This window comes from Gastrolobium bilobum, unplaced genomic scaffold, assembly GCF_033153095.1.
Source record: "Gastrolobium bilobum isolate Gb01-03AN ecotype WA unplaced genomic scaffold, APGP_CSIRO_Gbil_v1 utg17648, whole genome shotgun sequence".
Taxonomy (NCBI): Eukaryota; Viridiplantae; Streptophyta; class Magnoliopsida; order Fabales; family Fabaceae; genus Gastrolobium; species Gastrolobium bilobum.
In genome coordinates, this window is record NW_026898409.1 from 93,694 (window position 1) to 165,782 (window position 72,089).

The 72,089-nt window shown below is 33.3% G+C and overlaps 6 protein-coding genes across 7 annotated transcripts; 2 read left to right on the forward strand and 4 right to left on the reverse strand.

Annotated features, from left to right (window-relative positions):
* The first annotated feature begins 7,603 nt into the window (after positions 1-7,603).
* Positions 7,604-11,561, forward strand: LOC133315893 (uncharacterized). Its single transcript, XM_061517578.1, has 6 exons — positions 7,604-7,754; positions 8,016-8,083; positions 8,231-9,899; positions 10,015-10,154; positions 10,364-10,547; positions 10,914-11,561. Exons 1-6 carry the CDS (start codon positions 7,604-7,606, stop codon positions 11,558-11,560), a joined length of 2,859 nt encoding a protein of 952 aa, XP_061373562.1. The 3' UTR covers position 11,561.
* Positions 11,562-20,970: 9,409 nt separating this feature from the next.
* Positions 20,971-36,183, forward strand: LOC133315872 (mediator of RNA polymerase II transcription subunit 12). The gene is made up of 14 exons (XM_061517546.1): positions 20,971-21,131; positions 22,183-22,249; positions 22,998-23,189; positions 25,625-25,684; positions 25,943-26,048; positions 26,944-27,012; positions 27,157-27,210; positions 27,382-27,489; positions 27,865-28,014; positions 28,108-28,455; positions 28,583-30,945; positions 31,518-34,139; positions 34,584-34,845; positions 35,239-36,183. The coding sequence occupies exons 3-14, from the start codon at positions 23,065-23,067 to the stop codon at positions 35,677-35,679; spliced, it is 6,708 nt and encodes a 2,235-aa protein (XP_061373530.1). The 5' UTR covers positions 20,971-21,131; positions 22,183-22,249; positions 22,998-23,064; the 3' UTR covers positions 35,680-36,183.
* Positions 36,184-37,609: 1,426 nt separating this feature from the next.
* LOC133315889 (protein KTI12 homolog) lies at positions 37,610-39,661 on the reverse strand. Of its 2 annotated transcripts, XM_061517570.1 has the most exons (3): positions 39,544-39,656; positions 39,031-39,183; positions 37,610-38,820 (listed from the first exon to the last, which is right to left on the reverse strand). In XM_061517570.1, the coding sequence occupies exon 3, from the start codon at positions 38,753-38,755 to the stop codon at positions 37,847-37,849; it is 909 nt and encodes a 302-aa protein (XP_061373554.1). In that variant the 5' UTR covers positions 38,756-38,820; positions 39,031-39,183; positions 39,544-39,656; the 3' UTR covers positions 37,610-37,846. The 2 variants fall into 2 exon arrangements, with proteins under 2 accessions (XP_061373554.1, XP_061373553.1); XM_061517569.1 differs by lacking the exon at positions 39,031-39,183 and having other exon boundaries at positions 37,611-38,820; positions 39,544-39,661.
* Positions 39,662-42,458: 2,797 nt separating this feature from the next.
* LOC133315874 (uncharacterized) lies at positions 42,459-47,779 on the reverse strand. Its single transcript, XM_061517547.1, has 9 exons — positions 47,667-47,779; positions 46,975-47,199; positions 45,971-46,868; positions 45,601-45,668; positions 45,430-45,491; positions 44,618-44,721; positions 43,298-43,370; positions 43,022-43,202; positions 42,459-42,895 (listed from the first exon to the last, which is right to left on the reverse strand). Exons 2-9 carry the CDS (start codon positions 47,165-47,167, stop codon positions 42,810-42,812), a joined length of 1,665 nt encoding a protein of 554 aa, XP_061373531.1. The 5' UTR covers positions 47,168-47,199; positions 47,667-47,779; the 3' UTR covers positions 42,459-42,809.
* A 1,754-nt stretch (positions 47,780-49,533) lies between these two features.
* LOC133315875 (rop guanine nucleotide exchange factor 3-like) lies at positions 49,534-53,375 on the reverse strand. The gene is made up of 8 exons (XM_061517548.1): positions 53,223-53,375; positions 52,309-52,675; positions 52,096-52,212; positions 51,842-51,996; positions 51,675-51,749; positions 51,277-51,573; positions 50,194-50,538; positions 49,534-49,805 (listed from the first exon to the last, which is right to left on the reverse strand). Exons 2-8 carry the CDS (start codon positions 52,637-52,639, stop codon positions 49,704-49,706), a joined length of 1,422 nt encoding a protein of 473 aa, XP_061373532.1. The 5' UTR covers positions 52,640-52,675; positions 53,223-53,375; the 3' UTR covers positions 49,534-49,703.
* Positions 53,376-57,563: 4,188 nt separating this feature from the next.
* LOC133315894 (elicitor-responsive protein 3) lies at positions 57,564-59,066 on the reverse strand. The gene is made up of 5 exons (XM_061517579.1): positions 59,000-59,066; positions 58,759-58,824; positions 58,510-58,648; positions 57,797-57,932; positions 57,564-57,722 (listed from the first exon to the last, which is right to left on the reverse strand). The coding sequence occupies exons 1-5, from the start codon at positions 59,064-59,066 to the stop codon at positions 57,564-57,566; spliced, it is 567 nt and encodes a 188-aa protein (XP_061373563.1).
* Between the last annotated feature and the right edge of the window lie 13,023 nt (positions 59,067-72,089).

Here is a 72,089-nt window from a genome sequence, read left to right on the forward strand (position 1 = left end):
TTCTGTCTCTGATCATAATATAACAATAGGGAATAATATTCCTATTTTTGTTGTAATTTTATTTCCCTGCCACATTCGTATACGGGTAAATGAATTTTGTTAATTTTTTATAATAAAATTCCCTCACTTATATATAAATATAACAAAATTAATTTTTTTTCAGTAAAAGAAAAAATATTTTTCCCATGATAATAAGTATAACAGTGATTATTTACAAAAAAAAAAAAAGTATAACAGTGATTGGTTGACTAAATCCCCCATTTGCCTAACAATGTAGAAGTGTTATTCTAAATGGAAGAACTTAAAATTCAGATATAGGGTTATACACTCGGAAATGATATATTTATCACCAAAAAAAATTATCACATTTACAACTAACTTAATCACCATTGATTTTCGTCAATCAAACGGTTATAATTTATTGGAAATTATTGGGTCACATTTATTAATTAATTATTAATTTTCTATAAATTATAACTATTAGATTGACGGAAATCAACGATGATTAGATTGGTTGTAAAGGTGATAAACTTTTTTGATGGTAAGTATATCATGCACTTATACATATACCAAATGAAATACAGATGTTAAGATTCAACAGTTTCATCAAGAATTTCACTGCACTTGTAAATTGATTTAGTTTTGATTTGCAGTCTACTTATAATTAATGGGATAGGTTATTTTACCTACCATTTTTTCTGTCTACCTTTGTCTACCATCCTCCAACACCGTTAGATCAGAATCTCAAGAAGAGAGAGAAAGATAAATGTTAGTTGAGATTCTGATCTAACAATGTTGGAGGGTGGTAAGTAAAGGTAAGCATAAAAAATGGTAGGTAGAATAATCTATCCCTTAATTATAATTTAGGGTTTATTTTTTCTAAAGTTACTTTAGATAATTTTATCTAATGTTCACCAAAACGACGTCGCTTTAGGACAGAAATCATGGTATTTTTGTAATTTTAATTTATTTAAGGGTTATAATAGTCTTTATCATTTTAATTTTTCAACCCCAAAACGACGTCGTTTCGATGAACATTAGGCAAAGTTATCTAAAGTAATATTAGATACTTTTTCCCTTATATTTAAAAGTCTTTCTCTTGGGAAAAAGTATCTAATGTTACTTTAGATAAATTTATCTAATGTTCATCAAATCGACATCGTTTTGGAGTTAAAAAATTAAAAGATTAGAATGATAAAGACTATTATAACCCTGAAATAAATTAAAATTACAAAAACACCATGATTTCTATCCCAAGACGACGTCGTTTCGGTGAACATTAGATAAAGTTATCTAAAGTAACTTTAGAAAACACAAACCCTTTTCATATATGCATTTCAAAGTTAAAACTTAGAAAAGACAAAGGTTGCACTCACCTATTTTTATAGAATTAAGAAATGAATCCCAAAATGACATAGTTTTAGGGCTCGTTTGGTGGACATGATAGGATAAGAATAAGATATGATATGGAGCTGATAAGGATAGGATATGATATGGGGCTGATAAGCCTATATCATATCCTGTGTTTGATGAGCACCTGATTAACAATATGATAAGATTATGTAGAAGAAGAAAGGAAAAAAGAAGAAGAAAATATAATGCAATAAATACAAATATATTGGGTATGTGGGAATTTATTGGGTATTTAATATTGATATCCTATCCTATTGAATCCTAACTCAGCTCCCCCCATAGGATAAGAAATCATGCATTGGATAGGATAAAATGAGACAATAGGATAAGCTAATCATATCCTATTGACCCACCAAACAAGAGATAAGAGTAGGATACGATAAGTTATCCTATCATATCTTCCTTATCAGGTGCTCCAAACAGGCACTTAAGGTGTAAGTTTAAAAATAAATAATATTTTAGTAAATTTCACTTTCATCTGCTAATATAAATTTTACTAAAATATCATTTATTTTTAATCTTAAAACTAAAAATTATATTATTTTTATGTTGCAGGAGATAATTTTATTTACGATGACAGGAGAAACAATTTCTCACACATATATATGAGATATGATATTCTTACACAGACATTATAATAAAAAATATTATATCAAATTTTGATTATTGATTTGCTTACATCTAAAGCTCAAATATCTAATAAATAAGAAAAATTAGATATAAGTAGGATCAACGAATAAAATTGAGAGTCTAACTTACACCGATATAAAATAATTATGTTATTTGAGAAAATATTTCTCATGTCACTCATACATCAATTTAAGTGTTTTATTTTTTTAATTTCTTAATGGTGAGACCTACCTTAAACAGGATTAGGATATTCTTATAATTGTGTAAGAATAAAAAGTCTTATACCAAATCTGAATTATTTATTAACTTGCATCGAACGACTTAAATATATAGTAAATCAAAAACGTTAGATATAAATAGAATCAATGATCAAGATTAATAATGTAACTTATATCGATTAAAACTGATCCGACCTATATATATGGCTTTGATATTTTTATAGTGAATGTAGATAAGTTATCTACATTCACTCCCAAAATGAAGTGGTTTTAGATTGAAAAATTAAAAAATTATAATGAAAAAGACTATTATAACCTTGAAATGAATTACAATTACAAAAATACATTGATTTTCGCCTCAAAACACGTCATTTTGGGCTCAATGTAGATATCTTATCTACATTGACCGTCGAAAAAGCGAACCCTATATATATATGGGAAAAATTTTTCTGCAGTTAATGCAGATAAGTTATCTGCATTTATTCCCAAAACGACGTCATTTTGATATTGAAATCTTAAAAAATCATAAATACAAAGACTATTATAACCCTAAAATAAATTAAAATTACAAAACACCATGATTTTTGCCCTAAAACGACGTCGTATTGGGCTTACTGCAGAAAAAACGAACCATATATATATATACACACACATATATATATATATATATGGGGTTTACATTTCTGCAGCTGTTGTATGTGCAGCAATCAAATACTTTCCATATATATACTTAAAAGCATTAAATGCAGGGAATCATAACCATACAAAGGATGAAAGCATTAAATGCGAGGAATCATAACCATACACCTGTCATTGTTGTACGTAAAGCCGCTGCAGAAACAATTTTACCTATATATATATATGGAAAAAATGTTTCCGCAGTTAATGCAGAGAAGTTATCTGCATTTATTCCCAAAACGACGTCGTTTTGGTATTAAAATTTTAAAAAATTATAAATATAAAGACTATTATAACCCTAAAATAAATTAAAATTACAAAAACACCATGATTTCCGTCCCAAAATGACGTCGTATTGGCTTACTGCAGATAACTTATCTGCAGTAACTACAGAAAAAACAAACCCTATATATATATAGGGAAAAATATTTCTCTAGCAACTTGAGATAAGTTTATCTCCGGCCACCCCAAAACTACATCGTTTTGTTTATTTATTTCCTTATATTAATTGATTCACCTTTGAATGGTCACGATTCCCTTTTTCTCTCTCTTCCTTTATCACCATTGATTCATCTTTGTACGATTGTGATTATTGATCATCTTTGTACAGTTATGATTTAGTAGGTGGAGATAAAGTTATCTCAAGCACCTTGAGAAACGATAAACCCTATATATATATATATATACATATGTATATACAGAAAAATATTTCTGCAGTTACTGCAGCTAAGTTATCTTTATTTACTCCCAAAACGACGTCGTTTTGGGATTGAAATATTAAAATTTTGTAATTATAAAGACTATAATAATCCTGAAATAAATTAAAATTACAAAAATACCATGGTTTTCGTCTCAAAACGACGTCGTATTGGGCTTACTGCAGATAACTTATCTGCAGTAACTGTAGAAAAAGCGAGCCCATATATATATATATATATATGGAAAAGTATTTCTCCAGTCGTCGGAGATAAAGTTATCTCTAGTGACCCCAAAACGACGTCGTTTTGGGTTATAAGATTAAAAAATTATAGTGATAAAAACTAATATAACCCTGCAATATATTATAATTACAAAAATACCTTGATTTCCGTCCCAAAAGACGTCGTTTTGGGCTCACCGGAGATAACTTATCTCCATTGATCGAAGAAATCATTTACCCACACACACACACACATATATATATATATATATATTTGAGAAATTCTCAAGCAATTTGAGATACATTTATCTCCGTCTATCCAAAAATTACGTTTATTTATTTTCTTTAATTAATTGATTCACCTTTGAATGGTCATGATTTCATTTTTCTCTCTCTTCCTTTATCACCATTGATAAACACTATATATATATAAGGGTTATCGTTTCTCAAGCTGCTTGAGATAACTTTATCACCAGCTACTAAATCATAACAGTACAAAGATGGATCAATGGTGATAAAAGAAGATAGATAAAAAGAGGATCATTACCATTCAAAGGCGAATCAATTAATATAAGAAAATAAATAAAACGACGTAATTTTTGGATAGACGGAGATAAATGTATCTCAAATTGCTTGAGAATTTCTCAATTATATATATATAGGGCTTATCATTTCTCAAGCTGCTTGAGACAATGTTATCTCCGGCTACAAAATCATAACCATACAAAGATGGATCAATGGTGATAAAGGAAGAGAGAGAAAAAGAGAATCATAATCATTCAAAGATGAATCAATTAATATAAGGAAATAAATAAACAAAACAACGTAGTTTTGAGGTGGCCAGAGATAACATTGTCTCAAGCAACTTGAAAAATGTTTTTCCCATATATATATATATATATATATATATATATATATATATATATATATATATATATATATATATAAGGTTAAGATCATTTTACACTAGTGTAAGTTACACTCTCAATCTTGATCGTTGATTCCACTTGTATCTAAGGGCTCTAGTTTTTTTAGTAATGTGAGTCATTGGATACAAGTGGATCAATGCTCAAGATTGAGCGTAAGACTTCTAACTCTTGCACTGGTGTAAGAATATCCTGCCGTTAGATAAAAGAAGATCAATTGTATCACATGCTTACAAATCAGAGTCGTTTATCTTTTTTGATCTAACGACTTCAGGTGAGGTGTCAAATTTTAAATTTGACATTGGTGTCAAAGGATCTTACCCCCCTCTCTCTCTCTCTCTATATATATATATATATATATATATATATGGGAAATGATATTGTGACAACAAAGTTGTGTTACTACCAAGTGACTACCAATCAATCTCACCGTTAGATCGATTATGTTGATCCAACGGTTATATTTATTTCCATCTTTGTATGGTCATGATTTCCCATATTTAAAGCGAAAGCATTAAATATGGGAAATCATAACCATACAAAGGTTAAAATAAATATAAAGTATTAAATTTGGGAAATCATGACCATACAAAGATGAAAATAAATATAACCGTTGGATCAATATAATCGATCTAACGGTAAGATTGATTTGTAGTCACTTGGTAGTAACACAACTTGATTGTTACGATATCCTTCCCCTATGTATATATATATATATATATATATATATATATATATATATATATATATATATATATATATATATATGGGGCAGGATATTCTTACACCGGTGTAAGAGTTAGAAGTCTTACACTCAATCTTAACGGTAAGATTGATTTGTAGTCACTTGGTAGTAACACAACTTGATTGTTACGATATCCTTCCCCTATATATATATATATATATATATATATATATATATATATATATATATGGGGCAGGATATTCTTACACCGGTGTAAGAGTTAGAAGTCTTACACTCAATCTTGACCATTGATCCACTTGTATCCAATGGTTCAAGTTATTAAAAAATTTGAGCCCATAGATATAAGTGGGATCAACGGATAAGATTAAGAGTGTAACTTACACTGGTGTAAAATGATCCTAACCCTATATATATATATATATATATATATCCCGTCAATCACTCGTATAATACCACATTCGTAGCGCGTAAAAAGCTAGGGTTTCTTGTTCAGAAGTGGCGTACACGTCAATCATTCTCTCTCCTTGTGAAGCATGGCATGGCATTAACATGGATGATGGTGTTTGAACTTTGAAACATTTTGAAAACTGCAGAGGAAGTGGACACACCCCAAACTTTTCTTCCTTACACAAAAAAAAAAAAACTCTCTTTATGTGGGCCCATATATCTAGCTATCCTTAACTGTCATGTACTATGACTATTCTTGTCCCCAACAACATTGTTAAGCTCTCCACTTTCACTTTCCTTCCCACAATACCAACCGATTCTCTCTCCTTTTTTTCTTTCACTTTTTCTCAGTATTCATTTGCTGCCCATATCAGAATTATGCTTTAACAAATCATGGGTCGGTGCTAGATTAGCATTTTCTTCTCTTTTTTGCTGTCAAAGAGATGCCAAGTAGCAAAAGACTTGATTTTTTTTTTGGTGGGCAACATTGTTCTGAAAGAATGTAATGTTTCATAAAGAATTTTCCATCTGGTTCTTTTTAGTGAAGACAATTGAAGGGCTATATTGGCGAAACTGAGATTGAGAGAGTCTCAAATTTTTACTTTCATAATTCATTTTGGTTTTTATGGTGGAACTTAGGAGAGAATTATGTGTAAGAGTCATAAATTAGAGGTGGGTAAGAATTTATTGGGGACTCTTCCACAACACATATTGAAGGAGATTATTGCGGTCATGGATTCAGTTGTCCAGAAGTAATGGAATTCTGCTTGAATTGGTGATTATGGAATTTGGATTTGAGTCATTTGACAGTGTTTAGGATCAGCTTTTGTGTGTGTGTGAAGATTTTGATGTGATTATCAAACTTTCTGTGTGCGGAACTTCAGAATTCACATAGTTAAGGCCTGTAGAAACAAGGCATTGATACCTTTCCTTCCAAAGGAAGTTTAAACGCCGTGAGCTTCACTCAGTTGGGAAACTTGTGGGATTGAAATTGGAATTCCTAGATGCTTCGTAAGTGGACTTCTGTGGCTGCATCTTTGTCTTTTATTCCTTCACCACGTTGAGTCAAAAAGGCTCAGATAAGAGGTACAATGTTGAAGGAATCTCATTTTCCTGTGATTGATCAATTCTCGCTACATGACTTAGATTGCTAACCGATTGTTTTAGTTGCATAATCTACCAAATTGTTCAGTTCTCCTTACATTTCTTAATTTGGTAGCCACTAAATCTCTTTTTCCTATGATTGTTCAGTTTAGTCTTTTGTGCCCCAATGAGTTGATGATTTTGATGATCACTGCGTGACTAAAGTTTAAATCCTCTAAGCATGTAACTAGGTTCTCTGCATGAGTTGATTTAACCAGCATATTAGCATAAAGAGATTAGTTTGATATGTGCCTATACCTACTGCATCATTTATCCCATTGTTAGGAGCTTGGGGTGTTGTGCATGAACTATGGCATTTGGGGGCATTAGAGGGAGTGATGATAGGTATTTTGTTGACTTATAACTGCATTTATTTACTTAATGTTTTTGTTCATCTATTAGGTTGCATAATCTTACCTCTGAAGTGTTTTGGATGACTATAGGTAAAATAAGGCCAAGACTACCTTAGCACCCTTAGGAAAAGGAAAAGAAGAAAGAAGGAAGTCAATTGTGCTCAATCATAATGGCAAAGAAGTCCCAAAGACGCCCTGCGCGGTATGAGAAAGATAAGTCAGGCTGTATGTGGGGTTTTATTAGTATGTTTGATTTTCGCCATGGTCACTCTACTAGGAAGTTGATTGCGGATAAGAGACGAAGCAGCAAGCACGCTGTTGGTAAGAACTATGTTTGCTATCTAGATTTGTACAAAATTGACATCTATATGCTAATAAATAACAGAATGAGTATATACTATTTTTGAAGTAACTGATGTTTGCATGTCAAGCAATTTTCTGTAATGTTGTTGAGTTTAAATCTTTTATCCATATATGCTTTCCCTATCTATAAAGATTGTGGAATAACTTGTGGTGCAGCTACACTGGATTCATAAAAATGAATTGTTAATTATTGAATTTCATATATGTTTTTTCTTACAGGTGTTGTACATTCTAAGAACAGGTTTGAGATGTTGAGCAACTTAGATGAAGTTTGTCAAGGAAGTTCTGTAAGTCTGTCAATCCATATGCTTATGCATCTCTTGAATTTGAAATTTAATAGTGAAAGTTGACAAAATTCTTATTAGTAAAATTAGGTTATCTGCTAAGAGGATGCCTGTGCATTTATTGATATTGCTATATCATGAATGTTTCAGGATAGAGGAGAGAGTAAAAGACCAACAGTGACAACTGCTGCTAATAAGCCTAGTGTGAAGAAACTCATAGAAGAAGAGATGTTCACTGACCAAAGTGCAATGAAGGATATAGATATTGCTGGAGTAGAATCAAAGGAATCCAGATTAAGGCGTGAAACCCTCCTGAAGTTAGATTCCCAAAGAAAAAAGAAATCTTACAAGAAAAACCGTGATATGGACACTGATGATTTAAATTTGGATGCAACCTTGAAATCCAAAGTCTCACATAATCAGCACTCAAGGAAGCAATCTAAAGATAATCTTGATCTGGATAAGATAATTGAAGAGTTTTGTCATCTAAAAGGTGCTTGTTCCATGATGCATGGCAACGATGGAGAAGTAAAAGTTCATGCACAATCAAACCAGAAGCATGCTATTTCTGAAAACAATGCAAGAGATGCAATTCGCGAATTTGTGAATCAGATGATATTGAATGGCAAAGATCTCACAGAAGCTAGAAAATTCCTTTGTTCCCATGAACTTATGGAAGCACTTCAGCTTACAAGTTCAGATAAGGAATTGTTTCTTACACTTCTACAAAACCCAAATTCACTCCTATGGAAATGTGTTCAAGAGTTTGGGAATTCTCAGGGGACAAATGACAGAGAATATAGTTGTGTTCCTGGTTCCAACTTTTCTGAACAAGATCATGGAAACGTGGAACAAACTACGGAGATTGTGAACCACAAGAAGCACAACTTTTTCAGGAAAAAGGTGAAGTCTCAATCAAAAGGTCCAACAAATGAAAATGGGAATACTGACATTTCAAATAGAATTGTTATTCTGAAGCCTGGGCCAATTGGCTTGCAAAATTCTGAATTTGGAAAAAACCTTGCCTCATCCCTGGATTCTCATGATACTGTCAAATCCAATGGTCCTTCTGTGAGAAGTAGTTCACATTTTTCTCTTACAGAGATAAAAAATAAATTAAAGCATGCTATGGGAAGGGAGAGACATGGAAACCCTGAAGGCATCTCAAAAAAGTACCCTGCTGAATGTAAAAATAAGGGACCCAGCAGCAAAGCCATTGGTAAAGACAATGTTGGAATGAGATCTCCTAATAAAGATCATTTCTTCATTGAAAAAATTGCAAGACCTACAACTGGTGTTATGAAAGGAGACAAGATTGGTGGTGCAATTAAAGATTCTGAATTGATTGTGGAACATGAAAATGGTACTTATCCCAAAAAAGGGGTTTCTAACTTATATATTGAGGCTAAGAAACATCTGTGTGAGATGATAGGTAATGGAGATGAGAACATAGACTTGTCAAGTAGGCAGATTTCCAAAACCCTTGGCAGAATACTATCTCTTCCTGAGTACAACTTTTCTCCCCTTGGCAGTCCTGGAAGGGTTTGGGAGCATCACTTTGTGACTTCACAGACAAGATTCTCTACTTCAGATAAAATTTTGGAGGCAAATAAGGATAATTTGTCTCCCGCACAAGCAAGCTTTGTTGGTCATTTGGATCAGAAAACAGACAATCCAGGGAAGCAGTCCAGCATTTGTGATGAAAGCTCTAATAATAAAGTACAAGATATTAAGTCTGACTCGAATTTCTCAGATGACCCTAGTCATGTTGATAAAGCGGAAAACGATTGTCCTGTTAGAGATGAAATAGTTACTCAAGGTATCATGTCCAAAATATATGATTTAAGTACCAGATGCTATGGTAAACTTTGGTATTTTTTTTTATTTTTTTTTTGGGTATTCTATCATTTATCCTTTTCTTAATTTGTGCGCAGGTGATGTAGAATCTGCAAGAGAGATAAATATCTTGGAACCTTCCTCAGAATCAGTTGGCTTCGGTGCAGGAAAGGAGAGCAAAAACTATTATATCTCAGAAATTCCTGATAGTGCAAGATGTTCTCAATGTTTGAAGCAGGTAGCATCTCTAACTGCATTATAATTTTACATAAATCAATGCTTTGGGGATAAAATTGATTATTATGCCAGTCATGTTGTCAAAATAAGGACTCTCTAAGATTTGTTTAATGCTGCAGTTTTATAGCTTTTTCTTTGGTGCAGTGACCACTTATATCTGTAAACTCTTGTCTAAACTCTTATCTAAACTATCATTTGTTCTTCCTACAGGATGTAACTGAAGAAAACCAACCTTCATCTCCACTGTCATCCCCCTATCACCCTTCCATCACTAAGAAAATTGAAGCGCTAGAAAGTGCTACTGATGTATCTGCGCGGCCGAGTCCTGTATCTGTTCTTGACACAGCATTCTTAGAGGATGATGTCAGCACCGGGTACTCCAGATGTCAACCTGGTAAGCATTCCTGTGCTAAAGCCATTAAGGGCCTATCTGGCTATGTTCTTAAACTCTCTTTTCAAAAACTAGATCTTTAAAAACTTGTTTCCAATGGTTCTACTGCCTCTAACTGTATACTAAAAGCAAAAATAGATAACAGCATACCGGTTGCTGGGGTTTTCTAAATCATACATTTTTTTTTTCCTGAAATTTCTCTAGAATAGTTTTCAACACATTTGTTTGGGAGCATATTCTTGTCCTTTTTCTACCCTGTAGATAAGCAAAAGTTGGAATTGTTTTCAAGGGACCATTCAGCATAATACTTGGTAACATACTTTTTGCTTACCATATTAATTAATCTGGCATCACATTCATGATTTTCAGCTGAAGTACCAGTACTGCCACTACATATTCAATTTGAAGAACAAGATTCTTCACCTGTGAATCAAATCAATGGAGCCAAATATTGTCTTGAGGAAAATGAATTGATATATGACTACATTAAAGCAGTCCTGCAAGCCTCTGGATTGACTAGAGATGAATTGTTGATGAAATGCCTTTCCTCAGACAAGATATTAGATCCTTCCTTGTTTGATCAGGTAGAGTTCTTATCAAACCAGCTTTGCCATGATCAGAAGCTCCTATATGAATGTATCAATGAAGTTCTCATGGAGGTTTGTTGGAATTACTTTGGGGTCTCGCCTTTTGTATCGTTCGTAAATCCTAGCATAAGGCCAACTCCAAATATGAAAAAGGTTATTCTCAAGGTCTGGGAAGGAGTGTGCTGGCATTTCCTTTCCTTTCCCCCACCATGTACTTTGGACAAAATTGTGAGGAAAGAGATGGAAAAAAGAGGATCATGGATGGACCTTCGATTTGAAGCTGAAACAGTCGGTTTTGAAATGGGTGAAGCCATTCTTGCAGAACTGATGGAAGATACAATATTGAGCTGTGTAAGCAGAAGTCTAGAAAATGATTGTTCTCAGCTTCAAATTGAATATGAGGACAACAAGAGCAGCATCAATGTGTAAAAGACAATGACTACATTTTGTTCACAACACGTGTTAATTTCCTTTGCAAGAGGTGGGACGGAAGTAAAGAATACTAGGGACTTGTAGGCTTCTTAAATTACACTTGGTAGCATTGCTCTTGGTCATACCTGACTTCTCAAATAAGGGACCCCAATTCACAAGAAGTAAATAGCAAGCCAGTTGCAACTGCTTCTTGCTAAAGTACAAAAGATGCTTATCTTGTTTACAGTGACAAAGTTACAATTTTATTCAATGTGTGCTTCACTTCACCAATTAATGGCCAAAGGTATTTAGTTGTAGATTTTGTAGATTTTGATATACTGATCATATTAGCTGGTGTGTTATAAATTTGTTTGATATCATTATCATCTTTACTTCTCTGTGTATTTTTCTTTTCTTTTTTTGGTTAATCTATTGTATGTAAAAGTTTGGAAATAATGAAGTGTGAACTCAGCTTATTGAAGTTTCCAAGGGAAGAAGAAAGACAGATATGAAACCATGACATTAGTGCAATAAGGAAACTGCAAACTGCTCTGGAGCTGTCTATAAGGAACGTGTGAACAAATTTTCTTGCTTCTTACATTTTTTTAAGTAGCTTTTATAAGTTAGATAATTGTTGTATATATATGGAGAAATTTGTCTTGCTTTGTTCAATACAGGCATATAGAAACAGTCAAGGAAAACATGAATGTTTGATAAGGCTTTAAATTTAGTCCAACTTTCAGTTTTTCTCTAAAGCAGAAGGTACTCTTTTCAATAATAAATATAAGGGTTATATTTTTATAAAGTTACTTTAGAGAAATTGTGTGCAGATATCAATTTTAACGATGTATTACCGGTAGTAGATAGTTATAATAAAAAGTTGTTTTTTTTCACTTTCCACATCAGTTGATGTGACTGAGAAGAAAGAAAAAAAAAATTCATATTATAACTATGTACTACCGGTAATACATAGTTAAAATCGATAACTTCAGATAAACTTCTCTAAAGTTACTTTAGAAACCTTTTCCCCTAAATATAATGGTTTTGATGTTTCTCATGTTGTGGAATATAAAATTATCTCCTAAATATACTTAAAAGTGTGTGGGACACATGTGGCCACATGTGTGTAGGAGATAATTTTATCTCTTATAACATGAGAGATATTTTTTATTTATTTTTTGGTAAACAACACAAAAGAGATATTGAAATAGGGCCTCTTTCAACCATGTACTAAAGCATTTTCATCACTTGCACTATTGGTTAAAAAAAAAGTGGCTCATTGCATTTGTAGTCATTAGGCTTATGTTCAAAACTACATGTCATAACCTTAATAAATAGTGCCATTACTTGTTGGTCAGGGGTTCTGATATTTGGATTGACCAAAAGAGTATCAAGGAATTGTTACAAAAGTATAAAATCATTAATGTAATCTTACTTAATAGCTTAAGTTTTTAAATTGAAATAGTTTATTACATGGTATTAGAGCTTCGGTGTCATGAGTTCAATCATCATCGCCTCCATTTAATCAATAATTAATTATGTCTTGTGAATTTCTTAGCATAGGTAGATGAGGCTGTGCATTATTCATCCTTCAAATCCAATAGATTCTCGTGTGAGGGGGCATGTTAGAAAAATATAAAACCACTAATATAGCCTCATGTAACAATTTAACTTTTAAGTTGAAATGATTCAGGAATTTATGAGCCAAACTCTGCAAACAGCATATCAAGATTTTTATTTGGCCAATTTGTTGAGGGTATATTTACTCTATGTTATACAAACCAGGGGTACAAAAATATGGTCGCTGACACTCTTTGTCGACTTTCAGATTCTAATGAGGGTCAGTGCTTGGTTCTTTCAGTGCCCCACATCACATTTCTAGATAAGGTCTCCAAACTTAAACCACTTTAAATGCCCCGCATCTCATTCTGGATAAGGTCCCAATTTCCTGATTTTTGCATAAATAGTGATTTTGATACTTCATAAGTATTTTTTATTTAGCTACTCATCCTCCCATAAGTCATTTCTAATTGATGAGTTCTAGTCCTCTTGTTAAAGGGGTCACTTGAGGGTACCCAAAACCTTCTGTTGAGTTGTGCCAATTTCTTTTGGGAAGGAATGATGAACAATATCAAGCAATTTGTGGTTTGTCAACATAAAAGATGTCACCAAAGGCACTGGAGGACTTGAACCTCTCCACCCCAAGTGTGTGAAGCCCTATCTTGACTAGTACAACATTTCTGAGTAAGTTCTGACACAAGTTATTTTAGCTCAGTGGCACAAGACTGCAAATCAAAATAAAGGGATTATCAAGTATCATGTTATAGGATTTTTAGCTTCCTTCCAGCTGACCCTTCGATTAGTGTGAGGTTGTTGTTTCAGTTTTTATTTTATTAAAAAAACAATTGATCTTATAACTGATGTGTCTTTGACATGATGGACCGAGTTTACTGTTACAGGACACTAGTAAATCCCCAAAATAAATGGTCAAAAGTAAATTGAAATTTACGACAAATAGTATATGTTCGGAATTCATTTGTGAGTGGTAAAGTCATATATTGATTAAAAATAGACTAGCTCAACACAAACTCAATACCTCAAAAATTGTATAAAATGAATTACTGTACAGGAATGAGCACTAGCAAAATCTATGACCACACGCATTGTAGTTAAAATTTCGATTTAAATCTGCGTTTTTACGATTTTATGATTTTTTTAATCAAAATAATTTTATTAAAATTCCAAACGCTTTTACGTTTTTATGATTTTTTACGATTTTTTTCACGTTAGAATTTTACATTTTACGATTTTTTATTCTCTTTCTAATTTTGAGTAAAATCTCAATTTTCACCGCCATGAACACAGGTATAAGAAACGTTGTGATGTTGCCTGTTAAACCCTCTTGAGTTCCACAACAATAAGCTCCTGGCAAACGTACCAGCTCTGCCACCTTCGTTGTCTGTCATAATCCATTCATCAAAAGTATCTTTTGCAATTGTGCTAGCTAGACCCTTCAGCAACTTTTGCTGTTTTTATAATTTCAACAAGACCATTTAAAGTTCTAAGTGCTTACCTTTTGAATATTGTGAATCTTTTGCACCTAGCCCAAGCCTACACAGATGTGTGCTATGATGTCAATAATTGTTGACACAAAACAATGTTGAGTAAAAGATCTTGAATTCAATTTTGCAGATAATATTTCATAGTCCCCCCTCATCCTAAACTTTTTTTTTATCAAGAGTTATGATAAAACATATTGTTAACAATAATAATAATCTCGGTACACTATCATGCACAGCATATACATTAGTATAAAACCATCATCATAGTCAACAATTTAAAGGTAACATTTATACTAACCTATGAGGTTGCCCCTTCTGTATTGGCTGCTTCTATTTTTTTCATTATTTTATAACTGCACTCATGTTATTTATTATTTACTAATACCTTAGCTTACCAATCAAAATGATTGGCATGTAACTTCTAGTAGCACTTGAATTCACAACAAACTACCCACTCTACCAGCAAAAAGAATTTAGTAACAAAAGTAAAGTTTACAGACATACTTGAGTTTCAGATAAGATTTGAATATCAAATATTTCTATTCTCTTTCTTTTTCTTTAAATTTGGGACCTAGAGCTGAGAAAAAAAGATAATTACAAATCTAAATTAGATCATAAATTTGTTAATATCAAGACTAAACAAAATAAATAAAAAAATAATTTTTCTCCTCAACAAATTTCTTAACCATTGCAGTATATTCTAGAAAAAAATAAAATAAACAAACAACATATCCAAATGCCATGAACTAATAATCATTTGAAAGTCTAAACTTTTCATGAGAAACTAATCAAGAAACTAAACTTAGGGCATGTTTGGTGCATATAGGATAAGGCCTGATAGTATAAGACCTGATAGTATAAGGCCTGATTGTATAAGATCTGATTGAATTTTAATACTATCCAGCGTTTGGCACGGTATTGTATAAAATAATATATTATATAAGATAATATCATCTAGTATTTGGTAATACACTGTATAATATTATATATGATAAAAAATAAATATTTTTAATAAAAAAATCCTTTAATAAAGAATTTATATAATTCTTCAAAAAATATCATATGATATTAATTTTTATAAAAATTTATTGATTAGTGTGTTTAAAATATAAATTAATTTTTATAAAAGTAAAAATATTCAATATTTTAAAAATTAATATATTGAAAAAATATATTTTATTTTAATAGATTAATAATAAAATAATATATTAATTTTTGAGAATTACATTGGTCAACGATGTTAATACACAATCTCTTATCAGGCCTTATCCATCACCCTTAGGCCGGATTAAGTTATACATCGTTTTGATATATTAAGGGATTATGCTGTATAAGCTTATACTATACGATGGTCACACCAAACAACTGAAAATGTCATAACGTATAATATAAACTTATACTATCATGCCTTATACGTCACACCAAACAGGCCCTTAACCAAAAGAGCTTTTATTATCTATATTATTATTAAAATTAAGTTTTTATACAAAATGTGGATACTTGGTTTTTGATCATGAAAGGATGAATACCTTGGATGCGTGGCTTTTTGACCTTTTTGCCCCTCATTAAATAATTAATAACAAATTTGCCCCTCCCCCAGAACTATCCACCATCCTGCCCCCATTTAGTCGATTAAGTTGCACTTTTAATCGACTAAATGGGCAAAACTCAGAAATCATGAAACGCGAATTTTAGTCGACTAAAAACTCACCTTAATCGACTACATTCGTTGCACTTTTAGTCGACTGAGCCCATTATTTAGTCGACTAAATATCGCGGAAAACCCTATATCCAGACCTTTCTCGGTCTCATTTGCATTATATTCGAAATCAAAACTCCTCTTTCTCTTGTTTGTCAGCTGTGATCCTTCCAATCACCCTTCCATTTCATCCCACCACCTCTAAGACATAGTAATTGTGAAATCATTGTCATTTCCCTTTATTTCTCCATTGTTTCCCCCAAATCCGAACCCAAAACCCTAAAATCCGATTCCTACCCCCAAAATTCATGTGAAAGATGAGCTCAAGTCCAAACATGTATGTTACCATGATTTACTATGATGGAAAGCATTATGAAGGCCCCAACGGTGTTCAATTTGAAGGAAAAACGAAAATGTTGAAAATCAAACGGGGCACTACGTACAATGAGCTGAAGGGGAGAATTCACCAAAAATTGGGGCTACACGGCAGCCATGGCGTTCAACGGATGATCGCCAGGGTAGAGTCTACAGTTGGTAAGGATGTTATATTCTACATTGGTAATGATATATGTGACGATGAAGATGTGGACTGTGTCATAGATGCATTTGTGGACCAAAAATTTCAAAACTTTATTGAGATATATGTTGAAATAGACTGTGGTCAATCTTCATCTGCACCTGTGCATGGAAGAAGTCAAAGTCAAGAAGACAGAGTGGTTGGTTTATCTGCACCTGCACCTGTCTTAAGTTAGATAACACTGAGGGAAATAGACGAGGATGAGGATGAGTATGATGAGGATATGGACAGTGAAGACGATGGTGAACCCGAGAGTGTTATTCCGCTGGGTGACACATCAGATACGGACGTAGAGGGGAATTTTGACGCTGATACTAGTTCAGGAAACTTGAGTTCCCAGGTTATGCCACCACTCCGTGTTGACCCTGTTAGCAGTGGTAAGATTGTAAATTAAAGTTTTAATTTTGCATATATATATATATATTTGTGTTTTCTTTCGTACTGACGGATAAGTTTAAATTTGGACGTAGGTTCTAAGATTGAGCCATTTTGGAACGACAGCCCACACTATTCCTTCATTAATTGGGCTCACCCTAATGATGAGACAGAGATATTGTATGGCGACGATGACATCCACGGTGGCTGGCATTTAGGGGATCCATTATATTTGTACCAGGAGTTTCGAACTAAATCTGAAATGCAACATGCAGTCAAATTATATTGTATGAAGTCTCATCGTACTGCTGTGGTGGCAAAAAGTGATGACCATAGATTTGTGATGAAGCGTCGACACCATAATGATGGTTGTCCATGGTACGTGCGGGCTATGTTGCCCAAGAATGGAAATAGTTAGGTTGTTAGTAAGTGGGGTAAAAAACACACCTGCCTAAACCAAGGCCTTACTCGGGACCATAGACAGCTGGATTCTGATGTAATCTGTGCAGCCATTATAAGTATGTATTACAGAATTTTTGTTTATGGTTTAATTTTTCGGTATATTTATTGACTGTGTTGACTTCGAATATGATGGGTTGCACGTATTTTTTTGGCACGGAACCGATCGAATATCAATGTACACACATATAATGACTTGGGGAACACACTTTCAGGTACAAAATTGTATTGTGGCGGTTATAAACCATGAATGTACATGTATTGCATAAATCTTGGTTTAGGGTACCCGAAACTTGTGTTCTTCATTTAACTCTCTTATGAGCACCTGTTCTGAATTTCATTGGACATTTTAGACCCGTCGGACTGTGATTAGACACAAATTGAAAACAAGAATGTAAAATTTCCATGTTCCTTCATTTGGTAAACAAGAAAAATGACATAATTACGTAAATGGTTCACAACATGATGGGAACAATAAATAGTTCAGCTCATAACCATAATATTACATAAACTACAAATGTCAAATATGAAGACCGAAGTCAATTACATAACAACACACACTACAAACGTAAAGTAAAAAACACAAACCCTAAATCTAATCCTCCTCCTCCTCGGACGCCGTCTCCTCGTCATCCTCGTCTGACACATCAGTCCCCTGTCCTGCAACATCCTCAACCTGCTGTTTTCTTCGTCCAAGCTCTAGACGAGCAAGCCTATCTTCAACACCCTTGAACCGTCCCTGTATATGTCTAAATCTTTCATTCCCTTTCTGCACGTGACTCTTCCTCCATTTTTTGTGTTTCAGCGCCATTTTTCCTATTTTCTTCAGCGTGGCGTTTATGCCCTTCATGACATCACGCAATGAAAATCCACCCTCAGGCTCAGCTATCTCCTGCTGGTCACCCTCATCATCATCGTCATCATCATCCTCCACCTTGGGCTCAACCATGTCTACAACTGGAGCAACATCAGGAACCTCAACATCAGTCGCACCTGTGAACTGCCACACTCCTGTTTGGGGGTTCTTTGTCATCTTGCACTGCTCCAGTAGACGTTTTCCAAACTTATGATTATACCCTGTGATCTTCTTCAAGGTCACATTACCCATGGGAACATCAAAATGCTCCAATATCCTCTGAACAAGACAAGCAAATGGAAGTGCACCCTTGTGTTTGGCCTTATACATCATCCAACAGATGTAGTGCCTCCAGTTCACCGAAGTACCATGTCGGATAGCCCACATGATGGGAATGTCATGCTCCAACACCCTGGAATGATTGAACGCTCCCGGAAACAGAATGTGGGTGATGACATAGTGTAGTATGCGGGACTCCACAGTAAGCAACCCCACCGTATAGGCAATGTGTTGCCCACAGACTCTTCTCTGCTCCTGCACGGCATCACCTCGTGTATATCTTGGAAGTATGGTCCCGTTGTCTGCGTCATATTCCACAGTCTGCGCAGAATCAAAGTCATACCCCAGTAACTCCAACCATACCGGAGCCGTCATGATGATCTCCACCCCGCAGACCCTAGACCTCAACTCACCCTGTACGTAGCTGAGGTTATGGTAGAAGGCCCGTACATGCAGCTCAAAATATGAACACGACAGTTCAGCCAAGGTCCTAAGATGTGATTCCTCCAACCACCTCACAATGTTAAAACCTTCTTGTTCAAAAAAGGCTGTATCAAGTGATTTGGCCCCACATATCGGTCGGTTAACAAAGTCACGGACAAATGATTCATGAACCACAGGGTCATTCTCGAACAAGTATCCGAATGGGAGGTCGATAGGAGCGGCCTCTTCCTCTTGTGGCCTTGACGAAGACGGACGGTCTTGTCGTAGCTTCTGTCGTCTCTCATTTCCAGTGCTAGACGATCTTCTACGACCAGCCATGGGAACAACTGTACCTACAATGCAAGTGGAAACAATATCAATGAGCAATAACAATATCAAAAAATTTAAAATTCAATATAAAAAACAAAACCTAATCCTAAAATAAAACAGAAAACAAACCCTATACCTAACCCTAAAACAGAAACCCAATCAAAAACAGCACCCCAAACCCTAACCCTAACCTTAGCACATCACAAAAAACCATTCCTAGCCCCTAACATAAAAACATCAACCCTAACACTACAACCCAAACAAAACAGCAACATAAACCCTAACCCTAACCCTAACCCTACCCTAACCCTAACCCTAACCCTCACCCTCACCCTCACAACAAACTTAACACCCTACCCCTAACCTAAATCCACAAAACCGCAAACAGAAATCAAATGCATGGAGAAAACAAAAAAAAAACCTAAACCTAAAACCAAATGCAAGTCAGAATACGTTACCTAAATGTCGATTTCGCAAGTGTGAACCAATGATGCTTCAATCGCACCTTCAAGGGTTGAGATTCGGACTTGTTGGAGAGAGGGGACGGAATGGAGCGATCTAGTCGATTAGGGTTTGAAAATAACCCCCTTTGCGAAATGGGTTTTCTTTTAAAAAACCTGATCTGCGATATTTAGTCGACAAAATAATGGGCTTAGTCGACTAAAAGTGCAACGAATGTAGTCGATTAAGGTGAAATTTTAGTCGACTAAAATTCACGTTTCATGATTTTTGAGTTTTGCCCATTTAGTCGATTAAAAGTGCAACTTAATCGACTAAATGGGGGCAAGATAGTGGATAGTTCTGGGGGAGGGGTAAATTGGTTATTAATTATTTAATGAGGGGCAAAAGGGTCAAAAAGCCTTGGATGCGTTGTGATAAATATATATTTTTTTGACTATAATGCTATACAATCGCTTCGTGATAGTAAAAATGATATGTAACTCTTTTTTCCACTTCGACAAGTTTTTTTCGACAAACCGACTAATTTTTTTTTTCCTGTACATCGTACGGTAATATACTAGTATATATATATATATATTTTAAAATTAGTAGTAGGACAAGATATACAATTTGGGTGTATTGAAGCAATTAAAGCACACCAACAAAACACATTTCTATATTATTAAATAGCATTTGCATTTCACCAAAAAAAAAATAGCATTTGCAAATAGTTTGACAATTTTGCCCCCACTAACTTGTCTCCATCAAATAAGAATTCATGACAATTTCATGTAATAAGATCAAAATAGGAGGGCATAACAGGAATAAGAAGCACACATAGAAAATAATAATAATTAACAATAATAATTTGTAGATCCCTTCCCCTTCACCCTTTTTTTTTTTTCCTATCAGAGGAAGCAACAACAGAGGCATCATCTTCGTCGTCATCACCACCCAAAAAAACTGAGAGTCAAAGGTCATCAACAGCTTCAGATCCTTCTTCTTTTTCTTCTCAATCTCTCTTTCTCTCTCCTACTTTCTCTCTCTACAAACCCTTCACTCAAAGTTCCAAAAAAATTTCATCTCAGGTATGCCCCATCTTTCCCTTTTTAATAATCTTGAACCATGTTTCCCATTATTTCAAAAACCCCCTTCTTCTTCTTCTTTTTTTTCGAAATTCCCAATCGGAAACCCTAGTTCCCGGGACCCTAGATTTTCACATCAGCAATTAGCTTCTGAAGTTGGGGGAAAAACAAATAAAATAAAATGGAATTATAAGTTTAGGATTTCGCCCCAAAAACCCTAGGTTTGGATCTTGCTTCGGAGTTGAAATTTCGGAGTTTTTCCCCCCCCCCCCCCCCTCGCATTAGGTTTTCGCAATTACATGTTAAACCCCATGTGGATAGCTTGCATTTGATATTGAGCTGAGAATTTTAGACGATTAAGCTGGTGGGTTGTCTTCTAGTTTGTCTCTTGCATCTGAAGAAGTTTCATTTGGTGCCCTAGTTGGTTTAGAGGGTAATATGAGCTACTAGGTATTTCATTTTGAGTTGGGAGGGAACATGTTACAAATAAATTCTTAACTGTTGTCAATGAGTTTTGGATTGTACTTGTGGATCCGAAGTGATTTGATTAGATTTTGCAACTTTCTGTTGTCTCTTGTAATTTATTACTTCAGATATGGATTGGAGTTATAACTCTGGCTACAACTAAATGATTGGCCATAAGTTTATATTCTAGTTTCAAGAGTTGGCACTTCATATGATACTATTTCCATTTTTTATTTTCATTGGAACACATCTCTAGAAAACTTTTAATGGAAGTTACCAATTTAGATAGTTACACTCTACCTCAATATTTAAATTTCTATTCTCTTATTAAAGACATTGGAAGGGGAGCCTTGGTACAACGGTAGGTGTTGTCGTTATACAGTAGGTGTTCGTTATACGGTAGGTGTTGTCGTTATACGGTAGCCGTTGTCGTTATGTAAGGGGAAGTATGCAGGTTATAGTTGTGGGAAATGCAAAGGTATCATGGTTGCAGCTGCAGTAGTGCAGTTTATAACAGTATAATAGGTGGGCCATCTGCTAGGTACACTGGAAGATCTGATTCATCTCCTTTGCCATTTGCTTACAATAGGTGTTGTTGCTATTTGAGCAGGAAGTCTCTGGCTTGATTCGTGTAATCAGTTTCTTGTTAATGCAAGGTAAGGCTGCCTACTATAGACCCACACAATGAGTTTCACCCTTTACTGGACCCTTTGCATTGCCAGAGTTTTATAGTATCAGGTTGTCTTTTTTTTTTTTAATTGATTTATGACATTGGTGTTGTCGTGTTATCGGTAGTATAGCAGAGAAGATGCTTTTGAGGTATATATTTAAAATTTTCTAACTGCTTGGTTATGTTTGCCTTTTTTAGAAGTTAATGGTTTTATATGGGGGTATTAATTGTCAACTCTGGTTTCTGATTATAACTATCTAGTTGTTTAAATTTTCTTTCATCCAGCAGCCGGATTGGGTTTTATATTGTGAAAACTGGACTCAGTGTGGACTAGAGTTTAGGATTTTGTATTCTTTTATTTTCCTAAATATATCTTATGTCTAGCATTCCAAAAGTAGTGTGGAGACTAAAGTTTGATATCACGAGTTATTTGGGGCACTGTATATTTTTAATTGCTATCCATTTGTATCCTTACAAGTCAGAATATAAGAATCAGCCTTGCATGTTTGGGGTCCACCAATGGGTCTAAATTTGGGATATATAGTTTTTGGTGTATTAGGATTTCAGTGCATATCCTTTCGTGGTTGAAGGAAGTCCAATAATGCTTAGCCATATGCGCTAATCCTTTTTTCAATTATACATCCTGTTTCCTTCACTTTTTTTTTTATTTGCCTTTTTGTTTGCTTAATTGGCATTGGCTGGAAATGACTTGGATGAAACTTTTGATCTTGCAGTTTAGCTATTAGGGAAACTTGCAGTGGTATGATGCTGAGGGCAGTATGCAGGCTATAGTTGGGGGAAATGCAAAGGTATCATGGTGGCAGCTGCACTAGTGCAGTTAATAACAGTGCAATTGGTGGGCCATCTGCTAGGGACACTGGAAGATCTGATTCATCTTTGCCAGCTAATTTCCCTGTAAATTCAAGGTAATTCCTCCTGACACTGTCCCCTTGTTGCCAATTTCTTTTTCTTAATGATTGTGACTATAGCATATTTGACAAAGCTACTACATATTTCAAATAATTGTGCTTATGATACACAATGGTTTGCTTTTTCTGTTACCTAATATATGCATTAATGATTTTTATTTTTATTTCCATTTGATTAACATCATTTTAAAAAATGTGGAAAACTACTTCTGAGTGGGGTTCATTTATTTCTTGAGTGATCAGAATATTCTAAGTATTGATTTTCAGCTCATACGCATTTAATTGCTTGAGAAATTTAAGAGTGTCCTCTGCTTACATTTTCCTTTTATTTTCTTTTCTATTAATCTATTTACCATTGATGCTTTGGATGATCAGATGAGCAAGCAATATTAGGTTTCATAATTGTATCCATGGTTGCAACTAGCAAGGTCTGACCGTATTAGTTGTAAGAAAATTGGTAGATATAGGGTTGAAAGGTTTTCACAACTTTGATTATGTTTGTTCGGTACAATGGTGAAGTTTGCATCTGATTTTGATATTTTTTTCTTCTATAAATATGTTTTTTTTTTTTTTTTTATGAGATTGTTAACTAAAATTTGTAGGAAGAATTTTTAATAATACATGTTGACTTAATAAGTGAAGAAATGTTAAAGTGTTTATGCAAGTTTTTTATTTTATTTAAGTTCTGCTTTTGTTCTGCAAACTTAGCAAGTATTTATTGTTGGATTGGTTAACATATATGTACATATATTGTGTTAGAAAAAGAAGTTGATTGAAGTAGAGAGAAAAAAAAAATTACAGAGAGAAAGTAGGATAAAGAATAGAACTAAACATAAATAAAAAATCAAAATAAAATCATTGTCATGAAGCTTTCCAATCCCTCAACATATGTTATTGAAACCTCATTCAAAAGGCCATGAGCTTTACACCAATTAGATGACAAAAGTCTAATCCTATCCTAAATCAAATGATGAACCCAAGAAACCTCCTTAAAAATATGAGAGTTCCACTCCAACCGAAACCAAGTTGCTGCATAGATTGCTAATTGCCACAAAAATTTAGCCTCTTTACTTTTACCAAAGCGATGAAAGCTAATCATCAAAGATTGGTCCAAGTACACACCCAACATTCACCGAAAATCCCAAATAAGGAGTGTCACAAAGAGATCGCAATAGAAAAAATGTAAGAACAGGTGAAGAACAAATTCTGGTCAGGCACCACACATTACACACATTAGGAGAAAGAGTTTTATGTGGCTTTAGAAGTTAGAACGTTTACCATGTCATTAATATTAATTCTATTAAGTACCACAATCCAAATATAAGGCATCACCTTAGAGGGAGCTTTGGGTTTTTGCTAGATTTTATTCAAAAAGAGAGAGTAATATTCCCAACAACAGTCCCACATACTTCACCAAATAATATTCTCTGTTTACTATTGTAATTATTGTAAAATATTCTTTTACCATAGTTTAAAGAAGGGTAAACCTGGAGTAGTAGTGATAAAGTTGTTCCTTTGTGACTGAAAGGGCACAGATCCGAATACAGGAAACAACCTCTTTGCAATTATGCAAGTGTACAAGGGCTGCCCTCACTCCACCCTCGCTAGTCGGGGTTTAATGGGTAGTGATTTTTATTCTTTTACCATAGTGTAGTCATTATATTAGGAAAAGTTATTATTTAGCTAGGTCTATGTATTAGAATGAACCCATGTAGAAAATTGTTCAGAAATAATATTCATTATTTTTCCATTTAAGTTGATATTAGAGCTTCTGATCTGGAGACTCTTTTTGCAAAAGAACCCTAGTCTGCCTTTAATCTAGCTAGGGCTGCTTCATAGTTTCAGAATACTGTTTAATCATTGGAAGGTGAAAACTGCTATATTAGACTGTTGGTGAAGATGTTTGCTTTTTTTTGGAATGGATTAGTGGATTTGTTTTAAAATTTTTAGATGGTTTTGAAGAAATTTCAGTCCAAATCCAGCTACTGTAACAGGGGTTTGTGTAGTTTTTATATAAAGAATTAAATTCGAGAGCACATGTTGAGAGTTTTATTTTGATCTAACCATTCGGTTATTAATAATTGCATTTTGAATTCATATTTACTTGCCTTTGAAAGTGAGCCTTGGAGCTGTGGTAAGGTTCCTCCTTTGCGACCGGAAGATCACAGGTTTGAGTCTAGAAAACAACTTTACAAAAATGCAAGGGTAAGGTTGCATAGACTCCTACCTTCTCAAAGTTGGGGAGCCTTGTGCAATGGGGTTCGCCCTTTATGTACTTGGCTTTGAAACATTATTTATATTTGCTTGATCTAATATTCTGAAAGTGTCATTTTTATTGTTTTGTTTATTTAGTAATATAGTGGTATATTATTCTTTTTTAATATGCTAAACGTGAAATCTGATGCTGGTAATCACTTTGAACACAATTGCAGGCGTCAGCCACAGTTAAACCCATACAAGTTGAAGTGTGATAAAGAACCCTTGAACTCTAGGTAGTTCCTCTTCATAACAGCACACTTTTTGAATCATTGCTTACGTTTAGTTTATAAATAGCAGCTATACTATGATTTTTTGGGGTGTGAAATTTTCATATATACTGTTACATTCAAAAAATTTGCTTGTATGATAGATATCTTTCCCTTATCCCCCTTGTTTATCAGCTTTTGTTTGTTTGTTACTCTAATGCATTAAGCTAACAGAATGTTATTATCATGTATGTTTAAATGTTAAATGCTTTATTTTAATCTCAGGCTTGGGGCACCAGACTTTCATCCCCAGACACCAAATTGCCCTGAGGAGACTTTGACCAGAGAATATTTGCAAAATGGATATAAGGATACAGTTGAAGGACTTGAGGTACGTCATTTAATTTTACTTGTGTTTATATCAAATCATTATTTTAAAGTAGCTACCTAGCTGATGAGTGTTGGGTTATACTTATTCAGTTACCCATTTATTGATTTTTCATTAAGGTTTGAACTTTGAATATTTGTATGTTGGGCCTTCATATGTTGGAACTATTTTTGGTGTATTATGTTCAGGGTAATTGAAAGTTTGAAACCACCATCCAGCATTTTAATCTTTATTCAGGGTATCATACTTTTTCTTTTAGTGAAATTCTTCATTCATCTGAAAAGGAAATAGATTGGTAAATACCTATCACTTTTTTTCTCCTTCTTTCTCTTAGACATGTTAGCAATTTCTTCATAATGCTGCCTCAATCTCATCAGATTCAAGTTGTTATACTGTCTTTTTCATTTTAGCCTTGCTTCCTCCAATTAATTATTTTTGCTTTCACACCATGATCCCAGCTATAGGGAGTAGCTACAAAACTGCAAGTGTAAAAGCAGTCTGGTGTTTTATCAAAATCAGTTATCTTTGCTTTGGCTGGTATTATAATTGCCAATGTTGTGGTTGGTGCTTCTAATAATTCGTATGCTGGCATGATGGTCCTGTTATAAATGGATTGTATCATGATTGTATTTGTTTGTATCCGTGTGCTAGTGTCAGTGAAATTGATATTACAGATTTTACTTTCAAATTTCTTATCTGGATCTCCTATTGCTCAACGTAATTGAATAGTGATCTAGGCATGTGTGAATTCTTGAGGATTAGCTCTCCTTTACGAGTCATTGAAAAATGAAAATCAACTTGTGCTTTCTTAAGTATAGATTATTTCCAACTGTTCAAACCTGCCCTTTTGTCTGGTGTCTCCTATTTCTAACATTGCTTTGCTTCCCGTGTCTCTCAGGAAGCTAGAGAAATTTCACTGACCCAGGTTCCAAATTTCAACAAGACAATTGTTCTTAATTGCAAAGAGGTGACTCCCTTGTCTCGTGTCTTTGTGAGAAATTTACGTCCACTTTATTTATCTTTTTTACTGCACATTTTCTATTTTTAATTTGTATCATTGGAAACCTATGTGGATATAGGTTAACTCATTGGTTTTTCATCTTCTTTCCAGGCCATCAGAAAACGTCTAAGGGCCATTAATGAATCTCGTGCTCAGAAGAGGAAGGTGATGATCTTCATTCTGTCTTGTTATCTATTTATCCTTGCAGAACATTCTGCTTCTATAATGCATCCATATTCACGTATTTTCTTCGAGCTTATTTTGGATTTGGTGCAGTCTACCTATCTCAGTTTTTATGATGGTATTTGAGCTAAATGATAGTCTTTACCTTGACAGGCTGGTCAAGTATATGGTGTGGCTCTTTCAGGATCACAACTTGCTAAGCCTGGTGTTTTCCCTGAGCTAAGGCCATCTGGTGAGGACTTCCGGAAGAAATGGATTGAGGTATAGTTAGTTATAGTCTTGGTCCTATCGCTCTCTTTGTTGTGCAACTTATAACAACTGTGGCCCCTTATATGTTTCTAATTTTGCTTATGTTATATGAAACAAGGTCTTGAAAGTTTTGTATTTTCTGAGTGGATAATTGTAGTCTTAATCTGTCTGGAGGCAGGGTGTGAATATGGAGGGATCTGGAATATGTTAATATGCTGAATAGTCCGGTACAGGCTGTAGCTATTCATGAACTTGTAGAACTGTTGATATACAAGTTACTATAACCAATTCCTCAAATATTGCTGTCGATATTACTTGGTTGTTCTTAATGTCTTGGGATGTTACTGATGCTAGTATTTCAGTAACTCAGTCAAAATTTTATTGTAGGGCTTATCTCAACAGCACAAGCGACTACGCTCTTTGGCTGATCATGTTCCTCATGGTTATAAAAGGGCATCACTTTTAGAGGTTCTTATCAAGAATAATGTTCCATTGCTGAGGGCCACCTGGTTTATAAAGGTTACTTACCTCAATCAGGTTGGGATGCTTTGATGTTGGTATATTTACTTATTATGCTGAGTTACTTTATATTTTTAATATTTGATGGTAGATTATGGTTGAACTTTTCAGGTTAGACCTGGTTCTGTTGGTATTTCTTCTGGGACTGCTGACAAAATTCAGCTGTCTCGTTCTGAGGTTTGGACCAAAGATGTTATCAACTATTTGCATACTCTTCTGGAAGAATTTTACTCAAAAAATCCTTCTCATTCTACTCCTCATAGCCGAGAGCGATCACCACAAATGCCTTATACTGGATCACTGCAGCACAAAAGTGATTCATTATTATCTGTTTCTGATGGTGAAGAGCCATCTTTACATTTTAGATGGTGGTATATTGTGCGGCTTCTGCAATGGCATCATGCTGAAGGGCTGCTTTTTCCTTCTCTTGTCATTGATTGGGTTTTGAATCAACTACAGGTATTTACCTTTTACATCATTTGCATATAGCAAGATTTATGTGCTCATGAAAATAAAGCGTGCAGTTTATATCTTTTGCTGATTTTAACCTTCAGGTTTTGATTTCTGACGTATCTGTTCCTTTCAGGAAAAAGAACTGCTTGAGGTTTGGCAGCTGTTATTGCCTATTATATATGGCTTTTTAGAAATTGTTGTTCTATCTCAAACTTACGTACGCACTCTTGCTGGGTTAGCTCTTCGTGTCATTCGTGATCCTGCTCCAGGTGGATCAGATCTAGTAGATAATTCCAGGAGGGCATATACAACTTACGCTCTGATTGAGATGCTCCGGTATTTAATACTTGCAGCGCCAGATACTTTTGTGGCTCTGGATTGCTTTCCTTTACCATCGTCTGTGGTTTCACATACAATGAATGATGGGAATTTTGTACTAAAGTCAACTGAAGCTACTGGGAAGATAAAAAATAGTGCAGATGATTTTGGTCATATTATTTCCTGCATTCAGAAACATGCAGAAAATCTTGCAAAAGCTGCAAGCCCAGGCTATACAGGTCATTGTTTGGCTAAAGTTGCAAAAGCCTTGGATAAATCTCTTGTGCTGGGTGATTTAGGTCTAGCATATAAGTTTCTTTTTGAAGATCTTTGTGATGTAACTGTATCTGAAGTTTGGGTTTCGAAAGTAAGCCCTTGCTTAAGGTTATCACTCAAATGGTTTGGGAGTGTAAATACATCACTTATATATTCAGTATTTTTCCTTTGTGAGTGGGCAACCTGTGATTTCAGGGATTTTCGTACTACCCCTCCTTGTGACATAAAATTTACAGGTAGGAAAGATCTTTCCCAAGTGCATATAGCAGTTAGACTTTTAAAGATGAAGATGAGGGATGTGAAGATTTCACCAAGAAAAGCAAATCAGAGCAAACACAGAGGCAGTTATTTTGCAAAATATTCAAATCAGCATCATAATGTATCCAAATTAAAATCTAGTGCAAAATATTTGGACCAGAGCACCAGTTCTTCAGTTATATTTGAAAGCCCAGGTCCTCTCCACGATATTATAGTTTGTTGGATTGATCAGCATGTAGTGCATAAAGGGGAAGGTCTCAAGCGCCTACATCTATTTATAGTGGAACTCATACGTGCAGGGATCTTTTACCCCTTGGCATATGTACGCCAGCTGATAGTGAGTGGGATCATGGATATGAATGTAAATGTGGTTGACATGGAGCGACGGCAGAGACACTATCGCATCTTAAAGCAGCTTCCTGGACGCTTTGTGCATGATGCTCTGGAAGAATCAGGGATGGTTGAAGGCCTGCAGCTCATTGAAACCTTGCAAATTTACTTGAATGAACGCCGTCTCATACTTCGTGGTCCTCTGAGTGAGCACCGTGATGATGCCAGTAGTGCCAACAATATATCGGCCCCGAAGCAAAAACGAAAGCCAGCTTCTACAAAGGATGGAGCTTCTACAGTGTCAGTTGATCAGTGGAAACCTGTACTTTCTAACACTATATCTTCTAAAAATGGCAAGGATGATGCTAGCATTGAAGAACTGAAAGCAGCCATCTCAGTACTGTTACAGCTACCTAATAGTTTATCTAATTTGAGCACTTCAGGATGTGATGACTCTGAAGGCAGTGTTAGAAAACCTATCTGGTCTCAGTACAGAAAACCTATCTGGTCTCAGTACAGCAAGATTGATCCAGTGGAGGGTACACCGGGGTGTGAAGAATGTAGAAGAGCAAAGAGACAAAAATTAAGCGAGGAAAGGAGCTTGTTTGTTCATGGTCATTCTCCAGTTCTATCAGATGATGACGATACATGGTGGGTGAAGAAGGGGCTGAAATCTTCAGAGACTCTCAGAGTTGATCAACCACTAAAGTCTACCAAGCAGACTACTAAGAGTCGGCAGAAGAATGTGCGCAAAACTCAGAGTCTTGCTCAACTGGCAGCTTCTAGAATTGAGGGTAGCCAAGGGGCATCAACTAGTCATGTGTGTGATAATAAGGTAAACTGCCCTCACCATAAAACTGCTATGGATGGAGAGACACCAAGGTCTGTGGATAGCACGCGGACAAGTCATTGTGGGGATATTGTCTCCATTGGAAAAGCACTAAAGCAGCTTCGCTTTGTTGAGAAAAGGGCAATAGCAATTTGGTTGATAACTGTTGTTAGGCAGGTGCTTGAAGAAACTGAAAGAAATGTTGGTAAAGTTGGTCAATTTGGGAGGCCCTTTCCTATGGTGGATGATAGAAGCTCAATACGGTGGAAACTTGGTGAGGATGAACTTTCTGCAATACTTTATTTGATGGATATCTCTGATGATTTAGTATCAGCTGTCAAGTTCCTCCTCTGGTTGCTGCCGAAGGTTCTCAATAGTCCCAATTCTACAATTCATAGCGGGAGGAACCTTCTCATGCTGCCAAGGAATGTGGAAAACCAAGTTTGTGTTGTGGGAGAGGCTTTTCTGTTATCATCACTCAGAAGGTTTGCAGTTTTGCACTCAATTTTATTTAGTTTTGTCAGTTGTCTCTGGGAAAATATTTGTATTTTGTTCCTTTTATTTGTTTAATTGCTCTTCCTCCTATCCAAGTTTCCCTTCTAATTCCTGTGATGTTTGCTACTTTTTCAATAACTTAGCACCTTTTAAATGTGTGATAGAAATACTATCTTCTACAAAGTATCTGGTAAGCTGTTGCATCCAAGTGCTTCTTATGCTCCTTTTTTTTGTCATCTTAAATCTGGTCTGTATCAATTAAATCTGCAGTGCTATCATCTACTGAGAAATACCTAAATGAAACCCAAATCATTGTTGTTCTTTTTATAAGTTATTGTTCAAGTTTGCTGAACCTTCAGTGAGGTTTCTATGATCTTTTATGGGCTATCCAGCTCCCCTCCTCTCTAAAAAAAAAATTATTTCTCAGCTTTGTTGTTCAACCGGTGCTTTATGAAAAATCTTTGCCTCTTATTCTTTATGCTTGTGTTGGACAGTTTCTGTATGGATTTTTGGGATATGAAATATTTTGTTAAGGCCTGTTCCTGCATTGCATTTGCTGCAGGTATGAGAACATTCTTGTTGCAGCTGACCTTATTCCTGAAGCTTTGTCATCTGCAATGCATCGTGCTGCCACTATTATTGCATCTAATGGAAGGGTGTCAGGTTCAGGAGCCCTAGCTTTTACTCGGTATTTATTGAAAAAATACAGCAATGTGACTAGTGTCATTGAGTGGGAGAAAACTTTTAAGACTACATGTGATGCAAGACTTTCCTCCGAACTTGAGATTGGAAGGTCAGTGGATGGAGGAGAGTTAGGGATTCCCCTTGGAGTTCCTGCAGGAATTGAGGACCCTGATGATTTTTTCCGTCAGAAGATAAGTGGTGGCCGGTTGCCATCCAGAGTAGGTGCAGGCATGAGAGACATAGTGCAGCGTAATGTTGAAGAAGCGTTCCACTATCTTTTTGGAAAAGACAGAAAGCTCTTTACTGCTGGAACACCAAAAGGTCCTGCTTTAGAAAAATGGGATAATGGATATCAAATTGCTCAACAAATAGTTGTGGGTCTGATTGACACCATAAGGCAGACTGGCGGTGCTGCCCAAGAAGGGGATCCATCTTTGGTCTCTTCTGCCGTTTCTGCAATTGTTGGCAGCATTGGTCCAAATTTAGCAAAAATGCCTGATTTTTCATCTGTCATTAATCATTCAAATGTAATCTCAGCAACAAGTTCATTGAACTATGCCAGATGCATTCTGCGAATGCATGTAACCTGTCTGTGCCTGCTTAAGGAAGCCCTGGGAGAACGCCAAAGCCGTGTGTTTGATATTGCTCTTGCAACCGAAGCTTCTACTGCTCTTGCTGGTGTTTTTGCTCCTAGCAAAGCATCTCGAGCTCAGTTTCAAATGTCTCCTGAAGCCCATGAAAGTGGTACCCCTATTTCCAACGATGTGGGAAGCAACTCTAGTAAAGTTGTGGTTGCCAAAACAACAAAAATTGCTGCTGCTGTTTCTGCACTAGTTGTTGGTGCAGTTATATATGGTGTTACCAGCCTGGAAAGAATGGTAACCATTCTTAGATTAAAGGAGGGGCTCGATGTAGTACAATTTGTAAGAAGCACCAGATCCAATTCAAATGGAAATGCTCGTTCAGTTGGGGCTTTTAAGGTTGATAGTTCTGTTGAAGTTCACGTCCATTGGTTTAGATTGCTTGTTGGAAACTGCAGAACTGTCTGTGAAGGATTGGTAGGGGAACTCTTGGGTGAACCATCTATTATAGCTCTTTCAAGGATGCAACGTATGCTTCCTCTAAGTTTGGTCTTTCCTCCTGCGTATTCAATATTTGCCTTTGTTAAGTGGCGGCCCTTCATCCTGAATGCAAATGTTACTGTTCGTGAAGACATGAATCATCTTCATCAGTCACTAACAATGGCAATAGCTGATGCAATAAAACATTTGCCTTTTCGAGATGTATGTTTTAGAGACTGTCAGGGTCTTTATGATCTTATGGCTGCAGATGCAAGTGATACTGAATTTGCTTCCTTGCTAGAGTTGAACAGCTCTGATATTCATTTAAAATCTATGGCATTTGTTCCTCTCCGGTCTAGACTCTTTCTTAATGCCATGATTGATTGTAAGATGCCACAATCTATTTATACAAAGGATGATGGGAGCCGGATTTCTGGACCCAGTGAATCTAAAATTCAGTTTACAGATAGTGAGTCTAAGCTTCAGGATAAGCTTGTGCATGTTTTAGATGCCTTGCAACCTGCCAAATTTCACTGGCAGTGGGTTGCACTCAGGTTGCTTTTAAATGAACAAGCCCTCATTGAAAAACTGGACACACATGACCTGTCCTTAGCTGATGCTATACATTTGTCCTCACCTCATCCAGAGAAGGCTGCTGCTGATTCTGAAAATGAGAAAAATTTTATTCAAATACTTCTCACAAGGTTACTCGTTAGACCTGATGCTGCACCCCTTTTTGCAGAGTTGGTTCATCTCTTTGGTAGGTCACTAGAGGATTCAATGTTGTTGCTAGCTAAATGGTTCCTTGGAGGCCAGGATGTTCTCTATGGTCGGAAGACCATTAGACAAAGGCTACATAACATTGCCGAGAGTAAAGGACTTTCTGTTAAAACCCAATTTTGGGAGCCATGGGGCTGGTGTAGTCCTTGTACTGATCCAGTGACTATCAAGGGGGATAAAAAGAAGTTTGATACCACATCTCTTGAAGAAGGAGAAGTTGTTGAAGAGGGAACGGATCCGAAAAGGTGCCTAAAAGGGTTCTCTCAAGTGTTTGACTCTGAAAGCTCAAGCAGTAACCAGCAGCATGTGACTGAGAGGGCTCTTATTGAGTTACTTCTTCCTTGCATAGATCAAAGCTCTGATGATTCCCGCAATTCCTTTGCAAATGATTTGATGAAACAATTAAATTCTATTGAGCAACAAATAACTGGTATTACACCTGGGGCAAGTAAGCCAGTGGGAAGTACCCCTGCTGGAACTGAAGGCCAGACAAATAAAGTAAACAACCGCAAAGCTATAAGAGGTGGCAGCCCTGGATTAGCTAGACGACCAACAGTTGCAACAGATTCTTCTCCACCATCTCCTGCCGCCCTACGTGCTTCTATGTCATTGCGATTGCAGTTACTCTTGAGATTTCTTCCTATTCTTTGCACTGAAAGGTAATTAAGAGTTAAGACTAGATATTGCTGTGTTTAAATAGCTTTCTCATTCCAGGATTGTTGCTGCACTATATTTATCCTGACCGATGAATAATATGAAAATGAGATTGTGTTGTTTACCTAGTTAGTAGTTACCTATCCGGGGAAAAGAAATCTGTGGCCTTTTTCAGTTTTCTTGAAATGAAGAAAAAAATGGAACTACTTGCAACATGATTATTTTCACATTTTCAAAAATACAGTTCTTTGTTCTCCATTATGTGATGTATTATTATGGGTCCTTTCTGCTGGTACTGATGGTGGTAGTTTGTTTCTTTTCTTGTGTCAAAATGGATTTGAGCATTAGATTTTGGCTGTTGAAAATTTCTATGTATGTATATGTGGTGGAACTATTACATGCTAGAATGTTAGGGGAAGTTTATGAGCTCCATATGTTCAATTTCGCAGGGAACCATCTGTGCGGAACATGAGACATTTTCTTGCCCCTGTAATTCTTCGTCTCCTTGGTAGCCGAGTTGTGCATGAGGATGCCGGAATGTCTGCTGCTCCTGAAGCCGAGGGTCTGTTTAATCGTTTGTTGTTGGTTTTGCATGGGTTGTTGAGTAGCCATCCTCCAAGTTGGCTTAGGCCAAAATCTGTTTCAAAGACAATCAATGAATCTACAAGGGAATTTTCTGGAGTTGATCGAGAGATATTGGAGAGTTTGCAGGTTTGATCTTTCAGCCTATGGATGTTCACAACTTTTGGTTTTAGTCACTGAGCCCCTAAACCCTAATTTGATGTTTAATTCCATGCTAATCTAAGTTACCTCAAGAAACTGGTTGGAGCAGACGTAAGATCCAACATAGTATTCTTTTTTTAGTGTTTAGGCTTCAATCAGAATAGAAAGTTTCAATAATTATTATTTTGGGTATTCTTTGAGCACCTAAAAGTTTTATATCTAATTGGAGTCTTAATTCAATTAAATTTTCTGTTTTACATTTTTGTTCCATCCCTAATCTTCCTATCAGTAACCATGTTTGTGTTTGCATATTTAGCAATCTGGAAATTTTATTACATTCTTCCTAGCATTGCTTGTCTAATGGTTTTTTGTTTGTTGCAGAATGACTTGGATAGTATGCAACTACCAGACATTATCCGGTGGCATATCCAAGCTGCAATGCCTGTAGTCTTCCCCTCTACGCGGTGCTCTTTCTCCTGCCAGCCACCGACTGTTTCAGTTTCTGCTCTTGCTTTTCCTCAACCAAGCATTACAAGTTCTGGGTTTAACTCCACTAGTTCAACTATCCCTCAGAGGAACCTGGTTCTATCAAGGGTTGCAGCTAATGCATCAGGGAAGTCAAAACAACAGGACAATGATTTGGAAATTGATCCTTGGACGCTTTTAGAAGATGGCGCCGGAGCTTGCTCTTCTTCAAGTAATACTGCTAGCATAGGAAGTGGTGATCATGTTAATATTCGAGCCGCCAGCTGGCTTAAAGGAGCTGTAAGGGTGAGAAGGACAGACCTTACATATGTTGGTGCAGTGGATGATGATAGTTGATTTACGATAATTTTTTATTGGTTGAGTATGTGAACCCCTCAGCAGGTGCTTCATTTATCTATTTTTGATGCATGAATGGCATGAAGATGCCGTTTTGTGCTTGCCCCTGTGTTGAAGGGAGGCTGAGGGGGACATTATTTTGAAAAAGAATGGATGAAAGGGATGGGTTCTTTGTTGAAGAGAAGAGGTTATGCCCTGACACACAGCTCATCTTATTGTTCTGGCCTGGTTGACTACTAACCTGTTGATCACCCCCATCTGGATTGTGAAATTCCTGTCACAGTTCAGTGGTTTGTTGTATATATAGGGATATGATTGTTTCACTTCCCCAATTGATCTTAGTAATATATCTCAAGTGATCTGTAGTTGTTTCATGCTCATTTATATCTAATGGACGCTTTTGTGCAGTGTCTATATCTTTTAGGGTCACTAGCACATAAAAAAAAAAGGCACTCAATCATTATGTCTTTCCATATATTTAGATTATCAAAGTTATGTGCTTGATCTGAAGCATCAGCATTTAATTGTTTGCTGGCAAGTCCTCAGATAATTTTATTTCATGCACAAGTAGCAATGGAAAGAATTATGCTAGCTTTGATAAATACACACTTGTAAGCAAGGATGATGTTCTCTTTGGTTATCCAGTATTTATTGTTATTTTTATGAGTAAGTAAGGCGTATTAGTTAATTAAATGTTATTTAAGCAAAGCCAAAATGTCTTTCAATGAGTATTTATTTCTTAACTATGCGTGCTTAGTGTGGACTGCAAAATATGGTGCATCAATGTGATCTTAGATGTTTTATAATATAGTATGAGATGCCAAATGTGTTAATAGTTACTTGTAAATGTTATTTAAGCAAAACCAAAATGTCTTAGACCGAAATTTCAAAAGCTTCCAAATGTGAGACCAGTTGCCTCAACTCAGTTGAAGATTACACGCAAGCCTCAAAAGCCTTCTAGGCATTGACTGTTTCAGGAACTAATAATAAAAAAAACAATTACATTTTTTGAATTCTTGCAATGAAAAGGAACTAAGAATCTCACCGATCAAAAGCAACGCTTTGGCATTCAATGATAGTGATGGAAATCCCCTAAAAGTGGATTTTTTTTTATTATTTTTTTATCATTCTAATAGGAGATGGTAATAGATACTTTTTCACTTCTCAAAGAATCTTTGAATTCTGATAGTATTCTTATAATCCTCTAGCACGCGTGGCTTAGTTGGCAATGGCAGGACAAGTGGTGATTCGATTTGGTACAAGATTGTGTACGTCCAGGGGATTTGGAAAACATTAGATTTTGCTACGAAGTTATTATAACTTTTATATTTAACTGCTTTATCATTCACATGTTATCCTTTAATTGGGTTGGGAACAATGTTGTTAAAATCGAGATTTTAAGTAAAATCGAAAGGAGACTAAAAAATCATAAAACGTAAAAGCGTTTGGAATATTGATAAAATCATTTTGATGAAAAAAAATCGTAAAAATATAAAATCATAATAATAAATCAAAATTTTAACGACTATGGTTGGGATAATACATCAAAAGTATGCAATGTTACTAAAAACAAAAAAAAAAGGGCAAGATAGAGGGTAGGGCGCTACTCAATGTCAGTAAAAATTGGATTGGTTACTTTGGGTGGTACCCGAATAAGAGTAAGCCATATTCGATTAATTTTGAGTTTTTAAACCCAATTGTATTGCATGAATATAACCATGAAAAAACCAAAACAAAATGAAACTATGTTCTAGATTCTTTTCACCATCTTCCTTTTGGTAATCTTTTTAAGTTTTTAAACCCAATTCAGAAGATTCCTTTGCAAATAACTTCTGGCGGGGAATACCCTTTTTAACCATGGAGAGTCAGTGTTATAGACATACCACACTGCACAATACACTGCAATTCAACTCAACTTTCTTAAGGACAAACCAGGACATGTTCTGATCAGTGACGAACTCAGTTTCATCCTCTTTACTTCATTACTTGGGTGGGGGAAAGTAAATCAAACGATAGTACAATAAAGTTAGATGGAATATAAAAAGCAGTTTATTCAACACTCATGCTCTTAAGTAAATATAAAATAGCACAATATCTAATCGTACAAAACAAGACACCTTTTAGCACACATATAAGCTACCTTGCAAGACTTATCACATATTGTTCTTCAAGAAGTTCCTAGTTCCCTGTTCAAGTAGTCAATAAACATTCTTTTTGCACTATCTGCATCAGAAGGAGGAGGTGGTCCACTCAAACTAGTTTGCCCTGTCAATTTTATGAAGGTGCGCCGCATCCTCCGAAGCTCTGGCAACCCAACAGATCTTGAGATATTGATTACGGGCAAGTCTTTCCCTACAGAAATTCCATTAAGTGGCCCACCAAGGGCGCGAGTTTGCGCTTCTACTATAGCATTGGTGACCTCCTGTGTTGCTTTGTCCAACTCATAGAGAGAATTTGCATCCGAAAAACGTGTAGTTTGAGTTGCAATTGTTGGTTGTAATATCTTAACATCCCGGGTTTTGGAGTCCACCTTTTTTGTCAAGTAAGAGACAGCATCCAAAATGGCAGCAGAAGATTTATCTGTCCCATCTCTGTGTGGCCATAACTCAAACAAAGGAGAATCCCATCGGTTTCTTCTATCCGGTTTCTCAAACCTTCTTACCAAATCCTCAAATATTGAATCATCATAATTATCTTCTCCTTTTTCCCTCCTTTCTTCATTCCATTTTCTACAATGGGTTTCTTCAACATCACAATAAACCACACAGTATCTAATCCCTGCTGCACGAGCCAAGCACCACAACTCGTATCGGTAACCCTTGATGTTATTCAAAGAATCTACTATAATAATGCTATCTTTGGACAAAGACCTATCTACTTCGGACCTAAGCACACCTCTTAAATTCTTCTCCGAAGGCATATTCACGTAACTCTGATTACGATCTAGATGAAAGCAAGCATCATCTATGATCCTCACTTGTTGTTCCAATTCTGATTCTTTGAGAGCTTCAGCCAGACAGATTGCAGCTTTGGACTTCCCACTGCATGGCTGCCCACACATTACAACCAGTCCCATTTGGAAAGAAAAATTGTTGTATTTTTCAGGTAACAAAATGATCTCTCTCTATTTAAAGACACTACCTGCAATACATTAATGTAAGATGATTAAAAATTCAGCAACAGAAAAACCACCATAGACACTAGAAACCATTTAAAGGAGCATTAAGTTCTATGCATACCATATCCATAACTCTTCCATTAGCAAGATAGCATGATAAAACATACTGTGGGTATTTGATTTAGCTTGTTTGATATTCAAAACAGTTTATATTCCATATATTTAGCTTTTACCTTTACAGAGCTGCTCCGAGAGGGTGAGTCGGAGTAGTGGTAAAACTACTTCTTCGTGACTAAAAGGTTACGAGTTCAAATCTAGGAAACAGACTCTGCAAACCCTCGCTAGTCGGGGTTCAATGAGGAGCTATTTTTATAATTAGCTGTTACCTGTTAGACAGTTGGCTGGATGTTAGTTTGTTACAACAGTTTCAGTTAGTTTGTTACAAACTATGCTAACAGATTCAGCTAGTTGTCTTATGCAGTTAAGAGTTATCCAACAATAAATACATGTACTGCAGTATAAATCAAATAATCATTTGGAAGTTTAAGATTTATGTTTTCGAGGCTTTATTCAAATCAGCGAACATCAGATAACGAATAAAACAAGAAAAAAGAAAAAAAATTTGTTGAGGTTAAACATAATAAATAAGTTAAACCTAATAAATAAACACCTAACGCTTTATTTTCTGCAATTCAGATAAAAAATAAAATAAAACAAAAAGAAAATTGTGATTAAGGATTATTTACCTGAAGGTTCAGCTCATAGGAGGAGAGAGAAGTTTGAGTGAACGTGATTAGTTCCTAGACAGAGAAAATAAGAGCAATTCTCACACGAGAACTGAGGATCGACGATAGTGAAGAAGACGGCATGACGTGGGCTTAGCCACAAATCGATGGGCTCCGTGGGTTAAGCCCAGCAAAGCCCATCAATAAATGGGCTCATCAAAGAGAGCCATACTTTGGGTTTTAGGGTTATCTTTGAGCTAAGCCCATATCAACGATTTTAAGTTTTAACTTTGGGTTGAACGACTCTCATGTTATAAAAGTATTTTTTTTTCTCTTCTTTCATATTGGCTCGTATGGATTCCAATACTTTTATGCATGTGTAGGAGATAATTTTATCTCTTATAATATAAGAAATATCCTATGTAGCACCGATACGACACACGACACGTGACACGATACGACACGACACTCTGACATGTCAATCCTAAAAAATTATGGATTTCGACAGGTTGGGACACGTTTTAATATTAAATAATATTTTTAATTTATGTAGTGTATATTTCATTTAATATTTAATAATTTAACAAAAAAATGAAACTAAATTAATAATACTCATCAACACGTTATAAAGATGGAAGCTTTAATAAAAAAAATAAGAACTGGGATAAGAAAGAGATATAATATCAGATAGAGAGATCAAATCATATTAGAGAGACATCAGAGAGAAGGAGATACAACAAGAGCGTGATAGGAATTGACAACAATGATGCTGAGATGATCTCTTATCTACTTAAGGAAAAAAAAGACAAAAAAATAAAATTGATATGATCAGGTGAAAACTTTATTAATATATTTTAATTTTTAAAAAAAATTAAAAAAAAATTAAAAAAAATTACAGAAATGTCATTTGACCGTGTCGGACACAGTCAAATTCGCGTGTCGAAAAAAGTTGATCGCGTGTCCAACACCGTGTCGGAACGTGTCGCCGTATCGGAGTGTGTCGGACACGACTCTCCCATTTTTACAAGTGTCCGTACTTCCTTGAAAATATCAAACCTAATAATTTAGCTAGGTAAACGCACAATCCCCCATTCAAAAACGCAGCGTTTAGTACCTGATGCAGCTTCATTTCTTTGATTTATGGTTCACAATAATCTATCAACACATTGCAGTCAATTAGAAGAAAAAAAGTATAAATAAGATTTTAATTATTTAATTTTTTATTTATTTAGATTTTGGTCTTTCTATTTTTTTTTATACCGATGTTGTTCCATTCTAATCTTATCCTTCTATTTTTTTTTTTTTAGAAAAAAAATATATATTTACACTACCTTTATTTTTATGTTTATTTACTTCTATATCTTTTTTTCTTCCTTTTTGATAAGAGAGTATCTATTCTCCTTGTACTGAAAATAGACTCTATTTTATGAGCTCATTTCTCTCTCTTTTTTTCTTTTTGGTGAATTGTTTTTCTTTTAAATACTGCTACATTTATTTTCACACCAAAATAGATAGTAGGATCAATGTTATTAAAATCGGCCAGTCGAGGTACCCGGTCACTGGGTCAATGGTTAAACTGCATGATCCGGTAATTATAAATAAATTTATAATTTATATTAAAAAATTATAAACATACTCAAATAGCTAACAAAAATAATATAAATTCTAAATATTTTAATATAAAAAATAATAAATTATACGTTATTGTCCAATAAAGAATCAAACAAACACATAATGCTTGTGATATTGGTGTTTCAGGTTCAGTAAACGATATCTTTAACTATAAATCAAATCAAAATTCTCTTCATAGTACATAACTGAGATAATATTAGTATTGTAGGTACATAACTTATGTAAGCCCAAAGTAATAAATCACTCAAATATGTCAATTATGATTTATTTTTTTTGGAAATATATTTTTTGAAAAAACCCGGGCCAGGTCACTGGTTTTCATCAAAACCGACCGGGTCGCACCGAGTCTGGTACTTCGCCAATCCAATGTGATAACCGAAACGGTCAAATGACCGGTTCACTGGGTTCCCGGTCGATCCTGCCGGTCCGGTCCGGATTTTACAATATTGAGTAGGATACTTTAGATAAAAAAAAATGTTAGGTTGATAATATTTTTAGGGAAAAAAGTGTGTCATTTAACTTATATCCTTTCACTCTCACAAAGAGGTGGGATCCACACTTTTAAAACTTTTTCTACTCATTCTCTCTTCCATGATTTATTTCTTTCTCTCACTTAAAATAACATAACTTTGTATCCTTTAGAATGATACACATTTTCCCCGTAATTTTATCTCAAAACTTTAGCTTGCTTTGATTGAGTTAGTGATACGAAAATTCTGAATCTTTCAATTAAGACTTTTTAGGAGTGAAATGACACATAAAACTTTCATAGAGGATCTGAAATTTGGCTTGGTCTATGAGACTTGTAAAATAATCATGTAAGGAGATTGCATTGAGTTAATAATTTTCATGCCCATCATTCATGGTGATGATTCCAAATAATTTTCATGCCCATCATTCATGGTGATGATTCCAAATGGCCACACTTGTTGGCCAGATTGGAGAATTTAAACTGGTTTTACGTCAAGGAAAAGTAACTTTTGTGCAAATGGGTTAATAAATGCAGCAATTATCTCAGGATTACAGGAATGTTTTTCATCTCATAATACCCGTAGAATTCCTTCATCTATTCACTTTAGATTTATCTCATATTTTATGTGTTCCTTTATTTATTTCTTGGTGGTTCAACGACGTGAAGAGGTTGAATTTGTAGCCACGTTCTAGGAACTGGCTTCGCAAGAAAGAATCGCTAAGGAGCCTCGGAGGTACATCATGGTGTGCTGGAAAAGACATTATTACTTTTTAAACTACAGAAACGATTAAATTAATCTAAATTACTTTGAACAAATTTTAATTCAGTCCCAAAAAACTTGACGATATTAAAAATAAGTTGTGGCTAATCAATGCAATTGGAAATTTTCCCGTGTGTTGTCATCGGTATGAGGCTAACAAATTAACCCTATTGTTCTGAAGGATTTGAATAGTTAAGACTAGTTATATACTAAGAACAACTAGGGCTTATCAACTTTCCCAAATAAAGACTGTTCCCTAGAGCAATGGAACCAAGAACCTTTTCCATTGCACAATCTTGGCCATATCAAACATTAAATCCCTCAAAATCCACATCATTACAAAACATGCCTTCCAATGTGACTCTCTGAATACTTGGACTTATGCATCGTCAACCACCCTTTGTATCTTTATAATGTCATTTTTCACATATCAGACACGGACCAAAGATAAGCTTCTCTGTCTCTAGCTTGCCTTTCATTTGTTCTCTTGAACGACTGCTTCTCGAACCCTACAAGCAAGGAAAGAGGTTACGTCAATCATTTAAGACGTACAAAATTCTCCAATATTTCTATGAGAAAAGTGAGAAAAGTGAAGGTAAAATCCAAGTACAAATAGTATGAGAATATGAACCAACCATTACTACGATCAACACCATCCCAGTGCCGTCCAGGCCTTATCCCATACCGATTTGGAGCTGCATCTAAACCTCTTTTTAACCAGCTGTGGTCTGGAATATCCTGAGGAACAACAAAACCTGATTCCTTCATCTTCTCATTTTCCCCCAAGTTCAGAAGAACAGGCTCCGGATATTTTTTCTGCAAATGACAATTGAGAAGAGAAACATTTCAGAACTGATCAAACTCCTCCATCTTAAGTGTCCATACAAGCAGTAAGAGTTGTATTGCATTACCTTTACCAGATTTGCCATAGGATCACCCCATCTTATTCTCTCCTTCAGCATTTTGTCAAGTTCAGGATCATCTCTGAAAGAAAACACAGCAGTATAACTGTATAAGAGGTAGGGAGAAGAGAAGGAAAAAGAAACCTTTTTCAAGGACATCAGCTCACACGATAAACACCAACATTACCGAGGACTTGTTCTCTAAAGGGATTTTTCGTAACATATATATCATTTTACAAAGAAACTTTCAAGCTGACACATAGCAAACTAGCTAATTTTAAAGCACTTTCCACCACCAAACAAAACAAAAAGGTGAAAGAACACCATATTTGGAGGGAAAATAAAAGAGTTGAAATTAATTACAGATGGAGGGAAGACAGACTACAACGACAAAACACATAGCAGGTTCAAAGCTATGCTTGGAAGACGGGCCCAATCTAAAAGGGTACCGGTAGCATTAGTGTCAGTGCAAAATGTGATAGACTCGCATATCCTACTGAACGGATGCAACAGTTATGCAGAACATAGTAAATCAGATTATCACCTCTCTTAAATCACAGTAAAGTGAATTAAGAAAATCCTACTCGGGAAGGCTGCTAACAAGAGAATCAATTGGCGAGCTGATAGATTACTTCCTACTACGGAGTAAAGACCATCATCCACTCATGAAATTTACAGTTTAGAGTCTAAAGTCCAAAATTTACCCAGTAATGCAAAATGTTTATCTACCTGAAGCTCTAGTTGTTGCAGGCAATCAGATTAGATTTTTTCGAGGACATGATCAACAAGATGAATAAAAATTCATAGTATGTTCAAACAAAGTAAAAAGACTAGTCCTGCAGATTGGTATCGAAGAAAGACAAAAATATTGGTTAAAATAAGTTCCCAACAGAGATAGATTTATTGAATCTAAAGACATATATGGTATGGTTTTTTTTCAACTGAGCCTGTTCCCTCCCGTATACCAGCCAAAGTTAGGTAAAGAGGCTTTCTTTGGCTTCTATACTTTAAAGTCCCTTCTTATACATGACAATCAATAGAAAAGTAATAGGTTGCTACAATACAAATAATATACTAAACGACAGAAACAACAAACTCCAGTGCACAAGGCTCCATAACTTGTGAAAGTAGGAGTGAGGGTCGATTAATACAGCCTTATCCTTTCATTTTTGCAAAGAGGATTTCTCATACTTGAACTCGTAACCTTCCAATCACAAGGAGCAACCTTATTGTTGCTCCAAGACTTGTCCTCTTGCTACAATACTAATATACTACAATAAGAACTTTAGAAAAATCTACAACCCATGTTTCTAGTTACTTTCTTTATACCTGGTCCGCGCAAAAGGCTTCTCCTTCTCAAGTTCTATTTCCTTTAACCTAGCCTCAGCTTCCCGCTTTTGAGCCAAGCCCTTGCCCCATTCTATTTCCTTCTCCTGAAAATCAATAAGATAGCTAAGTATTCAACTTTCCAATTTTCATGGGAAAACATGAATAACATCAATGTAGTAAAATCCATTGGAAATAAAATTCACCCATCAATTACGACATAGGAACAAAATAACAATAAAAAATATGAGATGTTTTTTTTCCTTCTTGATGCAATATTCATAGCATAATATCTTTACAAGGCGCTAATAACATTATATTTTAGCCAACATATATTTACAAGGAACAAATAGCTTATATATTTTTGATCAGGAAAAAATTATACAACTTGCACTCTATAATGATCAGCCCACTGTTTTGAATACAATTTGACCTATATCATTTCTCTTGTTCTAGCAAGTCAATAAACATCCTAATTTATACTTCAAGGTTATGTAATCCTTACAAAATCAATTAGGCAACTACACCTAACAAAATTTACATATGTAACATTGTATATTACTAATTCAATCTTAACATCATCATTCAATTTGCAGACAGTCCTCCAGGAAAATCTTCATAAGTGAACAAAAAACAAGCTAAGCAAGTATCTTTTCAACCACCCACATTACCTATAAACTAAAATTGGATCATCAGAAAGAATCATCTTTTTTTTTTTTCAATGATATAATTTGCAGCCAATATAACACAGGAAGTATGTACAAAGTACATCCAGAAAAGATGAAGTGCTACACAGTATCATGCAGTGCACTTACCTTGGGCTTTTCTTCTACTTTCTGTTTTGACTTCATGTATTCCTCTTTAGAAATGCGTACTCCTACAAAATTCAGCATGATTCATTAACGAATGTTCATAACAAAAACATCAAATAGATTGAACAAAAAAGAACAGAAAACATCAACTAAAAATTGGCTTCAATACCAGACCTTTTATTTTATCACGATATACAGGTTCAGCACCTCGCCCACTGATGGAAGCATCCATCTGTTTAAATCTGCATGAAGGAATAAATTTTAGGCCAGAATAAGCTTTTCCTGGGCATATTAGTAAATATAAAACCTAATAGCTTAAGGTTTTAGAAGAATTGATACTTGACATGCAACATTTTATTTGCTCTACATTTCTTGATTAATGAATTTTAAATTTAATATTGATAGTTAAAAGCAGAATATTTAAGAAATATTACATACCATAATAAACCAGTTATAAACAGCTAAGTATGGATCATAACCAAAAAATCATCCGGTGCATAATTATATGTGCTTGGAAAACATTAGAAAGTAACCGAACAATTACCTCAACAAATCTTCCTTCTTCTTTCTGTCAATCTCGTCCTTGATATCCTTACCAGACATTAAACCTGTTTTTCTATCATTAACAGATCCTAGAATGGATAGCTCCTTTGGATTTTTCCTTGGTGGAGATAGGTCAGGATCCAAAGATGGCTGAGAAAGATCAGACAAACCCGATCTTGCAACATTCTTCTTCCTTTTCCTTGGGGGTGAAAGGTCTGATGCTGCAGATCCATGTATATTATCTCGAGAGGGAGAATCATGACGACCTCGTCGAGGCGGAGAAAGATCATGCAAATCAGAAGTCTCATAATTATGTTTTCCATTGTCATCAGATGTTTGACAATGACGCCGGCGAGGGGGGGAAATGTCAGGACTCGGGTTAGAAATATGAGCAGAATCTGTATCAGGTTGAACCGATGGAGTACGGTGACCTTTGCGTCGCTTCTGTGGAGGTGATAAATCAGTATCTTCAAATTTTGACTCTGATGACCTTGGCTCACGAGTTGCTAAAATTGTAACACTCTGAACTGTGTGCTTACGAGGGGGAGATAAGTCAGAATTCAGCCCCTTGAAATGCGCTAGTTGCGAATCATGTTCAGGTGACGGAGTGTCATAGCGTTTCAACAGCTGATCAGAAGGTGATAAATCAACACCCTTTCTATTAGAAGTAGAAGGATTTAATTCAGGTTCTGGTGAAGGTGTGTCATTTTGAACCCTTCGTTTACGGGGTGGAGACATATCATTATTTAAGTCAGTAGGATTGGCAGATTTTGAAGAAAGTGAAATCCAACCACTTCCATCCTCTGATATAGCATGATAAGGACGTCTGGCCTTGAGCTGCTCAAGCCTCTTCATTCGCTTCACTTCAATGTCTTCATCAATTTGTGGCTTGTCCCCATCTACATATACCAATAAAACATGGTTATGAGAAATAATAGTATAATACAGAAACCAAACACAGTAAATTGTCTAAACACAAAAAGATATTAGTATCTTATTATTTACCAGATGAGTTATCATCATTTTCTTCTCCAAGATCTATGGGTTTCTGCCATGTGGGATCTTCATCCACGACTAACAACCCAGTTGCTTGTGGTTGACTTTTCTTCTTCTGCTTCCTCTTCTTCTTATTTTTCTTCTCTTCTTCAGTGTTACTTTCATACCTTTTCAGATAATCCTTCAATGAATTAGACCCCATTATTTAAGCCACCAATGTCTACACTTCAGCCTCTGCATAATGTTAAGATCTATTAGGTGATGCTTAAAAGATATAAAAAAAAAAGTTTGTAGTAGCAAAATTGAAACAGAAATCAATGTAACATCCAAACTTCACATACACACCAATGAATGCAACCTTGGATTCACAACTCAATTTCTATATCAGAAGAATCAACATCATATTTACAAGTTAACATCGTCACAACGAGAGAGAGAGAGAGAGAAAAGGGGATTTCCACTCATTCAAATATATGAATTTCCGTTAGTTTGGAAGTTTAATAAGATTTAGGTTTTCGAGGCTTTATTCAAATCAGCGAACATCAGATAACAAATAAAACAAGAAAAAAGAAGAAATTAGTTGAGGTTAAACATAATAAATAAGTTAAACCTAATAAATAAACCCCTAAAGCTTTATTTTCTGCAATTCAGATAAAAAACAAAACAAAACAAAAACAAAATTGTGATTAAGGATTATTTACCTGAAGGTTCAGCTCATAGGAGGAGAGAGAAGTTTGAGTGAACGTGATTAGTTCCTAGAGAGAGAAAATAAGAGCAATTCCCACACGAGAACTGAGCATCCACGATGGGGAAGAAGACGGCATGACGTGGAATGAGCCACAAATCGATGGGCTCCGTGGGTTAAGCCCATCAATAAATGGGCTCATCAAAGAGGGCCATACTTTGGGTTTTATGGGTTATTTTTTAGCTAAGCCCATATCAACGATTTTAAATTCTAACTTTGGGTTTAAACTCTTATATTATAAGAAATAAATTATTTCTTACACATATATAAAAATAAATGGGACTTATATTTATTTATTTTTTCTTCTTTTCACATGAACTCACATAACTCTTACACACTTTTATGTATATATAAGAGATAATTTTATCTCTTATAACATAAGAAATATCAAACTCTTTAACTTTTAACAAGTGGCCATCGACGGAAGAAATCCCCCATTCAAAAACGCAGTGTTTAGTACACAATGCAGCTTCATTTCTTTGATTTATGGTTCACAATAATCTATCAATACATTGCAGTCAATTAGAAAAAAAAGTATAAATAAGATTTTAATTATTTAATTTTTTATTATTTAGATTTCGGTCTTTATATATTTTTTTATATACCGATGTTGTTCCATTCTAATCTTATCCTTCTATTTTTTTTTATTTTTTAGAAAAAATTTAAGGTGTGCATGAGAACTCCCACGAAATTTATTTTTTTTTAATTCAGTTTGAGGAACAAAAATGATCAGAAACAATGTTGGATAAAATCCTTTTTTTTTTTTTGCCCTAAAAAATGAACAGGTAATTTAGGAATACAAATTGACAGAAATAAGAATTTTTTTTTTTTGCTTTTTTAATTATCTGACACAATATTAATTAAACACATATATTGTAGAATGTGTTATAGGATTAAATACACACTATTTATTAAATATATTATTTTTTTAAAAACAATATTCTCTCTATTGGAGTAAAAATGAATTAAGTTATCAAACAAATTTTTTTCCCGAAATTTCTTCTTAAACATAGAAATAAAAAACAATTATTTCTCTGGAAAAAAAAGCCAGGAAGAGAATGGTTGTCATAAACAAGAAGCATAAACCTTTATATGAGCAAAAAAGAATTTCTTTATTTTTTGATGAAGTTTGTTTATACCAAAGAGATATTTATTTCTTTAATTTAAAAAAATGTAAATAGAAGAAATAAGCATGAAAAATATTTTGAAATATTATTGGTACGTGACCAATTAAAATAATAATTTATGTTCAAACAACTTATTTTGATTATACTCCAATTTAGTAATATATTTATACAGAGGTTTGCTACTAAACTGAAATATGACCACGTTAGTTTGTTGTCTAACGACAATTTCCTTAACAAGTATTAATTTCTAAAGAACAGAAGGGTATAAAGGTTTTTCTTTCTTTATTTCTTTTTATTAATATTATTATTATTTGTTAATTTGGTGTTCTAAATGGATTTTTTGAAATTTTAGTTTTTGATAGATTTTAGGACTTTGATTGATCACGTAGCTCGTAGTGTGAGATAATGCTTGGTTGTTCTTGAGTTTGCTAGTAAGATACAATAATTCATCCATGCTTGGTTTCATATCAGAATTAACATATAGAAAAGGGAAATGATCTGTTCACAAACTTTTTTTTTAAAATTACACTAAGTATGACCGGTCATACACTCTTGATTAAAGTATGACCGGTAAGACATAGTATAATTTGTAAGAGTTTGTAAACAAAAAGTTTGTAAATATAACTTTCTCCTATTGAAAATATAATAACATGCTTGATTTTAATTGTCTTTACTTTTCATATTAAAAATCAGGCAATTATATAGGATTTGCTTAATCCTTCAACTGAATCTGAAAACTCTCTTCTTTAGCATAGCTAAAAGCTAAATTTAATACAGATGCAAGTGAATAGCTTTCAATGCAATCATCTATTACCTAAGTTCTCCTAAAGCTATCGCTTACAAAAAAGAGCATCAGCATTAGGTTTCTATACATCTTGGTTCTGAACATCTTCAATCCAAGAAACAACGTTGAATGCCAAGCCTTCTAATACTCTTGAGTAGCTCTCTAATACTGCTTTACCTACATCCTGCACAACATAATTTTCATTCTTAGTCCATGAGCTCACAATCAAGATATCTGTTAGTTCTCTTCTATCTTCTTAACTTTCTACAATAGATATACATATCATGGTGTCATAAAATGTTATTCATTTGTATAGGAAAATGACCATGTAATGGCTTTCTTCTATTTTCCAATGTTGATTGCTGCTTATGATATAAGAGGGTGAGTTTGGAGTAGTGGAACAACTACTCCTCCGTGATTGAGAGGTCACGGGTTTAAACAGCCTTTTTGCATATATGCAAGGGTTAGACAGCATATAAAGATTGCCCTCACCCCATCCTCTTTAGTCGGACTTAATGAGGAGTGGTTTTTATAGCTGCATATGATATGAATTTATACATAGCTAAACTTACCCGGTTGTATTCAAGCTTGCATGTGTCCAAGAATGTCTGTGAAAGTTCAGGATATCTTTGCTTCAAGCAAAACAATAAAGTCTCAGCTCTCTCAGCTAAGATGTAGTTTTTATCACTTTGGTCTGTGTCAGCCATGAGATCCTTTACTTTGTTCCATGATGATTTTGAATGGCTCAGACAAGCTTTCCGTCTCCATGTGTACATTGAAGATTCAACCTTATCTGTCAGCTCGAGTGCTTCGAGTTCAGAACTTATTTTGAGACGGTCAAGAAGGCAGTCAGGTGAGAACTTGTCTGCAGAATGCATATAGCGGTAAATTGTGTCCCCCAGACTTGCTCTTCCACTCTAGAGAAATTAATGTTTGAAAAGAGAAAATGAAGTCAAATAAAATTTTAGTCATTTTGACACAAATATGAATACATACTATTCAGTGCGTTCTATGAAACTGAATTGTAGAGATGATCTATAATGGTTTCACTATCATGCAAAACAACTACTCTCCAGCACTAACTTTATCATTCTTAAAATTTTGTAATTACTTTCAAGGGGAAAAGTATAAGACTTGTTAGAGATATGATATAAAACCACTCATGTGTCTTCGCATAATAGTTTAAGCTTAAGCTTTTGGGAGAGTTGATTCATGATACTAGAGCTCTATGACTACGTGCTCTAGGGTTCAATTCTTGGTGTTTCCAAAGGACTCTTGTGTGAAGGGACATGTTAGAGATATGATATAAAACAATTCATGTGTCTTCACCTAATAGCTTAAGTTTTCGGAAGAGTTGGTTCAAGAAAAGACTAATTAATAGAAGATCTCATCTGATTTACATGTTACTAGTAACATGTACGAAATTATACAATGCTGTTCTTTACAAGCTAAGGTGTTACTATTGGCTTTAATAAAGAGCTTATGAAATCTAACAATTAATGCTACTAGCTCCATAGGATTGAATTTAGTGAAATCCTGAATCATATCCCAAAAATATTTCAGCTATGCAGACTCATTGCTTGGATTTGACTTTAGACTGAAACTTTGAGAAACAAAAATAGTCTTTAATGATTGGATCACCAATGAGTACTAACCTTGGGAAGATTTGTCATATATGTTTCTGGAATATCCATCTCTGCAAGAACACTGCTATTTATTGCCATGGCTGCTTTATGAATTTGATTAGCACAATCTCGTTTCTCACTCAAGTGCTTCCTTGACTTACTAGAGAGGCCACAGGAGTGAACACAAGGCACTGGCAACCACCATTTCTCATCTTTCCTCTCAACAATCCTTCGAAATGAGCCTGCACGCAAACTAGTCGAACTACGTGGTATGCTCCCTTGCTCCACATACCAAAACTCATTATCCTGGAAACTATCGAATATTTCCTGTAAAAAAAAAAAAAAAAAACATTCATGTTTGTATGGCACAAGGCCTGTGGATGAAAACCGAGTTGTCATGTACAAGAAACAATAAAATTTTGTCTTACTATGAGCATTGCGTCAAGCTTCTGCAGAGCTGGGAGGTTGATATAAATATCTGATCTTGGTCTGCTTGACATCATCTGAGAGACATCACAAGATAATATATTAGACACATTATGAGATGCACAACAAGCTTCATTAACCTTATAGTTAAGGTTTTGCAATAGTTCACCTCAACAATTGTGCCATCTTCTAAGTATTGTGCTGTTGGGGCAAATTCTACTATGTGATCACACACGGATAGAAGACAATTCATTTCTCTTTTCCACATGGCCTTCTTCTCAGGCTTCAGAGGCTCCAACTTTAAACTTTGTCCAAATACAGTTGCTGCATATTCCAATCCAAATATGTTTAAAAGCAACCAATTGAACAAACAAACAATACCAACATTACCAGACTATGCTATTGCTACTAATAAAAAATTACCATAGAGATTGGTAATGGAATTTGATATTGTAACTGCAGTGCAGACACCTTTCCCACCCCCAGACATGTCTTCCCCCAGTAGAAGCTTTGCAAATTTTTCCTTCATCATTTCAAGCTCTAAAAATATCCACAAAATTGAGTTAATTCCTATATAATTGTACTTATTCAAAGAGGAAAAATTCACAAACAACAACACAAGCAGTGTAAACCAACCTGACTCCAAGAGATCAAGGTCATCATCAGGTTTATCATCAAATGAATGCCTGCACTGATTCATTCCTAACCTGGAAAGAGCAGCTTGACCAGCTCCATGTTTCATAGTTTTCCACAGAGAAGGTGAAGGCTCACTAGCATAGCTATTGTCATCAACAGGCTCAGAGAAGCTTGACACCTCTGAATTAGTCCTACAATATGTAGAGGAATCACCACTAAATGGGGAGTACCCAGCAGTTTCAGTGACTGAATGATCATTTTGATCCACAGAAGAAGGTGAAGGCTCATAACCAACATCAGAGTTTTCATCAAAGTTTGAGGAATCGTCCATCTTAACCCAATATTCTAAGGTCAATTTCCTCAACACCTGCACATATAATCATGGAAGTTGAGTCACAAATTGGGTTTGTGGGTTCTAATTGTCATCACTCGGTAACACTCCATGATAACAACTCAGCTTAAAAATGCTCAATTTCCAGTGAAATCAAAACTAAAGAAACATAAAAGAAAAGGAAAACAAAAAAAAAATAGATCAAAAGAAAAAGCTGAAAACTTGAACGTTCTTGTCTTCTCTAAAGACAAAAAGCAAAAGCTTCCAAAGACTGTTACTGCTATTGAGACCCAAAATAATTTACTGAAAAACGCAGTAAAGGGTTGTGAATAAAGCATTCTTTGAGAACTTTCTGAGGGTGAAAAAACTGAAATTTTTAAAAACTTCAAAGACAACCGTTAGAATAAAAAAAAAAAAGCAACGGTCCCCAACATTCTTTTTAATGTTAATTTTTTATTTGTCTGGTTTGAATTTGAACTATAGCTACCTAAACATCATTTGAAACAGTTCCCTCCCTAGCGTTGGTGTCTTCATCTTATAGATTCTCCATGCCAGTAAAAGAAAGAGAGAAAAAAAAACTTACTTTGAAGATAATCAACGACGGAAGTTGTTGACCTTTTTGATACTCCTGACACTGTAATAATCCAATTAAAGAAGGAAAACTCAGTTGCAGAAATGGCTAAAAGATTTTGTTGGAGCAGAATAGAACAAGACATGCAAGGTGTTTCCTTGACAACAATGGAGCTAGAGAAGCAGGTCCTCGGTTTGGCTTAGTTGTACCATTATATTATATATGATGAAAATGGAAAAAAAAACATGACACGGTGATATTGGAAAATCACAATCTTCCAATCATGTTTTGATTTTATAATTATTATTTTAATAACTTTTTTATCATTGATTCATTTTTATATTATTATAACTCCTCACATGATTATGTTATTTTTTTTTATACTACGATAATATCAACTCTCATATATGATTGTCAATGTATAAAACTGAAAGCATACATTCAAGGGATTTGGTTATATTTCTTACTAATTTTTTTATTATCAATTTTATAATTGTTGGATCAAAATCAAATCAATGATTCTTATTTCATAATTATTGATTTGATTTTGATCTAACGATAATAAAATTAGTTATAAAAAATGATAATAAGTATCACATTCCTTTACATTTAAATGGAAAAAAAAATTATACTAATAATTATGTTTTGATATTAATCAAATTTTTGTGAAAAGATTTTCTTTTTAATTCTTTTATGGTGAAATATGGAGAGAGAGAAAATGTGCATGTACTTCATGAAGTCGGCTAATTGATCAAAGTACATGAAATTTGAAAGAAAGAAAAAACCACCTCAAAAAAAAAAAAAAAGCTCATGTTGAGCCCGTTTGCTACGCGAAATTTTTGGGGATTATCGGAAAACTGAATTTTTCTAAATTTTTAATTTTCAGATATTATCGTAAGATTATATTTTTGAAAATTGAGATTTCCGGATAAAAATTTTTTTCTCCTCTACCAAACGTCTCCGTAGTGTAAAATTTACATATTTATCTTTTTTGGTGTAAAATTTATGGAAAAAATGTTTTTCCTTTTAAAGGATAGTCATTTTAGTTAAAATTAGTATTTTTTGTTTAAAATTTAATTTTTAAAAAAACTCTCATTTTCTCCCCTATAATTTCTATGGATTTGATGTTTATCATTTTAAATAATATAAGTTATGTCATTTTATGAGAGAGATAGACACAAAGAATGAAAATCATGAGGGCAAAAGTGGGATTTTTTAATTTAAATTTTAAATAAAAAATATTATTTTGTGTCTATCTTTCTCTTAAAATGACATAACTTCATGTCATTTAAAATGACAAATATTTTTTCCAACGTCTATTATGTATTTCTTTCTCTCACTTAAAATGACATAATTCTATATCTTTTAAAAGGATGAACACAATCCCAAATATTATATGTGAGAAGATCATTTCATGTATTATTTAACATGATCATGTCATACCAGAAAATCTAATTATTCATGAACAAATTAACGGTAATAATTTTACCACTTCTTAGTCCTTATCCTGATATTCTTTCTCATCTCTAATCACTGTTAATAGGTCCAATTCATCAGGTTTACTCTGCCACAAATGGCGGATCGAGTTGAGATCAATCTACCAACTTATTAAACCCGCCTCGCTCAAGGGGAGGCCAATATAGATTCATCTAGCGGGAAGAGTTAACCCATTGGGTTTTTTTTTTTTAATTTTTTCTGAAAAAAAATTAATAATGACTTTTTTTACACTTCTATTGCTATAATTTGATATAATTTATATTTATAGGGATTATAATTTTTGAAAAAAGTTTACTTTTCTAAAATGTTGGCGGTGTTAGAGGCATGTGGTTGAAATTTTCACCCCAATTTCAAAAGCAAAGCAGGACGATTTAGATCCGAGCTGGAGATAGAGTAGGGCTGGTTAATTATCCACTTTGCCAGTGTGGTGCCATGTTTCACCTCTTTCTTCACTTATTCATTGACTATTCTAATTTTCTTTTTGGAAGTGTTTAATGTTAATTGAATTATAATAAATTATTTAAAAAAATTAGAAATATTTGAATGCTAATTGGTAATTTATTTCAAAATGGTAATTTTCTACTTTTTTTTCCTCATTTTCTTTATAGAAATGTTTAATGTTGATCAGCAATTTACTTCAAAAAATTTAAAATTTATTGTAGTTAGATCAATTTAGGGCATGAGGTCAGTCAATCAAAACAAAAAATCAGCTCTTACTTTAATGAAATTACTTGATATTTAATTATTTAGTTTCATTTTTCATCATAGAGAAAATTCTTTTATGAAATTTACCATCCAAGATTTTTTTACTTCCCCAGTTATGAAAGCTTACAAGATGTCCATATTTTTATACGAATCATAAAATGATGTTTGAACAATAATTTATGGTTCACAAAAGATTGACCATTTATGGTCAATATTGATATGGTTGCATGTGAACCACACGAACAAGAACTAAGATGCTGATTTTACAGATAAATCAATTACACTCTTCCATTTTAAAAAGTTAAATATTTATTTATTTTGTCTAGTAGTTATAAATAATGGGGTCAACATTTAAGGACATGAAGGCAACACCTTCATCACATTCCGTAGCATTCCTTAAATATATTGTAGTATATACATAAAGACATAAGACCCATTTTTTTATATATATCTAATAATCCTTATATTTAAGGATAATCAAACATATTCAAGCTTAAAATGAAAACTTAGAAATAGTGTCCCACTTGCTATATTTCTATATTTGGTAGAAAATTTAATACAACTAACAACTGAATAGCTGGCCAAATGGAATAAGGTTAGTTAGAAGGGCATGCATGTGAACAATAAATCAATTTTGTTGATAATAACTCTTATAATTTAATAGTTTGGAGGCCTGAAGTTGCTCAAAGACGTGCAACCTCTTTCTCAAAATATAGTCTGTCATGCTCTTCATTTGGTCCATGGCTCCTTGATGAAAATCAAAAAGAATATATGGCTACCGAATATATATATATATATATATATATATATATAAAATTTATGGAGAAGGATCCGCTTTATATACTTTCGGGTACATGGTGTAACATAGTGTACTTCAGGAAGTACATAATGTAATTTGTAAAAGTTTGTGAATATAATCCTCCTCTCTCTCTCTCTCTCTCTCTCTCTCTCTCTCTCTCTCTCTCTCTCTCTCTCTCTCTCTCTCTCTCTATATATATATATATATATATATATATATATATATATATATATATAGTGGCGGATCCAGGAAATTAATGAATGGGTGGGCACTCAATAAGTTCAAGTACATATAGATTTGGGTATGGTCTGAAATGCGACTTGGGAGCAGCTACCAGCTGGCTGGGTCTGGTTGAGATCTAAATTTGGACGGATTGCGACTCAACTAGACCCATGATGGACGAAGAACCAAATGTTCCAACTTCCCATAACAGATATTGAGGTTTGAGAGTAGATGAATCAGTATGTAGATGCAAACGATGGGTCTAGAATATAGCTCTCTGTTGTTAGGTTTGGATAATGAAGATGGAGAAGAAAAAAAAACTCACGGGAAAATAAAATAGAAGAAGGGAAATTAAAGGGATAAGATATCGTAACAACCAACTAGGATTATTACCAATCAATAAAAAAAAACTCACGAAAAAATAAAATAGAAAGGAAAATTAAAGGGGTAAGATATCGTAACAATCAACTAGGGTTACTGCCAATCCATTTCACCGTTAGATCGATTATGTTGATCCAACAATTATATTTATTTCTATCTTTGTATGGTTATGATCCCCATATTTAATGTAAAAGCATTAAATATGGAAAATCATAACCATACAAAGGTGAAAATAAATATAAAGTATTAAATATGAAGAATCATAACCATACAAAGATGAAAATAAATATAACCGTTGGATCAACATAATCGATCTAACGGTGAAATTGATTGGTAGTAATATTGATAATAATCCTAATTGATTGTTACAATATCCTACCCCAAAATTAAATCGGATAAACTTGAAGTTTAAGATAAGGATATTTTTGTATTTTTGCATCATATTTTAAGGGTGGGCACTTGCCCCCTCTTCCCTTAACCTAGATCCGCCTCTCTCTCTCTCTCTATATATATATATATATAAAAGTAAAATCACTAGAAATGTTATAGAATTAAAGGTTTAATTAAATTGAAGTTCCGAGCCATAATTGTAACAAATTCATAAATAAGTTAAGCACACTACATGAGTGACGAGTCTAGAAGCATGTCTTTCCCTATTGTCTTGTTTTGGGGGGTGGGGGGATGTAAAAGTACTCATGGTCATGGACCATGGTTTTGATTTTTAATAAATTATCCATGAAAAGATAATCCTAATTCCTCTTTTGTTTACATTTGGGACTCTTTTTATTATAGAAAAACAAGATTTTCCACCATGAAACTCTCCAAATGGATCCACAAATTGAATGGCTTGGTTCTTTCTCCTCAGCAATGAATTTTCGTTTCCCCATCACATGTACATACTTTTCTTTCTGCAACAAACATTAATTGTTAAATAGCATTTAGACTATTAACTTCCACAGAAAAAGAAAACGTCAAAGCTTACATTTGCAATGAATTTAAATCCAATCTTTATCTGTCCTTTGTAGGTGTCATCTTCAAGGACCACATTATATGCAGCTGGTTTTATTTCTATATATCCCTGGTCACCTGCTTCAGTGATTATTCCACCTATGTAAACCCTGCTTTGTGAGAGAGAGAAAAAATGAAACCAAATATATAAATTAATCCTTTTGAAGAAAAATCGTATCTTGAGAAATGACAATTCATTTATAGGTAGAAGTTATATTGGTCAATTTTATTTGATTTTTCATTAATTAGCCCATTAATATGATTTGAGTCGGGTAAGAATACAACAAAATCTTCTTTGTCAAATTTTTAACACAAACACGTACTCAAAATTAAAATTAATGAGCTAATTTACACAATGCTTTTTGCTCAATATGTATATAAAAAATAAATGTAAAAAAAATTGCAAAAAAAATTTAGCTATTAAATTTCTGGTAAAATTAAATTTTTGTTAAATAAAGGACAGGAATTCGAATCCAAAAATAGTCTCTTTACAAATATGTAAAATAATCTTCACCGTTATTTTTGTTAGTCAGAATTTAATAAGAAATTATTTTAATGCATTAATAAAAATTTATATTATTAAATTTTTTCTTGCCCTTCTGAATATCGATCCCTTTTGCCCCTATTTGTAGACATCAAATTGAGTATTTGAAAAAAAAAAAAAAAATTGCACAAGAAAGGAAATACTTTGCTTCACCAACAAATCCACCATTTGTGAAGAGTTCTGTGTCCATGATTCTACACGTAAGATGGGTTGAGTTCTTGCAATCAAACGATGAGAAATCAAATAAGAATTTCTCATTCCACCAAGGTTTCTCATGTTTTCCTGCATTACATATATAAATTCAGTTACTATGTAGATTCAATGGGGGCAAAAAGAAAAAAATAAAAATAAAATTGTGATCGCTCAAGTCTCATACGAGCAAGTACTTTAACCTGATGAAACTTTGCTTCTTTGAGATTGAGTCCCACACTCAATAACCACATAGTAGGAAGGTGTTCCTATAATGGCAAGTACACATACATGCTCATCATTAATTATAAGCAATGGTTGGTTAACAAAAATTAACGAAAAAATAATACTTTTCAGAACATTTTGGATCAAAAGAAAATCCATTGAAACAATATATTGAAATTGACATGCTAAAGATATAGAATTAAAAGAAAGGAATGATACCAACAAGGTTTGTGTGTGTAATGCCTTCAGCATTAACAAGAAGCACTTCAAGAATTCCTGTGGTCATGTGTCTATGTATCTATGTGCTTGATTATGGGTCTAAATGATGAAATTTCATGGAAATATTTTCAGATAATATATTATTATATATACTAGGTATAAGGTGGCAGTTTCACTAGTTCACTGAACGTATTGGTTGGGGTTACAATGAAGTTATTAGTATACATTGCAGTTTCGGTTTAATTATTAATCTTTCAATCTGTTTCTACAAGAAGTATATATGTTATTAATGCGAAATTATTCGTTTCAGTTCTAATAATTAATAATCTAATTAATAAGAGTATTACTTTACTTGAGTTAAATTATTCATTTTCTTAATAAGTACTTTACCAACCAAACTGTTTTTCTTTTTTCTTCCTACATCTTTGTTTTCAGCTTTACCGTATTTTAAACTTGTTCTTTTTATATACATTGATGATAAAAAAATGTGGGCTAAAAGAAACTTATTCTAAAGAAGCATATCAACCGGAAAAATATTGCTATACATTTTTATATTTAACTATATCTATAGTGACATATAAAACCAACATCTTTCTTTTTAATAATGCATTAAATGCTCTTAAATATTTTCTAGCTAATTCAATTTATGAAAGACACCATCAAACATTTTTATTTTTCACTAGTTTTGACTACTCACGTGTCTAATTTTGTGCCAAAGCCTTTTTCATAGGAGTAGATGAGATCTCGCAAAAAAGACGTACAGATCCTCCCGATCCACTCATCATATTTTCAGACAGTTCCAAAAGCAATAACAAATTTTCAGACAGTTCCAAAAGCAATAACAAATTTAAGCATTCCTAGAAGATGATGAAAAAACTAAAATAAAACATATATTTTAGTTGCATATAATTGTGTATCTTATAATTTCCATAGATGTTAAGTAGTGAAATTTTACTAGTGACATAATTAGGGACTATTCAAATTTTTAGTTAAAAAAAAAATCAATCTAAACATATATAAAGTAAATTGGCAAAATTCATGCATTTTAAATTAAAAAAAAAAAAAACGCTCTTCAGAGTTAGGACTCACATGGGCCAAAAAAACTACGGTGTTCCTTTTTATATCCAACTAGTATATTACCCGTGCGATGCACGAAAAATAATCAGTCGATTTGTCGGAAAAAAAACTTGTCGAATTGAAAAAACAGAGTTACGTATCATTTTTATTATCACGAAGCGATTGTATAGCATTATAGTCACAAAAATATATTTATCACAACGCACCCAAGGTATTCATCCTTTCATAGTCAAAAATCAAGTATCCATTTTGTATAAAAACTTTATTTTAATAATTATATAGATATTAAAAGCTCTTTTGCTTTATTTATTAAGTTCCTTTCATTTTGATATAAAAAATGTCTTCTACAAATGTCATTTATTTTGTAATAAGATTACGGGTCTAGTTCAACCATGGTTAGAAGGCCCATTCAGAATGTTATTACTCTGGTTTTAATGGATAACCATCAAAATTTATAAAGTCATTCAAATATGTAAGTCAAATCGTGCAATATTAATAATAATAAAATGGAGAAAATCCTTTCAAATTCTTAAATTATGGACAACATCACTTCGTAGGTTAACTCTTGATCAAACATAACACATGCTTTTAGCCTTATGTGATCTAATTATCATTTTATACTCACAAACTCGTGTTTCCTCTAATGTAATTATTATAGTGTCTTTTATAATTACACCCCCTACATTATACTGAATAATAATATTTCACATTGGGTTTGATTTGTATCCTTTGATTATTTTATTTTTACAAATTTTCTGTTGATTTGAAAAACAATTACTAATAATAAAGGGATTAACGTTTCTTCTATAACTTCAAAATGATGTTATTTTACGGTTTAAAAAAATTTACAGGATATTTTAGAAAAATTTATGATACAAGAGAAAAATAAAATTTCTAAATACCCTATATTTCTTTCCCTAAACATCAAACGACATTGTTTTATAGTTGTTAGAGACAACTTTATCTCATGTAATAGGAGAAATATATGAGATCGTAAAATGGTTCCAACCCGTTGGGTTGACCGTTTAACCCGCTACATATGGCGGGTTGAGTTGGGATTCTCAACTCGTGCAGTTTAAAGATTAGTCAAAATAGATTCAATTCGTTGTGTGGTGGGTTGATTCGTCGGGTTGATTTTTTTATTTTATTTTTGAAAAACTTTATTAATGACATTTTTATCTTCATTTGATATCTTTTACATCTATGGTTAATTTCATTTTTTGAAAATTAATCACTTTTATAATATGTTGGAGGGGCAAGATGGTTTGGAGATGAGTCAGATGAATTAAAATTTTCAACCAACTTTTAAAATAGGGCAGAACAGGAGTCATTTTGAGACGAGACGAGTCAGGTTGTCCACTTTAAATCTTTACTGAATGTGACATTGGATCTAGAGTAATTTTTTATGTTCAAAAATTCAAAATTTTCAATCTAGTAAACTCCCGAAGTTATGAGGCTATTTTGCCGAGTTCCTTAGAAAGAGTTGTCTCGCGCCTCTAGGTATTTCTATTAACACCTCTTTATATTTTTCGGAATAACGAATATACTTGGCCCAAATTAATTATGTTTTGAGTTTGGCAGGAAGCAGAGTTTATTTATTTTTCAAATTGGGCTTTATTTAATCAATAAAATGAAGATGGGCCTTATGTTATCCAATAGTAAGGTTTCCATGTTCTTGGGCTTTCAACTTTCATGTCCACACCAGCCCTTGAATTTCAGCCTGTTTGTTTTAACTTTTCTTCAACACAAAAGAAAGAAAATGCAACGTTTGAGGCAGCATTAATACGAACTAATATTTTTCATTTTCTCAGATAAGGCACTGGATGCTAGATATATAACTTTCGAAATAGCTACTAATACATAGAACTGTACCAATAATAATAATATAGAAGAGTGTCATTGTATTGTTTGTAAATTTTATGTAACGTTACTCATTTATAAAAATAGGAGCATGCTTCTATATATTTTTTAATTATATATACATAGATGATTTGTGAAACTTTTTAGAGTTCTAAATAGTATTTTTTTTTTTTTGTTTACATACACTTAGAAAGGAAATGAGTAGAGACAAAATTTAATATTAAATCTTTGCAATCAACGATAAAAGATTTTACTGGATGAATCATCTTATAGTTTCATACTTTTTACCATCTAATTATAATTTTATTATCACATACAATCATAAGTTATTTCAAAAATTTAAATTTTTTACTTTAAAAAATGGGAAAAACAAGTATCATGTTGTTGGACAATTCTCTTGTCATGCTATAGAGACAATAAATGTGGGATCTATCATGTTTAAAAAAAAAAAGATAAAAAAAAGATGTAGCACAAATATCGATGTATGTGTAGGAAATTTTACATTTGTTATGCAGCATGACAAATGCAAAACCCTTAAAAAATATAGAATGATTGATAACGAGCATGTTAGTCAATACGACAGTAGTATTTTAAAGGGGATTTTTCCTTTTGATCTCCAAGTTTTTTTTTTCTTTCAAAAATAACATTATCATTCAATCAAATAAAAGGTGTAAAAGAAATTAGGAATACTCTTTACTTTACGGTTATAACACCTTAAAAAAAACACATCAGATAAGTTTTGTATGTTAACTAAATATGAATATATATATATATATATATATATATATATATATATATGGGATTAAAATTTCTGCTGTAACTTTAGATAAGTATATCTGCTGTTAATTTAAACACATCGTTTTGGTCTTTTTTTTTTTACTAAAACAAATTACTTATCGCAACTCTTCCAAATTACGCCATTAACACACTATTTTCGCCTTTTTTTAACACTGTGTTTGCCTCGTCGGTAACCATGGAACTTTCTTTCATTTTCGCTTCACTATCCTTCACTCTCCTCGATTTCCCTAAGTCACAGGAAGATTCATCAGATTTACTTGATTTCTTATCCATTTGCTTATTCCCGTGGGGTTTGTGATTGGACAACCTGGGAGATCGTCTAAGAGAGGAAAACCCAAAGACCCCATTGTTCAACCTGAGAGATCGTCTCAACCCAACAGTGCAGTTTTTGGATTCGACCAATGATTTCTTAGTGGAATCGTTGCATTTTGCGGATTCGGGGTTGGCAAATTGGACGAGAGAGATAGAGAATACGAACGAGGTGTGTAAAAAAAATGACAAAAACAGCGTGATTTGGAACAGTTGCACGATAACTAATTTGTTTTAGTTTTTTAAAAAAGAGACCAAAACGGTGTGTTTAAGCTAACAGCAGATATACTTATCTAAAGTTACAGCAGAAACTTTAATCCCTATATATATATATATATATGGATAGATAGGGGTAGCAATTTTCAAAATAACCCGCTGACATGATATGAAAAAAAATTGTGTTTGGATCGAATCGTTTTAAAATTTGTGTTGACAAAAATTGATTCAAAAAGAATGTGTCATATCGCGTGTTAATCTGCGAATCCAAAATTGACCCGCTTAAATCTTCTTATAGTTTTTTCTTGCTAAATAGGTTACAGTGTCTTATCATGTCATGTTACCCGCATAAGGCATAATAAGTAACACAGTTTGAGATTGATAGGTTATTATGTTGTCATATCAACAGCATAATAAACGACACATTATGAATTTGTGAGTTATTTGTATTGTGACGAGTCAACTCGTATAATAAGTGGATCGTGATCATATCGAAAGTTTTAACCTGATTCCAAATTCGTGTCATCTTTACGTTGAATTTATTTGCGTTTGTGTTGAATATGTGTTATACCGTGTCTAATTGTCACTTTTAGGAATAGGTTATACTTAGTCGTTAATTATATTTATATTTAATGACTTTAATTTATTAAATACGTTAACAGTTGGATGCAAATAAAATTTGTTATTTTAATATTATACCATGTAATGATTCTGTCAATATTTATATTTGGTTCCGAAAGATAGAAAGAGAAATTGGACACGACATAAGCCAGGTAAAAATACAAGGAAAACGATGATAAAATACGGGAGGACCACACTACACCATCACCAGAAAACTCAATGACCATCACTCATTACTCATAAACGTCCAATTTTGAGACAGCAATACAAGTGCCTAGATGCCAAAAATTATTACGTAAAACTTGCTCATTTTGGTTCTTTGAATTCCCACGACAATGAAAGAAGCCAAACCCTTTGTCCCATTTGCAAAAAGTCAAAAATTTGCATGACAGTGAAAGCAAATAAGCAGTGCTGACTGTTTCATGAATTTCATTACATATTGGAGTATGACAGGGGAAAAAGCAAAGCTGGAGGGGACCAAAATTTTGAAATATTATACTTTTACATATATTATAGTATAGGGAAAAAATGTTTATCTTGAACTCTTCATATAACGTGTTTTTCAGTTTTTGTTATTTGGTTCCCTTGGAAGAAATATTTTTACCCTGCTCCGGCAGAGAGTACATATTTAACATAGTAAAAGCTTCATTTTCACCCAGAATAATTTTATAATTTATTACTTGATTACTTGCGGTTGTCACTAGACCTATTATATTTAAATAATTTATCATTTAATTTTCTATAGTTTCAAATTTTTATTTACGTGGTTACAAATATGCATCGCTGCACGTAAGGATGGTAAACGAACCAGGGACCTTCTCTAAAGCCTCTCAGGCGGGCCTAATATACTAATTTTAATTTTATATTTTTTATACTACTCATAAGTCATAATAGTCATCTCTCTCTTCTTAACCCATTTTTTTTCTATTTTATTGTTTAAATAGATTTTTTGAATAATTTTGTTCGATATTATGCTATTTGGATATATATTGAATTTATGAATCTTTCTAAAATTATTAGTGTTGTTGATCATATAATTTTTGTTATCTTATATTTTTTAATAGGTTAAATAAGGCTTTTATTTTTTTATAAATAAGTCAGACCATAGGCTGATAATTATATTAATAACAAGTAACATGTTGGACTAAGTTAATACATTTAAACACGGGTTTAACATTTTAAAACTAAAGTTTGGCTCGACTCGGGCCTTTAACACCACAACACCATCTCTCCGGAGATTATGGTTAACATCAACATCATAATTTTCGGACAAGGATACTCTTACTCTTATTAAATTCACCAATTATCAACTCATTTAAAATATTAAATATTGGTTGAACTAGTGATATTAATAATAATTCAAATTGTATATATTAAAGTATATAATAATTAAAATTATTTTTGTCGGCCTTCACATGCCCAATAGTTTGGATTCAATATTAAAGATCCAACAAAGTAATCTTTCAAATGATGTTGCATGGTGGGCCATAGGCCACACCATAGAGAATTCTCATCACCTTGCAGCTCACTAATGTACTTGCAGCTCACTGCTCATTCTTGTACACATTAGTGTTTAAAAACTCAGCCCGACCATTGACTCGGCCAAAGTCAAGGATCATGGAGTTACGGGTTCAACCGAGAGGTCACGGGATCACTGTATTGATCTGGTTTTATATATTAAAAAAATATAAATATATATAACATATATAAAAATATTAAAAAACAAACCACTAATCACCAAATATTCAAAATATACTTAACATAATTATCTAATTACAACCACAAGTCAATATTACATAACCTAATTAAAGTATCAAGATACTAAAGTACAAAACTCATATTTTAATGGGATCAATACGCTGACCCGGTTCTGCCTCTTTGGAGAAGGTCTCTGACAAAAAAAAAATTAAAGGAACTAAGAATGAGTTTTTGTTTTCCATCGACGACCATAAGGATATCATTTGAATAGATAAAAGTCTTACCTTTTCTAGAAGATTCACGTCTGCGAGGTGAAGATTGAAAACATATAAGTGGCTGGGAGAGAAGAGAATGATTAGATTTAGGTTTGCAAGCATTTTTATTTTATTTTCTTAATAAAACAAAATTGTTTCATGGAATTTTTTTAAAAAAAAAATATGCATTGACCCCCTTTGACCCCTCTGACACGGGAGTCACTGAAATCCGGCCGAGTTTAGGGGGTCGGAGTGGTAATGTGCATATAAGATTCAACTTGTGACCCCAAACCTCAGAGAGAAGGATAAGGGTTGACCCGGGTCAACCCGGGAGATGAAGTGAGATTTCAAAACACTACACACACGATTAGAGCATAATGAAAATATTAAAATGGGAATAAAAATAATTACAATTTGATGAGACGTCTTGATGAAAATATAACATTTTGCCATGATAATCCCTTTCCTCAATAATTGCATTTTATTCATGATTTTTTTGTTTCTAGTTAAAAAAAAACTTTTTTTTGTGATACAGGAAGAAAAAAAAACCTTTATTTGCTGAAGTTTGGTCTTCACTTTTTCAGCAGGCTCCCACTATTATAATTGGTGACTCGCTGCTGCAAAAGCCTCCTCCATGTGGACCATACTGAGCGACGAAAACTTCTTGGATTCTCCTTGGACAACAAAAAGTTGATATTTCATTAATTTTTAAGGTAATAGTTAAGTTAGTATAATTTTTCACTTTTCTAATATTTTAAATATTATAATCACAGTAAATATACAATAATAACTTTTTTCTTGTTTAGAAACAATACAAGATTTTCCCAAGTTATATCATGTACGTCAGGATAATAGCCATTTGGGTAGTTGTATTGTCCTCTCAATCATCACACACACACGTGTGTGTATATATATATATATATATATATATATATCATTTGACTGTTTTATCATTTAAAATTATGTCATTTTATATACTTATTTTTATTTAATTATTGAAAATAAATGTTATATTTCTTTTTTATTTTTTTATTATTATTGATTTATTTTTATATGATTATGATTTTTTGACTAAATAAATTTTTATGTCAAGTGATTTGACATGTGATTAACACTATATATATATATATATATGTATTAGATTATATTTATAAATTTTTGTTTATAATTTTTTACAAACTACATTATATATTACAGATAATGCATGCTCAATGTATTACTCATAAATTATAATATATAATGTAATTTTTAAATAAAAAATTTATAAATATAATTTTATTATATATATATATATATATATAATTATCTCCTGAAAAGAGGCGAGACAAGGAACCGAAAAATAAGATGTACCACTTCCAACTCTGATGTTCTCCTGAAAAGAAACCCTGTATAGTACGTTACTTACCCTCGTGAATTCATGATGCATGTGCTGGTGTGCACCCCACACAAAGTCCCGAAAAGAAAAGGTTGTCCTTTTTATCAGAAAGATGTAGACGAGTCAAGCTTTTTGCGACCTACTCGAGTTTTATGTTCTTAATTAATTTAGAAGCATTAAGAATAAATTCATCAAATAAAAACGTATAAGTCTTTCTTTATCTTTATTTGAACTTGTTTAAAAAATCAACGCATCCTTTTCATAATTTATATGGGGGCAAAAATTTCCCATCATGTTTTCGAAAAAAAAAAAAAAATTCCGATAAAAAAATATAGGGCTTGTTTGATTGTGTTCTGATTTTTTTGTTCTTAAAACTGTTTTGTAAAATATAATTGTTAGATTGCTCTCATTAATTAATTATTAATCTCTAATAAATTATAATTGTTAGATTGACGGAAATTAACAGTGATTAGATTAATGTAAGAGTGTTAAACTTTTGCGGTAATAAGTATATCATACCTCATATAATTATATTAAAACAAGGGGATATATTATAATTATTATTATTTTTCTTACTATCTTTTACTACCAATATTATTATCATAGAATTAAAATTAAATCAACAATTATAAAATAACATTAAACGAGAACCGTTAACTTAAACGATAACAAGATTGATAATAATTAGAAGTAGTAATTATAACTTTCCTTTAAAACATGATATGAATTTATGTACTCCTTAACATAGCATTTACAAATCACGTTATTTCATGAAAATTGTGTTGATTTTTCTATTTATAAATATTTTTCATATGATAATCTCTTATAAAATTTGATTATTAATATTTTTTATGTTGTAGAACTCATGTGGGGTTACGAAGAGAAAAAAAAATAAATATAAAATATGTAGAAGATAAAGTTATTTTTTATAAAATAAGAAATACTAATCCTATAAAACTTTAACTAAAAAATTCCATTATCTCAATTCCTTTACGTGGCAATTAATGGTGACACCACTTCCAGATGGCCAGATAACATTGTCTCCTTAGCCTTTATGGCATTGGGCCAGTACTCATCATAACGTTCGTTGATGGTTTTTGTCGAACCACAGCACTCTTTACTCTAGTCTTTTGAATCTTCATACGTTGCATCTGGATCACCTTATTTGAAAAAAAAAAAACACACGATATAATTATGTTAAGAATTATAATCATACAAAAATGTTGAGATATATAGTCTCACATTGGTTGTATGTGCAACTAATGTGGAGTTTATAAGGCCTTGGACACTCTTACCCTTTGAGCTAGCTTTTGGGGTGGTGTATCCCAAGGTTCTTAACATGGTATCAGAGCTTCCTTAACTACAAAGTCACAAGTTCGATCCTCACCGCCTCCTGCTTTCAAGTGGAATTAAAATAAAAAGCACAAAAAGGTAAACCAAAAATTGGGCCTGTGCAATTCCACGCTTCTAGCCCAAAAGGGCTCTCGCGTGAGAGGGCGTGTTGAGATATATAGTCCCACATTGATTGGATGGGCAAACCAAAAGCTAGCTCAAAGGGTGGGAGTGCCTAAGACCTTATAAAGACCACATTAGTTGCACATCTAACCAACGTGAGACTATATATCTCAACAATTATAACCAATTATTTATTTTTATATGACTATGTCATAAGAGTGATCATTTCCTTATACATTAATATAATCTCAAGCCATACATTATGATTGCATTCATTTTCTGATTGAGCTTTGAATCTCATTAGAACTTCTAATAATAGCCACAAGAAATACTTTGGTGTGTAGCACGTGGTGTACCAACCAGTCACACAGGTAGCAACCATAAAGAATAAAAGGACAAAGCAGACGTAAAGATTTCATAAAAAAAAAAGTTTCTTAATGTTAAAATATATTTGTAGATTGTATACATTATATTTTTTTAATTTAATATATATAATTATATCAGTAATTTTTTTAATATCAATATTTATTTGTTATCGTTATAAAACTGTAAAATTAGCATAAAATTACTGCAAAATATATCGATAAATTAAAATAATTGTTAAATATAAAATTAAATATATAATATTTCCGATTCTTATACATTATATTCATTATTTATTTAATTTATATAGTTTACTATGTTATAGTTCTAACGGTGAAAACTAAATTTAAATTAACTAGTTATTTTAAATTTAAAGTTAACATTATTTTCATATTAGAATTAAATTAAAATTAACCCAATATCTCAATTAAGTAAATAATTGATCCGAATCTAATAACATTATGAGTAAAGTCCTTTTTGAGTCCCTAAAAAAAAATACGGTTTCCATTTTTGTCTTTTATAGAAAAATTGTCCATATTAGTCATTTTTTAGAGACTAAATGTGGTCATCATTGAATTTCAGAGGAATCACATTTTTAAAAAATTGAAATTATAGAGAGCTAAAAGTAAATTTTTTTTTTTGTAATGAACGAAAGTAGGGATCATATTTTTTATTAGAGATGCAAAACAGCTTTACACTAATATTAATTAAAACATGTGTTTTTAATTAAAAAAACGTAAAAATGATGAATAAAATATTATACAAATAAATAAATTTATACAGTGTGTATAAAAAAGGGGAAAATATGTGTTATTCTAAAGTATGTAAAATTATGTTAGTTTAAAAGAGAAAAATAAATAAATAAAAAGGGAGAGAGAGTGGACAAAAAAATAAAAGTGTAGGTTTTACTTTTTCGTGAGAGTGAAATGACATAAGTTGTGTCATTTAAAAAAATAAATATTTTTTATACCAAAAAAAAGGACAAACACTTTTTAAAATAAAAATAAAAATTAACTTTATAGAAAAGATAATGCATGGCACTATGACAGTGCACTCATACTCATAGGCTTAGCTACATGTACATGCTGCAGCTGAGGACAAAAATTAACTGCACCTAACGGTGACTTGCTCTTCGTCTATGACACAATACATTTCCAATAAAAAGTGGAATCACATATTTTGACCATATATAAAAAGGGAAAAGTGTGTATCATTTTAAAGAATGTAAACTTGTATAATTTTAAGTAAGAAAAAGAGACAGATAAAAAAGGAGAAAGAGTCGACAAAAAAATATAAAAATATAGGTCCCACTTATTTGTGAGAGTGAAATGACATAAGTTGTGTCATTTAAAAAACAAATACTTTTCTCAAATAAAAAAGTGGAATAACATATTACATGAGATAATACTTTTATGGGGATGACATAAATATGTGGGCTTCCCAATTTAAAAAAAAAAAAAAATTGGCACAAAATTTTATAAATGTGTGACATAAGATAGTTTTCTTATGCAACAGAGACTATTATTTTTCTCTAAATAAAGGGATTTATAAGAATAATATTGTAGAAAAATGATTTTATCATGTCATAGAATCATTAAATGTGGGGCTCGTTTATTATTGTTTTTTTTAAAAAAAATCACACATTTCAAGTAGACCCGATTGCTGCAACATGACCAAAGCATAACTCATAAATAAAAACATAAAAAATAAAATAAATTATTATATACAACTCCAAATAGTAGCTCAGTTAGTAATTGAAAGCCCAATAATTTACTTTAGTCAGAAGTTCAAATCTTACTTAAAGAAAATTCTTGCAATTCTTTGATGGTTAATGAGAAACGTCTCTCCCTTAAAAATGGATTAATCTCCCTCTCGAAGGAATCAGTGTACTCTCTGTTTCAATGATAAATCAGCCTTAAAACATATTTATTATAGTATTTAGTTCTTAAACTCAATTCAAGTATTCATTGAGTTATTTAATTATCCAAAGTGTGAAAGAGTTAATAATTCGAAAAGAATTTGTAGTTAGACATTGACAAAAAAAAATAAAAGAAAAAATAAAAGTATGCGCGCCGTCTTCTAATCTAAACTTTTTATTCTTCACAACAAATAACTCATAACATCAATTCACATGCGAATTTGGATCCCTCGAAGTTTCAATAGAAACTGCAGTTTAATAAATTATTGAATTGATTTTAAAAGATAAGTTTATCATATAATAAAATAAATTAACAGATGTTATTCATGCAGTTTTTAGAAAAATAGTATAGGATCATAATCCATACACATAAAACCCCACACTTTGGCATATTTGAATTTATCTTTTTATTTGTTTTCTAGACTCTACAATTTTGGTGATCGTGTGCTTCCAGAGGTCATTAAAATTCGCGAAGCAAAAGAAGAATCCTATGATAGTGATTTGTGTGTTTTTTGTCCCAAAAAAATAGAGTGAGGATATTCTAACTATCAAAAATTTTTACTACTAATTTACTACCCTTCACATCATCATTGGATCAAAGAGAGAGAATGTTAAAAAGTTTTTGAAGAGAGAGAAAAAGTTAATCTAATGGTGATTGGATAGGTAATAAGTTGGTAGTGAAAAATTTTGGTACTCCAAAAAATATGAAGAAAGAGAAGTTATGTTATATAAAAGAAAAAAAAAGTTATCCTATTCTTTTCTTCCTAATTGAACACTGTATAGTAAATTTATTTGTATGTCAGAAAAAAAAAAATTAGAAAGCATGTCATAGAATTTTTTGTACATGTATAAGCCGGCCTATATATGTATTATTTATTTTAAATAAATAAATAAATAAAGTTATTATATTATTTTAGTTGTTTTTTTAATTATAAAATATTTAATAGGCTTAAACAGATTAATAGACTTAGATCAAACTTTTTATTTTTTAAATATAGGTTAGGTCAGATTTGTAATATCGGACTAAAAGACTAACAAGTCAAATCAGATCTAAGCTTTTTTTACACAAATATAACTTATTTAAAACAAAACCTAGCTTAACTTAACCTATTTACAATGATAATGTCAAACATTTTATAAATATTG

Bases quoted from the DNA above. Each gene is read 5' to 3' on its own strand.
- LOC133315893 (XM_061517578.1), top strand. From the start codon at position 7,604: ATGGCAAAGAAGTCCCAAAGACGCCCTGCGCGGTATGAGAAAGATAAG. The intron at 7,755-8,015 runs GTAAGAACTATG...TTTTTCTTACAG, and splicing joins AAGCAGCAAGCACGCTGTTG to GTGTTGTACATTCTAAGAAC. The intron at 9,900-10,014 runs GTATCATGTCCA...ATTTGTGCGCAG, and splicing joins AGATGAAATAGTTACTCAAG to GTGATGTAGAATCTGCAAGA.
- LOC133315872 (XM_061517546.1), top strand. From the start codon at position 23,065: ATGCAAAGGTATCATGGTGGCAGCTGCACTAGTGCAGTTAATAACAGT. The intron at 28,015-28,107 runs GTTGGGATGCTT...TGAACTTTTCAG, and splicing joins AGGTTACTTACCTCAATCAG to GTTAGACCTGGTTCTGTTGG. The intron at 34,846-35,238 runs GTTTGATCTTTC...TGTTTGTTGCAG, and splicing joins AGATATTGGAGAGTTTGCAG to AATGACTTGGATAGTATGCA.
- LOC133315889 (XM_061517570.1), bottom strand. From the start codon at position 38,755: ATGGGACTGGTTGTAATGTGTGGGCAGCCATGCAGTGGGAAGTCCAAA.
- LOC133315874 (XM_061517547.1), bottom strand. From the start codon at position 47,167: ATGGGGTCTAATTCATTGAAGGATTATCTGAAAAGGTATGAAAGTAAC. The intron at 43,371-44,617 runs GTATAAAGAAAG...GTTTTCTTTCAG, and splicing joins AAGCCTTTTGCGCGGACCAG to AGATGATCCTGAACTTGACA. The intron at 42,896-43,021 runs GTTGGTTCATAT...CCTTGCTTGTAG, and splicing joins TGGTGTTGATCGTAGTAATG to GGTTCGAGAAGCAGTCGTTC.
- LOC133315875 (XM_061517548.1), bottom strand. From the start codon at position 52,639: ATGGACGATTCCTCAAACTTTGATGAAAACTCTGATGTTGGTTATGAG. The intron at 51,750-51,841 runs GTGAACTATTGC...GATGTCTCTCAG, and splicing joins AAGATGGCACAATTGTTGAG to ATGATGTCAAGCAGACCAAG. The intron at 51,574-51,674 runs GTAAGACAAAAT...TTTTTTTTACAG, and splicing joins AGCTTGACGCAATGCTCATA to GAAATATTCGATAGTTTCCA.
- LOC133315894 (XM_061517579.1), bottom strand. From the start codon at position 59,066: ATGACCACAGGAATTCTTGAAGTGCTTCTTGTTAATGCTGAAGGCATT. The intron at 58,649-58,758 runs GTTAAAGTACTT...TATGTAATGCAG, and splicing joins AAGAAGCAAAGTTTCATCAG to GAAAACATGAGAAACCTTGG. The intron at 57,933-58,509 runs GTATTTCCTTTC...CTCACAAAGCAG, and splicing joins GGATTTGTTGGTGAAGCAAA to GGTTTACATAGGTGGAATAA.